The 50582-nt window shown below is 44.2% G+C and overlaps 1 protein-coding gene and 1 pseudogene across 1 annotated transcript in view; both read left to right on the top strand.

The window, feature by feature from the left end:
* Nucleotides 1–25414: 25414 nt before the first annotated feature.
* On the top strand, nucleotides 25415–40641 carry LOC144232658 (mRNA turnover protein 4 homolog pseudogene; annotated as a pseudogene).
* Nucleotides 40642–49800: 9159 nt separating this feature from the next.
* The window catches only part of IFNAR1 (interferon alpha and beta receptor subunit 1), an 11977-nt gene continuing 11195 nt past the window's right edge, over nucleotides 49801–50582 (top strand). The window contains exon 1 of the mRNA XM_077765504.1: nucleotides 49801–49974. The gene's annotated coding sequence lies outside the window, so the exon portion shown is untranslated. The remainder of the gene's footprint in view (nucleotides 49975–50582) is intronic.

The raw sequence follows: 50582 nt of genomic DNA, 5'->3' as shown, positions 1-50582 counted from the left end.
TCTTGAATGCTGAGAACAAACTGAGGGCTGATGGGTGGGGGAGGGGGAGGGGGGTGATGGGCATGGAGATGGGCACTTGTGGGGAATGAGCACTGGTTATATGGAAACCTACTTGACAAACTATTTTAAAAAATAAAATAAATAAGTGCACCCAAAAAAGTGTGTGTGTATGTGTGTGTGTGTGTGTGTGTAGAGAGACAGAGAGGAAGTAAATGTGACAAAGTGTTAATAGAATGCAGGGTATCTAGACATTCAACTTTCCTATCGGTTTAAAAGTTTTCGCAATAAGTAGTTGGGGAAAATTGTAATAAATATACAAATACTTACAAACAGCCATCCTTCCAACAAGTATTCGATTTCCACATATGTTCAAAGTACACAGAATTTTCTCAAAATGAGCTGGTGATGGGTCTTTGTCTCAGAAAAAATAATAATAAATCAGTGGAGGCATTTTCACGTTTGTTTTGCTGCTTTAATCTTATTGATGGCTCTGTCCCAGTACTTTCCCGTCTGATAGGTAACATTTCCACCGCAGCTTAATAGGGAGGATGTTGCCGGGGGCCTTCCTGGAGGGGCTGCTGCCTGCCTGTAGGGAGAGGTGGCCCCCAAACCTGGGAGAAACAGGGAGCACCACACCCTGCAATTTGAGGGGTTCACACTGGGGGTCAGTGGGACGGGCTGAGCCAGGGTCCCTGAAGAGCCTTCTGGGCTTTCTTGTGGAGCCCCAGGAAAGCAAGCAGGGCTAATGGGCATTCACGCCACGTCTACACCACATCTGCGCCGCATCCACACCACACCCTGCGGACACAGGCATCGACCTTGGGCAACCAAGCCCAGTCCTAGCTAACTGTCCAGTTGACTCCCTTCTTTTTTTTCTATGTTTTATTTCTTTATTTTGAGAGAGAGAGAGATAGAGAGTGAGTAGGGGAGGGGCAGGGAGCGAGGGAGAGAGAGAGTCCCAAGAAGACTCCTTGCTGTCAGCACAAAGCCCAAGGTGGGGCTCGAACTCACAAACCATGAGATCATGACCTGAGCCAAAATCAGCAGTCGGGCACCGAACCAAATGAGCCACCCAGGCGCCCCCTGGTTGATTACTTTTTATTGGCATTCTTGCTTTTTGTCGGCTCAGGCTCCTAGAGGTTTTTCTCCCCAGAAGTTCAAATCTCTTTTTCTCCACGATGGAACCATTTGAGGCATCTTCCTTTCAAATGTACTTAAAACTCCTTTTCTTTTTTCTTTTCTTTTAAAATAAGAAATAATATTGACAAAGTTGTCGTGTATGAAGTGCTTACTGCAGGCCAGGCTTTGTGATTTATTTTCTCAACTATTCTTTGCGGGTGAGCCTTCAGCAGGACCCTCTGAAACTCTGTGACCCAAAGAGTTCCTCCCAGATGTGCAGAAAACGTTGTGGCCTGAGCCCTGCGGGTCGTCAGGGTGTGGTCTGCTGCCTGGGGGAGGCTCTGGAGCCCAGCTGTCCTGAGGCAAATGTGGCCAACAGGCTGCAGGAGGCTGCAAAGTTTGCAGCCAGGAAGGAAGGAAGAACCCCAGGACTTATGAGGAAAATGTCCAAAAATTCCGAGACCAGAGGGGACTTAGCAGATCATCTTGTGGGCCCCCACTAAGACATTGTGGCAGGAATATGTGTCCTGTTTTTGTTTGAAAGGCCCCCTGAGGGAAGCTGGCCCAGCCCACTTCCCATCCCTCCCCTTGCCATCTCTTTCTGGGAGCCCAGCCTTGTGGGAAAGGAACTCACTAGACTTCCTCATGGGGTGGCTACCCTGCTGCCCTTAGCCTCAAGGCATCACTTCCCCTCTCTCTGGCTCCCCATCCCGGCCCCCTGGGGATCGAAAACTCCCTCAGTGAGGAAAGCAAGGGTTCTTATCAAGCAAATGACCTCATCTTCCTTCAGGGGATGGAGAGGGTCAGGTGGCAGACTCCTTGGCACCTGATGGGAGAATTCCTGACTAACCAATTAAGACTACATTTCTAAAGAAATGTCAATACCCAGGCCTTGCCCTGACCAATTAATTCCTGCTCTCTGGAGCGGGAGTGGGAATCACTATTTTATAAAGCTCCCCTCTGGGTTATTCCACTGTGCAACCAAGATGGAGAAGCGTTGCTCCCTTAGAGCATTTATGCTACTGTTCAGAAGAAAAACCATAGACCCAAAATGGCGCCCCTTAGGCCAAGTCCCCAAGCTGGGGCTTGATACGTAATCTAATTGTAGTTTCAACCTCCCCCAGAAATGTAGTCTTAACTGGTCAGTCAGGAATTCCTCCATCAAGTGCCAAGTTGTTTGCCACCGGCCCTCTCCATCCCCCGAAGGACGATGAGGTCATCTGCTTGATAAGAACCCTTGCTTTCCCTTGTAAGAGAAAGTCTTGCCCAGAAGAGTCCTTGGCTTCTGCTAATTTTCTTCCCCCACCCTCCTTCTATAACATCCTCAGAGTGACCCTCTTGCTTGCTAGATGGGATGGTGCAACGTTCATGAATCACTTAATGAAACCGGTTAGATCTTCAAATTTACTTGGTGTTTTGGTTATTTCACTGTAGGTCGTGAGTACCTGCTGACCTGCACTCCCTTTGCCTTCCTGGTCTCTAGCCTTCGAAGGGGTTACTCTTGCTTTTTAACACCCAGCTTCTGTAGGTAGGTCCGGAGTCATCGGAGGTCGTGAGCATCTCTGGGAAATACTTTCACGGCCGACACCTTAGCCCCACCCCCAGCCCCCGCCCCTCGCCAGCACCACTTCCGGTTTCTGATCTGCTCGCCACAGGTCATGTGGGAAGCGTTTCTGGCGCTGTTGCCGCTGTCTCTGGGCCAGCGCCCATCACAGAGCCTAGTACTAATCAATATTTATGGAATTAATGGCGAATCAAAACTCGTAAACGGAAGCCTTCTTGAATATGTTTCAATGACACATGCAGATGATATAGTCCTAGACACGGGCAGGTTAAACAGAGCTGACTCCGCTCACCTTAAAGACAAAACCGTAGAACACATGAAAGAGCGCAACAAAAGCAGTGAGAATTTTCCAGGTGAAAGAAAAGGGTTATATTCTGTAAGGTGACCCTGCCCACTTTTAAACCGAGTTGTTTTTCACATCCAGCTGCACATCTGAAGTCACTCAGAATTTTGCCGCATCTCAGTTCCATTACCCATTTTTTTCCCGATCCCCATTTTTAATCTGTTTGTTTCTCGTTGCTAAAATGTAGCCTGTATTTTAGTCAAAAGCAGTAGAGTTGTTAGGAATCACACCGTCAAAAGCAAACTCTGTTTGTTTGCTTTTTTTCAGTGTTTATTTATTTTTGACAGAGACAGAGCATGAGTAGGGTCGGGGCATAGAGAGAGGGATACACAGAATCAGAAGCAGGCTCCAGGCTCCAAGTCGTCAGCACAGAGGCCGATGCAGGGCTCGAACCCATGAACTGGGAGCTCATGACCTGAGACAAAGTACAATGCTTAACCGACTGAACCACCCAGGCCCCCCATGGCAAATTCTGTTTTAATATTAAAAGCCATCCTTAAGCATAAGGACCAATAATAGAGTATTTTTCAGAATGAGCTTTTAAAATTTAGCTCTTTGGCCATTTAGATAAGCCCAGTGTCAAGGACTATTCTAGAATCAGTGTTCAGTCAACTGTTCTCAGCCCACGTTTAATGAGCTGATCGTTCTTAGAGGCAGATGTGAGAATTAGGGTGTTGCTGTGGCCCCAAGTTTGTTTTCTCCTCAAAGATTGGCTCCAAGAGTTTCTCCCAAGATGGAATCCTCAGACTACCATCATCACTAGGCGTTTGCTCGAGACTCAAACATCGGAAACGCCATTTAATCTATCAAATCTTCACTGTCACCAAAAACAGAGCTATAATTAGGGTGGATCAAATACTGTGGAAGAAAAGATAAACAAAAATCACTGCTCTTTGACATCTAAAAAAAAAAAAAAATCACTGCTATTTCCCTTTCTTGTTCTAGCCTTCCAGAAATTCTATGTAGAACCCATGGCTAAAACATGCAGTCTTAAAAAAATGACAACGTTTTGCACTTGCCAAGTAAAACTGGGGAATGCTCATATTCAGATGGTTCCTACTGGAAAATGGAGTAAGTGTTTGTGGCCGATCACAATCTGGAAGGGCCTCCAGAAAGCCACACAGACACCCAATACTAATATCAATGCTAAGAACACAGGAAGTTCTCCGTAAACCCTCAAGGGAGTCGGCTCCCCCCTGGTCCTGCCTCAACATCCTGTGTGTACTGCAAATTCAGCACTTTAAAAAATAACAATAATAACAGCTTTCCTGAGATGTGATTCAGTACTATACAATGCACCCATTAAGTGTACAGTGCAAATGTTTCAAGCGTATTTGCAAAGTTGGGCAGCCAACACCACCACCCACTGCAGAACATTTTCACCTCCCCAAAAAGAGGTCCCCTACCCATTAGCAGCCCCTCCCCTCTGGGCCCTTGGCAACCTCTAATCTACTTTACATGTCAATGGATTTGCTTATTCTGGACATTTCATATAAGTAGAATCATACAGTATGGGATCCTTTGTAACTGGCTTCTTTTCACTTAGCATAATGTTTCCAAGAGTCATCCAAGCTCTAAAGTGTGTCGTCACACTTCATTTGTTTTTATTGCTATTTCCTGCTTGGTTGTCATTCCACTGTATGGACAGACCCCATTTTGTTTATCCATTCACCAGTCGATGAGCATTTAGGCCACTTCCATTTTTTTGATCCCCATGAATAAAGCTTCTATGAGCATTTGCATACAGGTGTTTGCATGGACGCGTGTTTTCAGTTCAGTTTCGGTAGATGCCTGGGAGCGGAATTGCTGGGTCATATGAACATTTTATGTTTAGCTGGTTGATGAACTGGCAGACTGTTTTCCAAAGCAGCTTTGTATTTTGTAACAGCCTTTTTGAAGCCATGCCGCATGGGGTTAATGAGGTTAAACCTGTCACCAGCAAGACCCCTGCCGACCCCTCTTCTTCTTCATACGTATGTTAACCCCATCTTTTAGGGGAGGAAAAGAAGAGCTCTTTTTTGAGCCTAGACCTAGACTATTTTGAACTCGACCACTGGCTCACACCTGCACCAGGGGACCATGGAGTGTCTCAGTTACCATTACCTCATTATAATGTTAAAATCTCCACCCAAAGGGCACCTGGGTGGCTCAGTCAGTTAAGCGTCCAACTCTTGATTTCAGTTCAGGTAACGATCCCAGGGTTATCAGACCAAGCCCCATGTCAGGCTCCACACTGAGCATAGAACCTGCTTGGGATTCTCTCTCTCCCTCCCTCTGCCCCTCTCCCTCTCTCATGTGTGCTCTCTCTAGGATAGGATAGGATAGGATAGGATAGGATAGAATAGAATAGAATAGAATAGAATAGAATAGAATAGAATAGAATAGAATAGAATAGGAAAAAAAGTCTCCACCCAAAAGGAGCACAAGTTTCTTTAACATAACATAGGATGCAAGTGCAGACATGTTTTCTAAGCCTGTGCAACCTTGTATCTGCTTTTACCTATGATGACAAAACCCCACTTTCTGAAGATTTGTCCTAACCCTAAATAAAAGAAACCCACTCACCTTTTCTCAGGGAATCACTGCTTTGTAAGTGATCCCCCACGATATCCTTATGTGCTGCAGATAAAATGCCCTTTGCATGACAACTTCACCTGGTGAGTCTCTACCTGGAACTCACCCAAGGAGCGAACTCCCATTAGTTGGGCCACATTTCCACAGCGTCTGTCCCCACTGTTCATTATTAGAGCGGCAGGACCATATTCTGACCTCATCTTTGTCTCCCCGACACTTGGAGCTACAAAGCTGTGTCAAATAACAGAAATTCAACTGAGTAGATTTTAAAGATCAAATAGGCTTTATTACATGATTCATGGGGGGTGGGGAGCTGGGGAGCTCAGTCGTTTAAGTGTCCTACCCTTGATCTCAGCTCGGGTCCTGGTCTCAGGCTCTACATTGGGCTCCACCCTGAGCGTGAAGCCTCCATAAACAAACAAATAAACGATTCATGAATCAGGCAGCATCCCATCCGGCAAGTAGAGGAAGTGCAAGGAGGTGTACAAAATGGAAGGCTTTTTGGAGGAGGGGCAAGAAAGATATTAGCAGAAGAACAGGATTTTTCCAGGCAAGGATCTCCCTTCTGGGAAGAAGCAAGAGGTCTTATCATGCAGATCACCTCATCTTCCTTTGGTGGACAGAGCGTGTCGGTGCGGCAGACTCCTTGGCACGGATGGAAATATTCCTGACCAGTTAAGACTACATTTCTGGGGGAGGCTGAAACTGCAGTTAAATTAGGCATGAAGACCCAGCTTGGGAACTTGGCCTAAGTGACACAATCTGGAGCCTGTGGTTTTCTTTCTAACAGGTGCTAACAGATGTCTGATGAGACTTCTGCTGATGTAAAGTTCTCTGTTCTTTGAGGCCTATCTTCCTCCGGATACTAATGACCTTGACATCACTGTGAGATGGAGAAACATTTCTTGGTAAGGATTTACCTGCATCTGCTCCAGGTGGAACAAGCTAACACCTTGTTACCGCTTCCTTAATTTTTCCTTACTTATTCTCTTCCCTTGTGTACGTTCCGCTGCCCACCCTTTGGCTGGTCCAGGGATGCCAGGGTTTCCTTTCACGGGCTCCGTGTCTTCATTGCCCTCATTTGCATCAAAGGGGAAAAGTGATGGGTGGAGGGGCATAAAAGAGGATCCAGTCTGGCTTCCAGAAACATGGGAGGGGGGAAGAGTAGGAGGGAGTTCCCCAAAATTGAATTCCGTGGGTTCAAGAGATACACACTCTTGATTCTCCTTGAAAAGGACAGAGGATAAACCCTGAGAGACAAGACTGGCTGGCTGGTGAGTCTCGGCCCAATATACCAGTATTTCATAAATTTCATGGGTGCTTTTCCAACTTAAAGTCTCCACCCTCGGCAGGTCTCCCTCAACTCAGAATTATTCCCTGGCCTATGGTAAGTGGGTGCTTGGCCTTATGCCTCACACCAGAGGATTTAATGGTGTGAAGACCCTGATCTACAGTTTCCTGGGTTTCCTGTGGCCCTTTTCCAGCACCCCTCCCCCACCAGCCTTGCCATTTCTCAGCTACCACAGGGGCTGGCTCTGCAGACTATTCTAGCCTTGTAGCAGGGGCTCATTCCAACAGCCCCTCTACTATACCCACACATCTCTGGCTTTGATTTGCCTTCCGGCACGTAGTCCCATCTGCCCTGATAGTTTCTCTGATGACAAGCCAGAAGCAAAAATAGCAGGTGAATAGTTTTGCTTCCTCCTGGGTCTCCACTTAAAAAACACCTTCTACCCAGAGGAAAGGGCTTGCCCCTCTTTGTTCTTCCTGCCTCTCAAGAGCTCACAGAACACTCTTGGCTCATTCTGCCCACTGCAGTCTAGTAACATTCTTGTTAGAAGGTTCTGGGCACTTGGAAACAATTGCCTTTGGCTGGGTGTCCACTTAGAATCTTTAGAGATTTGAGTCACAGTTCAAAAAAACTTACTGGGTAAGTATTTATTTACAACACCTCTCTTTCATCTGCACATATTACTGTAGAGTTAGAATTTCCATTTGTAGGGTCTCTCCCTCTCCACTGTGCCTTGGTGGCAGCCTTAATTTCATTTAAAACATTTCCAACTGACCTTCCTATGGTCTATGATTTCTGTACTGCTTGGCTTTTCCATGACTGGGCCATGATGGAGGCTGTTTCTCCCCTTGGCCCACAAGAGCATCATGCATTAATTCCATTGAATTAATTAAGCAGTAGGATGGGAATGATACTGTGGTAGGCTAAAAAATCCCGCCCCCCCCCCCCCCCCCCAAAGATATCCAGGTCCTAATCCCTGAAACCTGAGAACTGGGACTTTTTTTTTGGAAAAAGAGTCTTTGCAGATGGGATTAAGTTCAGGATCTTGAGATAAAGACTTTATCCTGGATTATTATAGATGGCCCTAAATGCCCTTAGAGGTGTCCTTGTAAGAGATGCAGAGAGAGATTGCATAGACAGAAAAGGAGGAGGCCATGTGACCACAGAGGCAGAGATTGACTTGATTGATGTGGCCACAAGTCAAGGAATCTCTGGCACCACCAGACACTGAAAGGAACACTCTCCCAGAGCCTCTGGAGGGAGTGCAGCCTTGCTAACATCTTGATTTTGGCTCAGTGGTACTGATTTTACTTTTGGCCTCTGAAGCTGTGATGGAAGAACATTCTATCATTTTAAGCAACACAGTTTGCAGTACTTTGTGTTAACCTTAAAAATAAAACTGCCAGATGAAGGGCGCCTGGGTGGCTCAGTAAGTTGAGAGTCCAAATTCGACTCAGGTCATTATCTCATAGTTCGTGGGTTCAAGCCCCCTGTTGGGCTCTGTGCTGACAGCTCAGAGCCTGGAGCCTGCTTTGGATTCTGTGTCTCTCTCTCCCTCTGCTCTTCCCCCAGTCACACTCTGTCTCTCTCTCTCAAAAATAAATAAACATTTAAAAATTTTAAAATACATACATAAATAAAACTGCCATATAGCATTATACTCAATGTAGAAAACTTTAAAGACTCCACCAAAAAATTGCTAGAATATGCAAATTCAGCAAAGTCACAGGATATAAAACCAATGTGCAGAAATCTATTGCATTTCTATACACCAATAATCAAGCAGCAGAAAAAGAAATCAAGGGGCATCTGGGTGGCTCAGTTGGTTAAGCATCGGCTCTTGGTTTCAGTTCAGGGCATGATCTCACACTTTGTGGGTTTAAGAACCCACGTCTGGTTCTGCTGTCAATGCCTGGGATTCTCTCTATCTCCCTCTCTCTGCCCTTCCCCTGTGTGCTCTCTCCCTCTCTTCTTTCTTGAGAGCAAGAAAGCAAGAAAGAAGGAAGGAAGGAAGGAAGGAAGGAAGGAAGGAAGGAAGGAAGGAAGGAAGGAAGGAAGGAAGGAAGGGAGGGTCATCAAGACATTGATCCCATTTGCAACTGTACCAAAAACAATTAGATACCTAGGAATAAACCTAACGAAAGAGGTAAAAGATCTGTACTCTGAAAACTATAGAACACTGATGAAAGAACTTGAAGAGGACACAAAGACATGGAGAAGCATTCCATGCTCATGGATTAGAAGAACAAACATTATTAAAATGTCTACACTACTCAAAGCAATCAACCACCCGGGCGCCTGGGTGGCTCAGTCAGTTAAGCGTCCAACTTCAGCTCAGGTCATGATCTCACGGTTCGTGAATTTGAGCCCCAGATTGGGCTCCGTGCTGATAATCAAGAGCCTGGAGCCTGTTTTGGATTCTATGTCTCCTCTCTCTCTCTACTCCTCCCCTGCTCATGCTCTATCTCTCTCTCTTTCTCAAAAATAAACATTAGAAATTTAAAAAAAATCAATCCCTATCAAAATGCCATCAGCATTTTTTGCAGAGTTAAGAGCAAACAATCCTGAAATTAGTATGGAGTCACAAAAGACCCCAAACAGCCAAAGCAATCCTGAAAAAGAAAATAAAACTGGAGGCATCACAATTCTGGATTTCAAGTTATATTATAAAGCTGTATCATCAAGACAGTATGGTGCTTGCACAAAAACAGACACATAGGTCAAGGAACAGAGTAGAAAACCCAGAAAGAGACCCGCAAGTATATGGTCAACTAGTCTCCAACATGGCAGGAAAGAATATCCAATGGAAAAAAGTCTCTTCAACAAATGGTTCTGGGAAAACTGGACAATAACATGAAAGAATGAAACTGGACCACTTTCTTACACCATCCACAAAAATGAATTCAAAATGGATTAAAGACCTAATTGTGAGATAGGAAACCATCAAAATGCTAGAGGAGAACACACGCAGCAACCTCTCTGACCTTGGCCAGAGCAACTTCTTACCTGACACATCACCAGAGGCAAGGGAAACAAAAACCACAGTGAACTACTGGGACCTCATCAAGATAAAAAGCAAAGGAAATAATCAACAAAACTAAGAGGCAGTGTACGGAATGGGAGAAGATACTTGCAAATGACATATCTCATAAAGGGTTAGTATCCAAAATCCATAAAGAATTTATCAAACTCAACACCCAAAAAACAAATAATCCAGTGAAGAAATGGGCAGAAGACATGAATAGACACTTCTCCAAAGAAGACATCCATTGGCGGTACTGTTGCTGGTGGGAGGAGAAAAATCTCCCCCCTCCTGTCCGGGTAGTAAGTAATACCAACTTGCAAGGTACTGCTCGTCCTGCTGTGTCTGCAATGGAAGATTAGGGCTGGGCGTGAGCGCTCCCCCTGCCTGCCGCCTGACTCCATTCTAAGTGAGGTTTCCTTGTATGGAGTTTCACATGGGTTACCACAATCATGGGAAACTCATACCCACAGGGAAATTACCTTGACTGTGGAAGCAGCCTGGCTCGTGTTCCAATTCTGACTTTGTTGTGACTAGTGGAGCGACCTTGGCAAGACACTTAACATCGAGCCACTCCAGCTGTCTACTCTGTAACATGGAAGGTGACAAAAAGGATGTCCATGTTGGCGATCATTACGGATTAAATGTGGGAAGTGCAGCAAATAACATCTACTCTGTATCATTCTTTTAAGGGCTTTTCTTACTGAAATAAAAACGAACGACTGAATTGATCAGTTAAGTGGTGAGAACCTATATTCACAAGATAATTGGAAAACATTCTTTTTGGTCAGATTTTATGTCTCATGGTACGTTTCAGGGCCTGAGCTTTTAGTAGAACGTGACAATGACCATGCCTGTTAATGATAATAATACAGATGAACAGAAGGGAAAGGAAGCAAAAAATAAGATAAAAACAGGGAGGGGGACAAACCATAAGAGACTCTTACATACAGAGAACCGACAGAGGGCTGCTGGTGGGGTGTTGGGTGGGGGGATGGGCTAAATGGGTGTGGGGCATTAAGGACGACACTTGTTGGGATGAGCACTGGGTGTTATACGTAGGGGATGAATCACTGAATTCTACTCCCAAAATCACTATTGCACTATATGTTAACTAACTTGGATGTAAATTTTTTTAAAAAATTAATAAACTTTAAATAATAATAATAAAATAATTGCTATTGTATGTTAAGAGCTCCCTTTGACGTGTGGCATTGCTCTAAGTCCTCTCAAGCCCTCACCCCCGTGTGCTATGGCACCGTTTTACTCCCCCTATATTCAGATGAGGCGGCTGAGACACAGGGTACTCCAGGACTCGCCCCACATCACATGTTATGTTGGATTTACCATCAGGGAAGGATGGGACACAGAGCAATTGGGCATGCACTCACGGCTTTAGGAAAGCAGACAGCTGTTTAGAGAGAAAGACAGATGAGTTCAAGATCCGGGATTCTACTGACTTAAGCAGGATGGGTACAGAAATCTGATTCAAGCACAAATGATTCAAGAAAGGAATAAAACGAGAAAGAAAGAAGGAAAGAAAAAAGAAAACAACCATAGTGTTACAAGCTGGATTGTGTCCACCCAGAAGTTCCTATGTTGAAGCTCTAAACCCCAATATCTCAGAATATGACTGTATTTGGAGATGGGCCCTTTAAAGAGGTGACTGAGTTAAAATGAGATCATTAGGGTGGAGTCCCCATGCAATGTGCCTGGTGTCCTTATGAGATTAGGAGAGGAGATTAGGACACAGAGAGACACGCCATGATGTGCCCATAGAAAGAAAGGGCCACGTGACGACACAGCGAGAAGACGGTCATCTGCTAGCCTAGGAGAGAAGCCTCAGGAGCGACCAACTCTGTCAACTCCTTTATCCCAGACTTCCAGCCTCCAGAACTGTGAGAAATAAACGTCTGCTGTTGGAGCCACCCAGTCTGGGACTCAGCTGTAGTAGCTAAGGTGAACTAAGGCTGAAACTAAGCCACACAACTTCTTATTGTTTAATGCTCAGCAAGCTCAGATTCCTGAAGGTCTTGCACAAGCGTAGAAGGAAGATCATGTGAAGAGCCTACTGTATACACAGCGAGAAATGTGAGACCAAGAAGAGTTCCTCAGAGAGCCCTTCAGGGCAAAGACGGCGTGTCTGGACTTGGACGCTGCCTCACAGGCTAACAGAACTTGCAACGTGACCCATCTTTTGGTCAACAAGATTGGGGAGATTATAGTGCATGAGAAGATACCAACACAGGTGATACAGACAACGAGTTACCACATTTTCAGAAAGAGGGGGGGAAAATAAAGGTTCAGGAAACTATAAACCATTAAGATTAAGTCTGATTCACTAGGAAAAAAAATTAATATCTAGGACGAATTATTGAATGGATGGTTTTGAACACAATCAATGTAGCCTCATTTCTCTCCACGGATGGGGTGACTTGTACAGTGAATTAGTGAAGTCTTACAGCTTCTCCTTCACAAGGTCTCTCAGAACACTAGTGTTCCTTAAAATGGTAATAAACAAAGGGATTGATTATTGAGGAATTGGGGAACCACCGGGTTAAACAAAATGAGTTTGAAAACATATTATTATTGCAGGATTCTTCAGAGCATACAGTATGCTTATACGTGCAGGGCGTTTTCCCAGAGGGGGAATAAGGCACAGATCATTTTTAAACATTTCATGATAAGATCCTTGTTTGGAAGAAGATTCATAAATACAGGTGCCCATCAAGGATCATAGACTGGAACATAGATTGACTGCAATTGATACTATATATCTGGATTTCAGCAGGTCATGTAACGACGCGTTAGTGAGAACCATGTGGAAAATGAGAGGAAAGATAGCCGAGACGGTAATATAATTAGAAGGAATTGTGGTCAACAAAGCAAATAGCTGTTGACTTCACACGGCATGAAGCATCAACAAACGTCCTGGAAGCCATTCCTTTCAAATGTGCAGATAAGACAAAGCTGAGGTGAGCAATGGGCATGTCAAATGAGATATTCAACAAGACATTGACAATCAGTGGTAGACTGAAACCAACAAGGTATCCTTACCAGGGGTTATTCATTGAATTGAGGTTTCTTTTTCTTTTTTAATGTTTATTTATTTTTGAGAGAGACAGAGACAAGGGTGAGCAGGGAAAGGGCAGAGAGAGAGGAAGACACAGAATCCAAAGCAGGCTCTAGGCTCTGAGCTGTCAGCACAAAGCCCGGTGCGGGGCTCGAACTCACAAACTGCAAGATCATGCCCTGAGCGAAAATCAAGAGCAAGATACTTAACCAACTGAGCCACAAGGTGCCCCTGAATTAAAGTTTCTCATGGCTGCGTGCCACAAAGAAAGCAAGAATTGAAAATGAGCTGGGGAATGTATTTGACGTCAAACTCATCCTGTGGTAACTGTGTATGATGTGTCTCCTAGAAAGCTTAGGGAACCTGTTCTCACATTGTCTGAATCCCGTGTGCAGGTGACATGACCACCTGCTGAGCCCTCCAGAGCATTGACATTGACCCATCCTCTTTTCTAGAGAAACATTAACCAGTGCACCTGGGTTAAAGATGTAAAGGAGTTCTTTTTCTCTCTATCAGTTTCAAATTGTTTCAAAATAAAAATTTGAACAAAAAAAGAAAGAGAGAGAGAGACACCAGGTGAACAGGGCTTTTGTCAGGTTGTAGATGGAAAGTTATATTTTGGTCCTGGTACCACCGTGAAACCCTGCCACACACTGTGGGAAGGGTAGCAGTTGGGGCACCTGGGTGGCTCAGTTGGTTAAGTGTCTGACTTCGGCTCAGGTCATGATCTCGCAGTTCGTGGGTTCGAGCCCCATGTCCGGCTCTCTGCTGACAGCTCAGAGCCTAGAACCTGCTTCGGATTCTGTGTCTCCCTCTCTCTTTGCTCCTCCCCTGCTCATGCTCTGTCTCTCTCTGTCCCTCAAAAATGAATAAGTGTTAAAAAAAAAAAAAGGAAAGGGTCGCAGAATAGGGATTTTTTAAAGGAAGCAGAGGTATGACAGGGGCTGACCTTTCTTCGGCTGTCTTGTGAAGGATTAATGAGAAGGCAGAACAGTGCAGCTGGGCTTGAGGAGGCAGACATCAGCTTCTGGAAGGAAGACCATCAGTCCATCCCTTTGGTCTTAGAGGTAACAAGCCACCTCAGCAGGTGATGGTCTCCTTCCAGCATGAAGGTGATCAGTCAGAGATGAACTGGATTGCAGTTTGAGCTGGATGCTATGATGTCTCAGGAGCCTTAGGTATGACACTGTCACTCGGTCCGTGTCTATAAAGCTATTTTAAATGCTCAGAGGAGGCAGAGTTGCAGATGGCCCATCTCAAGATTCACAGTCACTGGTTATTTGCTCATAGACAGGCTCACTTTATCCCATAGTTTTGTCTTAATCAAGAATTAATCCTAGAGGGCTAATATCCAAAATATATAAATGATTTCTACAACTCAACACCAATAAAATAAATAACTGATTAAAAATGGGCAGAGGAGGGGCGCCTGGATGGCTTAGTCGGTTAAGCATCCGACTTTCGCTTAGGTCATGATCTCGCGGTTCGTGGGTTCGAGCCCCGCGTCAGGCTCTGTGCTGACTGCCAGCTTAGAGCCTGGAGCCTGTTTCAGTCTGTGACTCCCTCTCTCTCTGACCCTCCCCTGTTCACGCTGTCTCTCTCTCTCTCTCCTAGAAATAAATAAAACATTAAAAAAAATTTTGTTAAAAAAAATGGGCAGAGAACCTGAATAAGCATTTTTCCAAAGAAGAAAAACAAATGGCCAACAAACACATGAGAAGATGCTCAACATCACTAATCAGGAGAGAAATGCAAATCAAAACCACAATGAGATACCACCTCACAACCTGTCAGAATGGCTAGTATCAAAAAGACGAGAAGTAACAAGTGTTGGTGAAGATGTGGAGAAAGAGGAACCCTCGTGCATTGTTGGTAGAAATGCAAACTGGTGCAGCCACTGTGGAAACAGGATGGAGGTTCCTCAAAATATTAAAAATAAAATTACCATACGATCTGGTAATTCCAGAAATTCCACTACTGGGTATTTACCCAAAGAAAATGAAAACACTGGGCCTAAATGGTTCAATCTGTTGAGCATCCAACTCTTGGTTTTGGCTCAGTTTGTGATCTCGGGGTTGTGGAATCGAGCCCCGAGCCTGGATCCACATGGAGCCTGCTTGAGATCTCTCTCTCCCTCAGCCCGTCACTTCAGCTCATGTGCTCTCTCTCTCAGAATTTTTTAAAAACATAAAAATACTAATTTGAAAAGATATGTGTATGTCTATGTTTATTGTAGTATTATTTATAATAACCAAGTTATGGAAGCAACCTAAGTGTCCATCAATAGATGAATGGATAAAGAAAATGAGGTACATATCTATGCAATGGAATATTACTAAGCTATAAAAAAGAATGAGATCTTGCCATTTGGGAAAGCATGGATGGACCTAGAGGGTATGCTGTTAAGTGAAGTAATTCAGATAGAGAAAGACAAATAAAATATGATTCCATTTATATGTAGAATCCAAAAGCAAAACAAATGAACAAATAAAAAACAGAAACAAAATCATAAATACAGAGAACAAATTGATGATTGCCAGAGGGGAGGGGATTGGGTGAATGGCTGAAACAGGTGAAGGAGATTAAGAGATACAGTCTTCCAGTTATAAAATATGTAAGTCATGGGGACGAAAAGTACAGCACTGAGAATATAGTCAATAACATTGTTATAACATTGTATGTTGACAGATGGTAACTACACTTATCATGATGAGCATAATGCATAGAATTGCAGAACACTTGAAACTGATACAATAACTGTAGGTCAACTACACATCAATTAAAAAATAATAATGGACAGGAGAGAGAATGAATCTTAGAATTAGAATACAATAAACTGTCCATGGCTCTAGATTCCAGAGGACCTCAGAGCCATAATGAGAAATGATCAGTAGCTAGTGAAGATGAATATATTAAAATGATGGGCAATTGTGCTGGGGGTTGAATAAAGCCCCTTCAAAATTCATGTCCACCCAAAACCTCAGAACGTGGCCTTATTTGAAAATAGTGTCTGGCTGATATGATCAATTAATTTAAGACGAGGTCATAGTAGATTGGGGTAGACTCTACTACATTGCCTGATATCCTTCTCTTTTTAAATTTTTTTTTAACTTTTATTTATTATTGAGAGATTGAGAAAGACAGAGCATGAATGAGGGAAGGGGCAGAGAGAGAGGGAGACACAGAATCCAAAGCAGGCTCCAGGATCTGAGCTGTCAGCACAAAGCCAGACACAGGGCTCGAACCCACGAACCGTGAGATCATGACCTGAGCCGAAGTCTGACGCTTAACTGACTGAGCCACCCAGGTGCCCCATTTTTTTTTTAATTCTTTTTTTATTTGGCCTGATGTCCTTCTAAGAAGGGACACACATGGGAAGAAGCTCATGTGACCATGGAAGCAGAGACTGGAGCAATATTCTACAAGCCAAGAAATGCCAATGATTGTGGGCGATCATCAGAAACTAAGAAGAGGCAAGGAATGATCCTGCCCAGAACATTTAGAAGGAGCACAGCCCTGCCACATCTTGATTTCAGACTTCTACACTCCAGAACCATGAGAAAATAAGTTTCTGTCTTTTTAAACCACCTGATTTGCTGTAATTTCTTTTTTTTTTTTTACTGTTTTTTAATTATTTTGAGAAAGAGGGAAAGAATGACAGAGAGAATTCCACGGAGACTCCATGCTATAAGTACATGGAGCTTGATCCGACAAACCGTGAGATTGTGACCTGAGCTGAGATTAAGAGTGGGACACTGAACTGACTGAGCCACCCCGGCACCCCAGTTTGCTGTGATTTCTTTAGGCAGCCACAGGAAACTAACCTCATAACGAAAGGCTGACCAGGTATAACCCCTTCTTAGTGGTTAAAATGGGAAGGAGTGAGAATAGAAGGTGTCAGTTCCTTGTATGGGAACTTGATACCACCCTTTCCTAAGCCACAGACTTCCTCAAGCTGTCTCAAATCCTGAGCTCTCTAATTCAAGCCAAGCCACTTCCTTGAAAACCAAAAGGAAAAAAAAAAGTCTGTCTCAACCGATGGAGACTTCATGTGATTTTCTTCCTGAGTCAAGTTCACATCTGTCTTCTGGCTGCTTCACTGCCCCTGCCTGGACCATGCAGCCCCGTAGCAGTGCCTCTGTCTCCCCACCCATCAGAACACCTACTAGTGGGCTAGCATTTTATGAGCCCTTGGTTTGTGACCAAAAATACACCCAGAAGGCTAAACAATGAGAGTAAAGTCTCTGAGCCGGAGAAATCATGATAAGGACAGATTCTAGATTGGATCCAACAGTTCTACACAAACAGGAAATGCAGGGTAGCTATGACACCCTCCTTCTTTGGGGACCTGCATTGCACCCATGCCCAGATGAAGTGGGATAACAGCCAAGCCCTATTCAGCAATCTCTAGGTGCAGGCCCAGTTCTAAGCATTTTCACATGTTTATTTAATTCCCACAACAATCCTATGAAGCGGTTACTATTATTTGCCTTCATTGTTCAAAGGTTGAAAGTGAAACATAGAGAGAGAGAGAGAGAGAGAGACTGAGTAACTTACCTAAGATCACACGGGGAAGAAGTGACAGAGTCGGGATCTGAACCTAGGTGGTCTGGCTCCAGCGTCTGCGCTCATACTCACCCGTGAGAGGCAGGCTAAGAGGCCACCGTGATCCCCATCTCCCGATATTCCCACCTCTGAGTAACCCCTTCCTCTTGAGTATGGATGGTACCTATCACGCAATAGCATGTGACAAGGTTAAAGGGACACCGCTTCTGTATTTAAGTTACAGATGATGGTAACTTCCATTTTGCTAGGAGACTCTTTCTGTTGCCTTCTTGGCTTACACACATTGAAGAAGGAAGCAGCCAGGCCAAAAGGCCTACGGGGCAAGGAACTGTAGGTGCCTCCAGTCACCAAAGACTTGAGGTCCTCAGTCCAACATCCCTAAAGGAATGAGTTTGGGGTGCCTGGGTGGCTCAACTTGTTGAACATCCGCCTTCAGCTCAGGTCATGATCTCACAGTTTGTGGGTTTGAGCCTCACACTGGGCTCTGTGCTGAGAGCTCGGTGTCTAGAGCCTCCTTCTGATTCTGCGTCTCCCTCTCTCTTTCCCCCTCCCCCGTTTGTGTTTTTTTTCCCCTCTCCTTCTGTAAATAAATAAATAAAAATCTTTAAAAATAATTTTTTTTAGAGAAACTGAGTTCTTCCAACAACCATGTGAGCTTAAAAATGGGCTCTTCCCCAGTGGACTGTAGCCCTGACTGACACCTTGGAAGACCTTGAACAGAGAAGCCAGCTAAGCTGTGCCTGAATTCTGATCCACAGAAACTATGAGATAATAAATGTTATTTTGAGCTAGTAAGTGTGGGGTTATTTGTTATGCAGCAATAGATAACTGATACAGCCTTCTGAGATGGAGTCCCAACTTAGCCATGAACCCACTGGCCATGCACCATCCTAGGCCTCAAGTTTCTCATCAATTCAGTGACAGATGGGCTAGTTTCATTCACTCACTCAACAACTATTTGGTGCCAGGTGAGGTTCTAAATGCCAGGAATACAACAGAGGATGAATATGGCAGAGTTCCTGCTTCATGGGACTTATATTTCAGTAAAGGGAAAAAGATGTGATGGTTAATTTTGTGTGTCAACATGACTGGCACAGGGTGTGCTCAGATATTTGGTTAAACATCATTCTGGGTGTGTCTGTGAGGGTGTTTTTCGAAGAGATTAACATTTTCTTCTGTAGGCTGAGGATGGCAGATTCCGCCGCTCCCCCCCACCCCCCCGTGGAGAGGGGGGCCACTCATCTAATCTGCTGGAGACCTGAATAAAACAAAATTTTTGAGAGAATTTACTGTGAGCTACAGCATCGGTCTTCCTCTGCACTTGAACGGAAACTTACACCATCAGCTCTCCAGGGGCTCCAGTTTGCAGAGAGATTTGTCAGCCTCCATAATTACGTGAGATAATTCCTACCATAAACCTGCTTGGTGCTGCTTTTCTAGAGAACTCTGACTAATATAGTGGACAATGAGCATATGTGAATATATCACGTGACAGATTGCAATAAGTGCCATGGGGAAAATAAAAAACAATTATAAAATGTCCTTTATGTTGGTTGTATCTCAAACACTCATGTAATTAGACATAGTCTCCTATCAGGCTCTCTTTTGAAGATGAGACATCCGAACAGCATTATTTTTCAAAGAATTATAAGACTAAGGACACACACACACACACAAATCAAAGCAAAACTGGTTAGAGCCAAATCACTTGGGCAGGTCCTCACGTCATGGACAAAACCTATCTAAAAAAAAGATGAAGAGCCTATTCTACTTGAACAGGATCCTCTGGACGGCAGATTCAAGTCTTCTGTTCCTGGTTCTGAGCCTTCGACTCTTAATCTGTATTGGTCACCCTACCTGGTCAGCAAAGGTCACTCTGACGCTCCAAGTCAAGCAAATAAAACTAATCCAGTCCGTGAGTCCAGGACCTAACAGAAAAGAGATGACACACGACAGTGGAGTAATTGAGGAGGGTGGAATAAAGGAATTATTTATACAGAGGTGCGCAGGGTTAAGGGAAACCAACAAGGAAGAAAACAATAGCAAGAAGCCAGTGTGGGGAGCTTATTAGGTCCAGGCCTGGAGGAGAAAGGGAAGAATCATCACCCCACAGAGACTTGGGATCAGTGACTGGGTATTTCCTGTTGAGAGACACAGCCAACTCATGGAGACTCCTTCAGGCAAGGAACGCACCCCACTGTGCCCCCACCCCCAGATCTCGAGCTGATACCTCTCACTGACAAAACCCAAGCAAAGACGGGGGTGAAGGACTCTGTTGATGTATTTTATACAAGTCTCCCAGAGCACAGAGCAGAGCAGATGAGGCGAGAGTGGATCTGGGGAGGCGATGGAAGGCCTCCAGAACCCCAGGGAAGCAGTATGAATAAGAGAGAATAAGAGCAAAGGTAATGAAGAAGCAAATTTAGACCCATGACATTGGCATTCTTTTTTTGCAAAAAGGTTTTTTTAGGGTTTATACTTAATATTTTGTAATCATTGTATTCATGTGTGTCAGATTAATAAGATGTTTAAAACATTTTAAATAATAAATAATTAATGTATTGGCTTATAATAATTTGGCTTATAATTTTCACCAAGTTTTCATTTGGAAGAGTTTAATTCATTAAATTTTCATCTCCATTAAGATGTTTAGGGAACTCTAATCTGTAAATCCCACTTTTCGATATAATAGTTACCTAAGCAGAATGTGAATATGTAGATAACCATTAACTGTTTAAAAACAAATAACAGGGGCGCCTGGGTGCCTCAGTTGGTTAAGTGTCCAATTCTTGGTTTCGGCTCAGGTCATGATCTCCCGGTTCGTGGGTTTCAGCCACGCATCAGGCTCCGCGCTGACAGCATGGAGCCTTCTTGGAATTCTCTCTCTCATTCAGTCCCTTCTCTGCTCGTGCTCTCTTTCTCTCTCTCTCTTTCTTTCTCTCTCTCCCCCCAAATAAATAAACTTAAAAAAAATGGTTTTAAATTTAAGAACAAATAGCAATTTAGTGTAGGTTCCTTGAAGTGCACAAAAGCCCTTTGGACCTTAAAGCTAATTATTAAAATGAGGCAAATCCAATGTCACTGTGAGCCAGGAGGGAAATAAGCACCGGGTGAGATTGCACCTCTTCTTCCCCAAGGTCATCTGTTAGTTCTGTCCTGGGTTGGCCCCAGAGTCTAGTTCTAGAGTCCAGAATTTCTGAACTTGAGGGATTTGTGTGTGTGTTGTATTGAGTAGAAAAATGGGAGCTTTCAAGAGCCTCAAAGGTAATGAAAAGACAAATAACACAATTTAAAAATGGGCAAAGGATCCATATAGACATCCCTCCAAAGAAGATGTATGAATGGCCAAGATGCTCATGAAAAGCTGCTCAGTAGACATCAGGGAAAGGAAATTCACACCACAATGAGATTCCACTCTACACCCACTAGGATGCTATAATGAAAGAGACACCTAATAAGTGTTCAAAAAGATGTGGAGAAATCAGAACCTTCATTTTTTTGCTGGTGGGATTGTGAAATGGGGTGGCCACCTCACAAAACAGTCTGGCAGGTCTTTTAAAGATTAAACAGAATTACTACATGATCAGGTGATTTCACTCTAAGGTGTTTGGCCAAAGAGAAAGCAAAACCTATGTCCATACAAAAGCTTGAATTTGCTGTAACCGGAACGTAGAGAAAACCCAAATATTCAACAGAGGAATGGATGAGTAAAATGTGGTATGTGTGTACAATGGAATATTGTTGGGCAATACAGTGAGTGAAGGATATACATACTATGACACAGATGGTCCTTGAAAATACACACCTTTCTCGTTGCCTGCAGGGGCCCTACACACTGCGGCCCTGGCCTTCCTGCCTCTCCATTTGGCTGCTCCTTCCTCCTGGCCGTGCCTGGAACGGGTATGTCCCAGGGCCTCTGTCCCCCTTCTTCTCTGTGCCCAGAACACCTGCTTACACAGCCTACTCATTGCATTGTCTTTGTGCTGCAATGTTTCCTCTCACTGGAGATCTTCCTTCTCACTGTCTCTCACCCCGCTTTACTATTTTTTTTTCATAGCACATCATCACTACTTGACACTATATTCTGTCATTATATTCTATATTCACTATATTCTGACTATATTATGTCATTTGGGTTCAACAAATACTTCTTTGCACATTTGCCTGTGTCCATACTAGACTGCTAGGCTCCATGAAAGCAGACACTTTGTGTGTCTTGTTCACTGCTAGACCCCTAGCACTTAGAAGAGTCCTTATTAGCACTTAATAGGTGTTCAAGGTCTCCTTGTTGAATGCATGAATGAATGAATGCCGAGGTCATCCAGTAAATCAGTGGCAAATTCAGATCCAGAGATAAAGTCTTCGGCGGCCCTTTTCCTGGTGGGTGTATCTAGGATTTCCCATCTGCAGAGTCTTAGGCACTACATGTACCTGATTTGGAATCAGCACACATATAACCCCTCTTAAATTGTTCGGTTTGTGACTAAATTAAATCTGTGCCCGTAACTAGGACTCTTACAGAGCCTGTTTCTTCCCGGTGTGGAAATGTAAGCACTTTTCCATTGATTCTCTTTCATTGATTCTAAAATGCAGAATTTGTGGCCGAGATTCTTTGCGCTTCTTTTCTTTCTCTCTCCTGCTCATGTGCCTCAGCTTCTGCCTTCATCACAGGAGTCTAGCTTGTATGAGGGTTCTTTTTTTTTTTTTTTTTTTTAAGATTGAGATACAAGGCATCTGAGAGTCAGGAAAGGAAAGTGTCAGGAAAGGGTCCCAACGGAGCCTGGAATGTGTGCAGATTCTCCAGGGTAGAGTCACCACTGCCTGCACCCTCCCACCCCCCACCTGTAGAATGGACCTTGGGGGCTAGAATGAGAAAGCAGAACAAAGGGATCCTTCACCCACACAGGGGTGGACAGTCCGACTTATTTGTTCTCAGACCTTCAGACCACACCAGGGAGCTGCCCTGGCCAGAGATCTTCAGTTGTCTGTGAAGCACTAGGGTTAGTCTGCCAAAGAGCTCAAAAAGAGAAAGGGGGACGCCTGGGTGGCTTAGTTGGTTGAGCAGCCAACTTCATCTCAGGTCATGATCTCGTGGTTTGTGAGTTCAAGCACCAGGTCAGACTCTGCTGACATGACGGCTCAGATCCTGGAGCCTGCTTTGGATTCTGTCTCCTCTGTCTCTCTGCCCCTCCCATGCTCACATTCTGTCTCTCTCTCTCTCTCTCAAAAATAAATAATGATTAAATTAAAAAGAGAGAAAGGAGAGGAAGGGAAGGATTCCTCCCAAGAGAAAAGGTGAAATCCTTCATCCATTCGGGCAAGTGCAGTCCCTCTGGATCCTCCTGGCGCTTGAGATCCTCACTGAGGAGTCACCTCCATGGGAGGTCATCAGTTCGCCAAGAATTACCAGAGTTGGTCCACGAGAGAAAGTCCTGAGAAATTCCCGGAGAATCCAGTGAGAGCTCCGGCTGGCAAAGGCTCGCCATGCATGGTCCACCAAACGTTGGCGGGGGGCGGTGGCACTGATGTGGGGTCTCCCAATAGGATGGGAACCACCAAATGTGGGGTGACCCAATCAGGTGGAAGCCAGCGGGGCAGGCGGTGCAAGAATTCACCCTACAGAGAAAGAAAAGGAGACGGAAGTTTATTGAATACACTGCAAGCAGGTGGCGGGCGGACAGCAATGCAGAGACCACCGCAGGAGTTGCTCTCTGACAAGAGTCCAGCTTCCCTCCTCTGCTGTGAGGTTAGAGCCGCTGGAAGAAGCATCTGATCAACTCATCCCCACGTGCTCTGGGAGAGGGGAGCTGAGTGCAAAACTGCACAATATATTTGAACCTGATGTGCCACAGGCAAAAGGCTCTCTCTTTTTCATGCGGGGTGAAATTCACATAAATTAAAATTGACCATTTAGGTGGACAATTTCAGTGGCATCAGTACCTTCATGATGTCTGCAGCCACCACCCATTTCAAGTACCACCATTTTCATCACCCCAAAAGGAAGCCCCCCACACACATTAAGTAATCACTCCCATACCCACCCCCACCCCATCCCTGAAGACCACCTATCTCCTTTCTGTCTCTATGGATTTACTTATTCTAGGTGGTTCATATGAATGGAATCATATAATATGTAACGTTGTATGTCTGGCTTCTTTGACTTAGTGTGAAGTTTTAGATGTCCATTTACATTGTAGCATATTTCAGTTCTCTCTCTCTCTCTCCTCTCTTGCATTTTGTTCATCCACTCATCCAGCAATGGACACTTGGGTAGTTACAGGTAATGTTCTTTTGAACAGGCTTGTAAGATAAATCTAAGACTAGAATCTACAGGACGCCTGGGTGACTCAGTCGGTTAAGTGTCCTACTTCGGCTCAGGTCATGATCTCACAGGTCATGGGTTCGAGCCCCGTGTCAGGCTCTGTGCTGAATGCTTGCTCAGAGCCTGGAGCCTGCTTCAGATTCTGTGTCTCCTTCTTTCTCTGCCCCTCCCCCTCTCATGCTCTGTCTCTCACTCTGTCTCTCAAAAATACATAAATGTAAAAAAAAAAAAAAAAAAAAGACTAGAATCTAGTGCTTTCCAACTAGCAAAAGAACCCTAAGGTAATAGTGAATTGAAAGACACGCTGTGCGGTGGGAGCATGGGCTGCCTAAATTGAAAAAGCAGGAATATCACAAGTGTGTTCATTTTGCAATGTATTGAGCAAATTCAGTTTCCAAGAGCAAGCATATCGTATCATGTATTTGTCATTAGATAAATTACATTTCTTCACCAAGTCTTATTTTTCTCCTCCTCTCCCCCCTCCCTTCGCTCTCTCTCCTCCTCCCTCTCTCCCTCTTCCTTCTCCTCCTCTTCTTCCTCGTCTGCTCCTTCTTCTCTTCCCCTCCCCCTCCCCCTTCTTCTTCTCTTTCCCCTCCCCTCCCCCTTCTCCTTCTCTGAGTGACTAAGGACTTCCCCTTTGTAACAAAGGCCACATGGAAAATGACCCATGTGACGTAAGCTATAATGAACTTGCCCCACCCACCTAACAATGTCTCATGTAAAATAGGCTCTAAACTTCTTTTGCTCTCAGCAACTGAATGCCACAATGTGTCTTATTACATAAAACCTCAGCATATTTCATGATTAAGGTTTACCCGAGGCGACTCGTGCTTTGTCTTTTCCAACTCGGGCTGTGCTTTTTGCTTCGCCCCCCCACCCCCGACTTTTTTCCTCCGGCCCCTCCCCTCCAAGCTGCCTTTGCTCCTGCTTTCCTTCTCTCTGACCTGCCCCGAGCCTCAACCCTCCTGGTCTCCACCGTGTGATTAGGCTTTGCTGGTGACCCTCCTGACTATCGACTGCTGGCCACTCAGCTGACTTCATTCCCTTTTGCTCTCTCCGTCCTTACCTGGCATCCGTATCCACTGAACTTCCCAGAAACTCCTCAGGGGACCCCCTTCTTTATTCTAGAAATACAGCGCAAATACACCAGAATTAAGGAAGAGATCAGAGCTTTTACTTCAAAGTCTGTCACTTTACGTGTGTAAAAAGAATCCTGAAAAGACTGGAAATGAATCTCCACTGTATTTGCAATATATTTGCATATGCTAATTAAGTGTTACATCTGAAAAGAATGAGATTGCTCGTTGGTGTTTAAATTCAATTAAACAAAAATTAAATTATTAAGTTAAATTAAATGAGGAAGCACCTTCTTGGGTTAGTAGGTAGAGCACACAGCTCTTGACCTTGGGGGTTGCAAGTGTGAGCCCCACGCTGGCTGTAGAGATTACTTAAAAACAACATCTTGTTAATGTTTTTAAAAATCAAGTTAAATTAAATTAAATGAGATAGACCCCCTTCCACTGCTTCTACCTGCAGCGAGATGCCCAAATCCAAGCACAACAAGAAAGTTTACTAAACCGAAACTGCTGAGAAAGGCCTAGAACTGAAACAGAGCCTGACAGAGGAGCTGTGGAGGTGCCTGGACATATACAAGTACCATTTCGCCTTCTCCGTGGCTTGTCTCCAGGGATCAGCACGCGGAAGGACAGCCAGACGTTCTCTGGCCAAAACAAAGCGATGCTGGTGGCCTTGGTTTGAAGCCCATCTGACGAGTACAAGGACACCCTGCATCAGGTCAGCAAGGGGTTCAAGGGTGAAGTCTGTCTCCTTCTCATCCACCACAGGAGGAGGTGAAAGTGGTTCAGGAGACACAGGGACACGGACTTTGCCAGAGCTGGAAACAAAGCAACTTTCACCGTGACCCTGGACCCTGGGGCCACAGAGAAGGCAGCTGGCCCTGTCCACCATCTTCAAAAGAGAGGGTGGTGACCTTGCTGTCCCACCACACGGTGTGCAAGGAGGGCGCTGTGCTGGCCCCAGAGCAGGCCCATGTGCTGAAGCTTTTTGAGTGTGCAATGGCTGAATTCAAGGTAACCATCAAATACATGCAGGGTGTCCAGTCCAGAAGTTTCTGGCCGATGGGAGAGGACTTGCCTGAGGGCGTGCCCGTGCTGGCAGAAGAATCAGAAGAACCAGAGGGGGAAGGCTATGGCTGCCAGGTGCTTGGGGCCAGGAGGCGTGGGACCACTGCTCGTTGGGGAGCGGCTGTCTGTTTATTTTGCTGTGAATGCAGACAAAGGAGGGCGAGAGGGACAGATTGTTTTTCTACAAGAAATAAAACTGCAGGGTGGCTCCCTTTGGACAGCAAAGGGGACTTTTCTTAGAATAAAGGCCTTCGCTTTGGGCTTTTGTTTGGATTCCCAAGATTCCCTTTGTTCACTCGGAGCCAGCTTCCAGCACTGGCTCCTGCGTGGTGGCCTGGGACGTGAGAGTCATTGCTTCTCTTCTCCCGGGGCCCTCGATGCCACCCTACTAGAAATGAGGGTTTGCATCTGCCCAGGAATACCCCTCAGGCTGCCCTCTCTACCCCTTTCCTTCTCTCCTTCCTTCCCACGCTCCTTACCACCCCCTCCTTCTTCCCTCCCAAACCAGGGCCAGGCCAAACATTTTTTTTTTAATATTTATTTATTTATTTATTTATTTTTGAGAGAGAGAGAAAACGTGAGCAGAGGAGGGTCAAAGGGAGAGAGACACAGGATCCCAAGCAGACTCCCCACTCGGTGCAGAGCCCGACACAGGGCTGTGACTCCCACCCACGAGCTCATGACCTGAGCCGAAATCACGAGTTGGATACATAACCAACCAAACCATTCAGGCACCCCCGGGGCTAAGAGGCTGACAGAAGACAGGAAGCTTTCACAAAGACACGAGTCAAGCCACTGCTGCAACCCTGAGTGGATATAAAAACTGTTCCACAACAAAAATGAAAATGAAAATTCAAAATTAAATGAGTCAGGTTCATAGTTTACAAGGTTTAAAGAGCAGCTAGTGTAGAATGTGCTAGCCCAAAGAGAACTACATAGAAAACTCTAAATATCCTACCATCACTAATAAGTGACCTTGACAATCTACTGGCTTCAGTGCAATGATATGGAAAACTACAGAGATCGTTTTAGAAGAGTCCATGAAAGGAACAGACTGTAAAATATAAGCATCTAAGCTAGGGGACGAAGGACAATTGCCTAAAGAACTGTTCTCAAAGTGTGTTCCCTGGACAAGACCAATTGTCTGGAAACTTACTAGAAACGCAGACCCTCTGGTCCCACCCAGACCTACTGGATCAGAGACCTTTGGGGGAAGGCTGTCATTTAATCTGTGTTTTAATAAGCCCTCAGGTGATCTTGATGCACACCAAACTTTGAGAACCACTGCCTGGAAAAATACCTGCTTTGTTAATTGCGTATAATAGTTGCAGATTTTTGTGTTACTGCAGCTTTCTATTTTTGCAGGAGGAGAAAAGCACCTTATGGTTGGTAGTAGAGATAAACAGATATGAAACCCCAGCAGCAACAGAAGAGACTCTTTGTGACAGCTGGTGCCTATGTTTCAACCAGTCTTGAAGATTTGTGTTTGTTGTGGTTTAACAGTCCCAGTAAGAGGCCACTCTGCCACATTCTGGGTGGCATCCTTCCCGCGGTGAGCAGGATAGAGCACATTATAAGAAGCACAAGAATGAGGACTTATTCCCCTTTATCAATCTCTCCCAATGAACTTTTAGAGAGAGAAGAGTAGGGCTCTTGGTGTAAAGAGGTGTGGACAGGGTGTCAACCTTGGCCCATTGACCTTAATCGGATAACCGCCCCACCCCCCTCACAACCAAGAAGATCCTGAGATGATGACTGAGATCAGGTAGTTTTCCTGGGGGGTGCAGGACAGCCCCCGAATGAATGGGAAGTGACACAGGGAAGGGAAAACTTCCAATAAGCCAGCCATCAAGGTGGGTGAGTACATCTTAATCCTGTGGTGAAGCTTAAGGAAATGGTGTAGAACACATTCCTCAGAAATATACTGGCCAAGGGGTGAGGGGACTGGGGTATTTATACCCCCACATGTCATTCCTTCCCAGAACTTCTGGCCCACATCCAACAAGGGTACAGGTGCTTGCCTCTAGAAAAGGCTGCCTGATGTACAAAGACAAGTAAAGGGGATCCCAAGCATCATGCATTGATCCCCCAAAAACATTAGTATATGCAAGGTTGAACAATAAAGTCTGGTCCAGGTCCAAAATTGGGAAATGAGGACTCAATCGCTGCTTAGGATGGAGTTTTATTTTGGTTCATTCCTGAAGCAGCAAGTAAGCTTTTCAAATTATCGAAATCACATAAGAAACAGATGGGTATGCATGTCTCACCACTGCTTCCTTTGTGCCTCCAGCTCACAATTCTGTGGTCTCAGCAGATGTACTGAAAAGAATCTCCTATTAGGGTTCATAAGCTTTTATTGCCTCTAATACACAAACAACTTATCCTACTAAATAAGACATCAGTTACGGTGCCCAAGATCATTTTTGTGTGTCTTTTGAAAGGAAAATGATAGGCTTTGGCCTTTAAAAAAAATTTTTTTTTAACTTTTATTTTTGAGAGAGACAGAGCAGGAACTAGACAGGGGCAGGGAGAGAGGGAGACACAGAACTCAAAGCAGGCTCCAGGCTCAGAGACTCCAGGCTCTGAGCTGTCAGCACAGAGCCTGGTACAGGGCTCGAACTCATGAGCAGTGAGATCATGACCTAAGCTGAAGTCAGATGCTTAACCGACTGAACGACCCAGGCACCACAGGCCTTGGCCTTTTTAATATAAATAGACACCTAAAGATTACCAGACAATGAGAAAAACTAGCAGCATAAGGGAGAAAGACAAAAAACAAGCAAACAGAACAAATTGACTTTTGAAGAAATAGAATTTGGAAAGAAGAGAAGGTCACAAAAATCCAAATTCTAAAAGACTTGACATGTCAGAGCAACCGTGAAACAAACACAGGATGCTGTTTTTTTTTTTTTAAAAAGAACACTAAGAATTAGAAACTACTTTTGAAAATTAAACACTTAATTGCAGAAATAAAATTTTCATTAGAGGTTGAGTAAACCCTTCAGAACCAAGAGGAAAAATACAAAGAGATAAAAACTAGAGAGAACAGATTAAGAGACATCAAGGGTGAATCAAGGAAGTACAACTTCCTACTATGGAAAAAGCAGGAAAAATGGAGAAGAGAAAGTATCTAAAAAATAGTACCATCTGGGGTGACTGGGGGGCCAAGAGGGTTAAGTGTCTGGCTCAGACCATGATCTCATAGTTCCAGGATTCAAGCCCCACTCAGGCTCTGTGCTGACAGTTTGAAGCCTGCTTGGGACTCTCGCTCTCTGCCCCTCCCCTGCTCCCATGCTCTGTCTCTCTCTCAAAATAAATAAATAGGGGCGCCTGGGTGGCTTAGTCGGTTAAGCGTCCGACTTTCGCTTAGGTCATGATCTCGCTGTTCGTGGGTTCGAGCCCCGCGTCGGGCTCTGTGCTGACTGCCAGCTCAGAGTCTGGAGCCTGCTTCAGTCTGTGACTCCCTCTCTCTCTTACCCTCCCCTGCTCATGCTGTCTCTCTCTCTCTCTCTCTCTCCTAGAAATAAATTTAAAAAACATTACAAAATAATAATAAATAAATAAATAAATAAACTTAAAAAAAAAAGTGCAACAATGGGACTTCTATTTCTGGCTCTCATGGAATAATGTAGGCCAGATTTACTCCCCTGACTTAAATTATTAATATGCAAAAAGACAAAAATACATTTTCGATAGATAGTTATTAGACAATAATAGGCAGCTCAAGACAACACTGCCGAGAGAAGAAAAACAAACAAGATAAGCTCTGTTGTTGCCCAATCTGCGTTCCTGAGATAATTTCCAGCCCTCAGCACTGCACCGAAAGGAGGAACCCAGAACCCTGTGCATCGAGAATTTGGAGCCCAAACAAGCAGAGACAGTAGGATCTGAGAGGGCAGAGTGCCAAAGAAGACGCAGAGAAAGCTCTGGAGGTCTCCAAAGGGTCTCCCTGAAGTATCTGGCTACATGCTGATCAGAGCACGTGTTGGGAGGAAACTTGAAACAGGGAAAGAACCACTCCCCCAAAACACAAAAGGACCACCCCCTCAGGCCCCTACAGGCTGGGAAGAGTCAGCCAGCCAGAGTGGCAAGTCTCATAACTCATGCGGCTTTGGGCAGAATACTCAGGAGAATACAAGCGAGACAAATTTAGCCCCACATTAAACACTTCTTTGGAGGTGCCTGGGTGGCTCAGTTGGTTAAGCCTCTGACTTTGGCTCCCATCATGATCTTGCAGTCCGTGAGTTCAAGCCCCATGTTGGGCTCTGTGCCGACAGCTCAGAGCCTGGAGCTTGCCTGCTTCGGATTCTATGTCTCCCTCTCTCTTTGCCTCTCCCCTGTTCATGCATGAGCACGCACGCACACTCTCTCGCTCTCTCTCAAAAATAAACATTTAAAATAATTTTTTAAATAAATGCTTCTCTGGTACCACCTAGCCAGACTCAAAAGGACAAAACTATTTCCAAGTACTTAACTGAATCCCAGAATGAAATGGAAGCATATTTATAGGAATACAGAAATTTCCAATACCCAATAATATAAAATTTACAGTGTCTGTCATCCAATCAAAAATTACCAGGCATGCAAAGAGGCAGGAAAATACAACATGTAATGAGAAGGAAAATAAGTCAACACAAACAGTAAATAGAATTAGCAACTCAGAATATGAAAACAGTTACTAACATCATATTTCCTATGTTCAAGAAGGTAGAGGAAAGCATTAGCATGTTAAAGACAGACACGAAAGTTATATTTATTTTTAAAAGCCCAAATCAAACTTCCAGAGATGAAAAACACAGCATCAGAGATGGAAAATGTACTGAATTAGGGTTAACAGAGATTAGCCCTGTAGAAGAAAAGATCAGTGCATTTGATCCCATAGTAACAGAAACTACTCAAAATGAAAGCCAGAGAGAAGAGGGGAAAAAAAAGACTGAAAAGAAATGAAAAGGATACCAGCGAGGTATACCAGAATTTCAAGCAACCTAATATACGTGTATTTGGAAAGAGAAGAAAGAGAAGGTGGGAAAGAAAAAAATATTTGAAGAAATAATGCAAATAATTTTCTTTTTTTAAAAATATTTTTATTTACTTCTAGGAGAGAGAGACAGCGTGAGCAGGGGAGGGTCAGAGAGAGAGGGAGACACAGACTCTGAAATAGGCTCCAGGCTCTGAGCTGGCAGTCAGCACAGAGCCGGACGCGGGGCTCGAACCCACGAACCGCGAGATCATGACCTAAGCGAAAGTCGGACGCTCAACCGACTAAGCCACCCAGGCGCCCCGCAAATAATTTTCTAAACTTGACAAAAACTATAAACCCACGGATCCAAAAAGCTCACCAACTCTGTTTCCTTCAGCTGAAGAGACACTCCGGGTTTCCAAACGGGAAGGCTCGCTGAATGATGTCAAGTAATCAAGCGTCCAGAGAGGCAGCTGGGATAAGAGTCCAAGTGCAAATAAAAAGCAAGCCTGTATTCATGGACTGCCCCACGCCAACCACGAGAGGCGCACCAGTTTGCGGGTGTTCCCTGTACCCCCAGAAGTGCTCAGGGAAACAGAGTAGATGAAGCACCTATTGGTGGGGAGAGCTCTCTCATTGACAACCCTCCCCCTCCCCCCGAGCAAAAGGGACTGGGGGGAGTGGAAAGGTAGGGAATCCACCTGCAGCTACCTGAGCCTGGCTGTACTGCTGTACTGGGGTGGCCTGAGGTTTTTGTCTACAACTCCCTCTATCAAACTTCAGTGCCCTGCGGTCATCGGGGAATGCCACCGAAAAGGCATGACCACCCACTGACCTGTGAGCTGGCCCTGGCCTCTCTGAGGCTCCTCACCCCCTCCCCTGTCCTCAGAATGTGACTTTGGCTTGCCCTTCCCACACTGCTCCAAGGACACAGCCTTGAGATCACCATACACTCTTGAGAACCCCTGCATGGTGGTCGCATGTATGCGACTGAACCCAGTTAGGGCCTCTTTATCAACTTTTGAGATAAAGTTGATGTCATAGTGGGGGTGTAGAGATCCATTCATCTTGCTGGCATGCAAGACAAGCCTCCTTTATAAAGTCCCCTTGCTAACTAAAACTGCCACCTACCAGTCTGGAGTGGTCTGCCTTTTTCTTCAGTCTCCCCTTGCCCTCCATGTAATGGGGGTCAGTTTCAGATTGTACCCGGGAAGCTCTGGGTAGGGTTGTGAGCCAACAGCTGTGCACCAAGTCTGGCATGGCGAGGGCAGTTTCCCCCGTGACACCCACCAGGCAAAGCTTTGTAATTGCTCGTGGCTGGGACTAAAAGATCACACATAGGAGTTTGGCCTAGAACTGGACTCCTTATATGGGGAGCAAAATAATTGGGAATGAAGTGGGAAACAAAGGCAACCTGATGGCAAAGCACAGACTAACAACCCCCCTCCCCCCGCCCCCCCCCCNCCTCGCTCTCCCCCAGTCTCCCACCTGCATCTGTGTGATATTCCTCAGGCACTCCCGGCTGCCCAAGAACAAAGGGAAGGCAAAAACAAAACTCATAGTGAGCACAGTCATGCGGGACAGGAGTCTATCAGTTTATATGCATCTTAATGGTACAGGAGGGAAAAAAGCAATTTTATCAATAGCCAGATTTCCAGAAATCTACAGACACAATTTCCTGAAGCCCTAACATCCCCTTCCCCCTCCATAGGATAGAAAATCTTATATAATCAGTCACTCCTCACAACCCAAGTGCAGCTCTTTCTGCCCACGGGTCCTGTCCCTGTGCTTTAGTAAGATCACCTTTTTTGCATTGAAGACAGCTCAAGAATTTTTTCTTAGCCATCAGCTCCAAACTGTGCCAACACTTCAAACTGCATCAGGGAATACTTTCAATATGTTGGCAAGAAGGGCTAGAGAGAAGGAAGGAGAGGCAAATGACTGTGAAATCATGAGATTCCAAGAGAAAGAAAACAGGAAATGAAATATACTAAATGCTATCGAGAAGTCAAGTGTGACAAAAGCCATAGACTCTAATGGATTTTCACACTAGAAATTAGCTGGTGATCTTGGTGAGAACAGGCTAAGCATAACGGTGGGGACAGAAACATGGGTAAGTGAGAAAATACAGGTAGGTATGGATTAATGTAGCTATGAATGGTAGACAGCTTCTGGAGGAAGTAAAGTCTATGCCATTTTGACTTGAGAAGGTTTCGTTGTTGATGAGAAGGAACCAAAGAGAAGATAGAGTCATGCGGGAAGTGAAAGATAATCGATGGAAAGCCATACGGAATAAGGAGCTGCTTACAGAACCAGATGGATAGATTATTGTTTGATTGAAGGAAGAATGTGTTCCCAACCACAGAAGGAAAGAAAGGAGGGTCTGCGGCTCCAAGTGAGTTTGAGATTTCGGTGGTGGGAAGCTGCAGTTTTGATCACTGGGGCCATGTGATCCTTCTAGTTTTCTCTGACCAAACTAGAGTTTTCCCCTGAGCTTTTCTGAAGTAGAAAAAAACAATAATCACAATGGTCGGTGCCGGAGGCCGGCTCCGGCAGGTCCAGGGGTCCCTGAATGATGGACAGTGTCTGCGAGAGAGAGAGAGAGAGAGAGAGAGAGAGAGAGAGAGAGAGAGTGAGAGAGCCCTGAGATTCTTTTTGATCACCAGGCAGGCATCTCTGTCCTGTCGGTTTTTGTATCTTTATTTAAAGGTTCAGCAACAAGATGAAGTCATAGGAAGGAATTTCTTACAATGGGAGGCCTTTTGTGATATCAATTACAAAATTATTTCGACCAAGGAAATAACAGAATGCCCTTAGTGAAAAACAGCATAACATACAAGTTAAATTGTATACAGATAAGCTAGGAGTTATTCTGTCTGGCTCTCAAGAGGATAAATGTTTCTGAATTGGTTTATTTGTGGAAACTAACATGGGGGCCCTAAATGCGTCAGTCTTTGCACCTGGGTTTATGTTTTAGCTACTCTTACCGATCCTCATCCCAGCTGCCACTGTAAGGGAGGGTGTCTGTGGAAAGCAGGCCTTGAGGAAGGGACTGCCATGCTTCACCAATTAGCAAAGATATATGTAGTAACTATGTTCTGCTCTTAACCCCAAAATAGGCTCTTTGTCTCGGGGCCAGGCTCAATTGTAACTCTTGTGTTCTTAACCCCCTCTATTGTCTAGGCCTTGGGTCTGCAAGGCCCATAGGAAGAGCCTTTTGACAATCGCCCATAGAGCTTTCATCTAAAGTCTCTTTTGTAAAGGCAGGAATATGCTTTTCCTTATGAGGTATCTGTATTCAGAATATGGGTCTGATATGGAATATTGGGAGGCCTGGTCAATACCAGCAGGCTCATTTCCAACATGAGCCAGTAGTAGCAGAAGGAGATACCAGTTTTCGTTTCTCATGGGAGGAGCTGCAAACATTGTCACTTCCTTGCCGTGATTGCCATCCAGAGAGGCCGGTTCCACTCCCGGCAGGTCGGGGGGTGGGGGAAATAGTAATATTTATTGAACACCATGTGCCAGATACTGGACAAAACTCTACATGCATTAATTAACCGAATCCTCATGGACCACTAGGAAGTACAAACTCTTGAGGTCCCCATCAGAAAACAAGAGGAAATAACTTGCACAAGATTCCAGAGTGTTAGAGTGGGGATACCAGCCCAGGTCAGGTGGGCTTCAGAACTCACACTCTTTTTTTTTTTAATGTTTTATTTATTTCTAGGAGAGAGAGAGAGAGAGAGACAGCGTGAGCAGGGGAGGGTCAGAGATAGAGGGAGTCACAGACTGAAACAGGCTCCAGGCTCTGAGCTGGCAGTCAGCACAGAGCCCCACGCGGGGCTCGAACCCACAAACCGCGAGATCATGACCTAAGCGAAAGTCGGACACTTAACCGACTAAGCCACCCAGGCGCCCCCAGAACTCATACTCTTAACCAATAGTTCCAGTATTCTTTTTTTCTCTTTAAAATTTTTTTCTTTTATTATTTATGTTTTGAGAGACAGAGCATGAGAGGGGGTGGGGCAGAGAGAGAGGGAGACACAGAACTAGAAGCAGTCTCCAGGCTCTGAGCTGTCAGCACAGAGTCCGAGGGAGGGCTCAAACCCACCAACCACGAGATCGTGACCTGAGCCGAAGTCAGATGCTCAATCAACTGAGCCACACAGGTGCCCCAGTTCTAATATTCTGTTTCAGGGATACTTAGTCACCAGCTGGGAAGGGCAGGGCTGTCCTCCATGGCATCACATACAAATAGGTATCTTTTTCTCCATGTGGGCAGTGAGTATGCAGGTAGTACTCTTACCTCAAGCTACACTGAACACAAGCCTTCAAATATGGCGTTCCCTTTGCTTAAAACACTTCCTCTTTTCTTCCTCACTGTCTCCTACTTATACTCTCAGTCTCCGCTTAAACACCTCTTACCCCAGGTCGCCTGCTGAAATCCATACCCCTCACCGCCAAACCAGTTGAGTGTCCCTACTGTTTTGTTTTATTGTTATTTTTTTTTTTAATGTAATTGTCTGCCTGCTGGGATAGGATCATAAAGCATTCAAGAGAAAGGCAATTCTGAAGATTCCAGAACAGGGCTGCTGATTCCTCCCTGCCCATCCTGGAGCCAGTATTTGGACGCTCTGGAAGTTTGCTCTGCTGTTGCTCAGCTCGTCACTGCTCAGCTAGGTTCCTGTATCAACCTCTCTGCCGAAAGTAAACTCATTCTTCTGGAAGGTTCTAGAGTGGCAGTTTCTAAACTGGGATACACTCACTCTGGGGTTTGTGTTGGAATAAAGGGTCTAGCGGGGTCCGATGGAATTCTATTTGCCATGTTAAATAAGAAATAAATTAAGCTTTACTACTATTTGATATGTGGTCCAGCACTCGTACCATCACCTAGACCAAATGTCAGAAGATCATATATCACCTTCAGTGATGTGTGACACACCTGAAAGCAGACTGGGAGTATCACACAGTGGAAACGTGCAGTGATGCTTTCCCCCCGTCCACTTTTTTTTTTTTTTTTTTTTGAGAGAGAGAGAGCAAGCGGGGAAGGGGCAGACAGAGGGAGAGACAGTATCCCAAGCAGGCTCTGTGCTGTCAGCGCAGAGGCTTGGGCTCATGCACCATGAAATCATGACCTGAGCTGAAATCAAGAGTCAGAGGCTTGATTAACGGCTAAGCCACCCAGGTGCCCTGACCCTGTTCACTTTTGAAGTTTGTGACAATGTCTAGCTGTTTACTTGACCTGATTAAATGTGGGTACAGATTACATTTGCTAGCTTTAACTAACTAACTAATGCTCAGGAATGGATTCCCAAAAATAAACTGGGAATTAAAGACAACACTATCAGAATTTCCTGTTCCTTTCCTGGTATGAACTTTTTTCTTTTTTGGCACCACATTATGTTGTAAAAACAATGACACCCTGATCAGGAGTTAGTTAAAAAAAAAAATCATCACAAAGACTGTTTGAAAAATGTTTTTATGTTATTTGTTATTAACCTTGCATCTTGCCCTAAATCGTATTACCTAATTGACAGTGTGAAACCATCACTTTAGGAAGGCCATAAAAGCAAACCTCTGCAAGTGTTTCAAGAGAGTGTTTAAGTCATCTGCTACTTAGTCACTCCAGGTCTTTGCGAAATTTCATAACTGATGACAAAGTTTGACGCTGCCTTCAATGTTCTCATGTAACAGACAAAAAGCAAACGGCTCCATTTTGGAAACATTTACTCCGCTTGCCACTTTGATGCCTAGTCATTTGTCACAAATGCTATCAGAAGGTGTCTAGAAAATGTGGCTGAAGATTTGAAGAAACAAAAGTTAAGCGTCAGGGGTGCCTGGGTGGCTCAGTCTGCTGAGCGTCTGACTTCTGTTCAATCTAGTTGTAAATGTAAAACTGCTCTAGAAAATAAAATCTATTCACTTAAAAAATTTGCAATAAGTAGTCATGAACTATAACCAATTGAATACAACAAGAATCTAGGAGTCATATCAATAATAAATGGAAAGAAGAGAAAGCCCTTTCCTACAATATGTCAACCAGTACTTGTATTTAGAGAAGAAAGAGTGGGAAATTATCATTTCACAACCACCAGATTAGCCTGGTGCAGGCAGACTGATGATTAACAGATGCTAATTCTAGATGTAAAAGTTTGATAAAGAGCCGGGTATTTGCAAGATTTCAGGGTGTCTCTCCACAGATTAGCTGCAAGGGGAAAAATAGTAACTATACAGTAGAGAAATTGGGTAACACCTACACCATCTAATCAAAATTAGCATTATCAATGAGAGGCTAACGAATAGAGCGTGCCTACAGAGGGGACAGATATCTGAGAACACCACACAATTTATGCAGTATTCCAGCCAGGGATGTGTAACCTAAACCTAATCATTACAAGCATCGGACAAGCCCAAATTGAGTAGCATTCTATAAAATAATTGGCTTGTATTAAAAAGCGGGGACAGTGTTGTGAAGGACCAAGGGTGAGCAAGCTTAACGAAGTTCAGGAAAATAATCCATTTGAATTGGAGAGAGAGAGTACAAACGTGGCAGAATATGAACAATTTGGTGAACCTGAGCAAAGGGTAGGGAGCAATTCTCTTATTACTTTTGCGACTATTTTTGTAAAGTTGAAATTATTTCAAAATAAAAAGTTAAAAAAAACACATTTTATGGAAAAACTCCCAGTGTAACCTGTGACGAATCATTTGGACTTGAATAAAGCAGGTGGGGGGCAAGGTCTGGGTTAAGGTTACAGAACTAGCATCATGGGGGGAAATTAATTCATGTTTTATCCATAGACAAATTGTTACAGCAAGTAAGTTGAAAGGAATACTTGGAATAATACAATATATCGTATTAAGATGGAGAAAGACGTTGAAAATCTTCTGTGCCATACAAATGCTGTCAACTTAAAAGATGAATTAATGTTTTCTTTTTTTTACAAGATATTGACTGACTGGGGCGCCTGGGTGGCTTAGTCGGTTAAGCGCCCGACTTTCGCTTGGGTCATGATCTCACGGTTCGTGGGTTCGAGCCCCGCGTCGGGCTCTGTGCTGACTGCCAGCTCAGAGCCTGGAGCCTGTTTCAGTCTGTGACTCCCTCTCTCTCTGACCCTCCCCTGCTCACGCTGTCTCTCTCTCTCTCTCTCTCCTAAAAATAAATAAAAAAACATTAAAAAAAAAAGATATTGACTATCTCTCTGGCAACTGGATTACACTAATATGTTCTGTACCAACATGAAAAAATAAACCATTAAATCCTTTAAAACTGCTTTTATTATGAGCAAATGAAAATCAAAATAACTTATATAGTTATACACACACACTATATATATATAACTCTTACAGTAATTTTTTTATGTGTATTTATTTTGAAAAACAGTGTGAGGGAGGGAGGGGCAGAGAGAGAGGGCGACTGAGAATCCCAAACCAGGCGAGCCTGACAGGGGGCTCGAAACTTGAGTAACTGTCACATTCTAAACTACATTTGGAGTATTTCTTTATGGATGTGATTTTTGTTGCCGAACATGCTGTGTGCATCTGTAAAAAAAACTCTAGCTTCCCATTTTTAAAGTGGGGGAGGGGCATCTGGATGGTTTATCCTGTTGAGCCTCTGACTCTTGATTTCTGCTCAGGTCTTGGTCCCAGGGTCATGGGAGCCTGCTTAAGACTCTCCTCTCTCGGCAAACCATGAGAGACTCTTGAATGCTGAGAACAAACTGAGGACTGATGGGTGTCGGGGGGAGGGAGGGTGATGGGCATGGAGGAGGGCACTTGTGGGGATGAGCACTGGGTGTTATATGGAAATCAGCTTGACAATAAACTATTTATTTTAAAAAAGAGAGAAAAAAAAAGACTCTCCTCTCTCCCTCTGCCCTACACTCCCCCCGACCCCCCTCCCCCGCTTAAAAAATAAAGTGGGGTGGTGGGAAACTGTCAACGTATTTTAAAATATTTCAGATGGACTGTTTCAGTTCATGAAATGTTTTGTGCCCATTGTTTTAAACATAATAGTGCAACCTATTCCAACTAGTTTGCAAGAACAACTTTTGGACAACAGGAAACGGAAATTTTAATTAAAAACCTTAAGTTGAAAAGTCATTGGAAAGTCTTTTAAAGTAGCTATGATTTTGTAAGTGCAACTAGGAATTTCCTTTTTCCATTTGGCCTCACATATTCTCGTGGGGTATTTTTCCATCCACGACATCCTTAAAACAAAGAACTGCCTGGGGCACCTGGTGGCTCAGTCAGTCAAGCGTAGTGATCTCAGCCTGTGAGTCTGAGCTCTGTTGGGCCCTGTGCTGACAGCTCAGAGCCTGGAGCCTGCTTCAGATTCTGTGTCTTCCTCCCCTCTCAAAAATAATAAATAAACATCTAAAACAAAACAAACAAAAAACAACTGACAAACTCAGAATCAAACCTAAAACTTTCCTGAATCACAAAGTAGTAAGTTTTTGGTTTAAAACCAAAAATGAGGCTTAACAACTGGTTAGATTTACTAAAAATCATTTTTCACTTAAAACTGCTGAATTTCATGGTATGTAAATTATACTGCAAAGTTGTTTCTGGGGCAAAATCCAAGTACATCGTTCTCTACAAATATTCATTTTATCACATAATTGATCATGCTTAGTTATAATTAACAGCTATCTCTGCTTATTTCGTCTCTCATCCTTTTTATTTTCGTTTTGCATATCTCAGTAACGTACAGAATCTATTATTAAAGCGTTTAAATAACCATTTGAATGGTGGATCCATAGTGTGTTTACAGCTAAGGGAAAGCGATCGAAAATGCTTCGAGACCCTGTCCTGGAGCCCACCCCAAGCCCGGTGGCCGTCAGGACTCTCTCCAAGGGTCTCGGGCGCCTCTCGGCCAGGTCGCGCCCGAAACGACTGCTCGAGACATCTTTGTTTAACTATGGACACTCTTGCCTTCGTTCACGGCGCTCCGCACAGAAGCGGCCTGGCCTGCTCAGCAGCTTCCTCATTCCTGCCTCCCTTAACCCCCTAGCGGCCCCGACACCACGTTTCCAAGCCCCCCCGGCAATTAGAGGACAGAGGTTGGGTAACTCCTGGGCCCCAAGGCCAGTGCAAGCTCGCCGCATTCTTGTTAGGGTCAAGGCCTCCAGTGGGCGTGGTCTTTCCGGAAGGAGAGGGCGGACCGCCTTGGGCGGTCACTGGCGGNGAGGGTTGCCTAGCATTGTGGGGTTTTGCCGGAGGTGATCGAGGATGTGAGTGGCCCGGCCGGCGGCGGCCAGCGGAGAATGTTCTCCCTCCTGGGCGCAACGACCCTGGTGCTGGTTGCTGGAGCGCCGTGGGCTTTGCCCGCAGCCCTAGGTGAGAAAAGGGTCCCGGGCCGGGGCAGGAGGCTGGGCGGTGGGGGCGCTGGAAGCCTCGGCCCTGGGAGGCCGGTGGAAAGGGCTGACGTCTGGGAGACCTCTGCTCGTCCGCGGTCACAGCGCTCAGATCGAAGATCAAGAGAAAAGCAGTGTTCGAGGATCCTTCCACGCCGCTTGCTTGGGGGCCAGCGTACCCTTCCCCCCGCAGGGGACGCCCTCCGCGCCGTCCCTCCCCAGGCTTCCAGCCGCTAAGTGGTGGGTGTGCGAGAGCCTTCCTGTCGCCTTCGTGCCTCTTCGAAAAATCCGGCAGCTCAGCTAGACCCTTAAACAATAACCACGGCTTTAGCCGCGAGCTATGCTGCTGTTCCTGAAACAGTGTCTCAGTTCAATAAACAAGTTATCCAGTCCCACGTAGGACGGGGATTAATGATTGCAAGAATTTCTCTGCCCTCAGGATTCGTACCATCTAATAAAAAGTAATAATAAAAGAAAAATACGCAGCCAAAATACAGAGGCTGGGACCACCAAGCTAGTTTGCTGCCTTTATTAATACTTAGATGCATCAGGGGAATGGCAGCTATGATAACGATTGACTTGGTGTCGTGAGGAGAGGAACCCAAAGAGAAAGAGGGCGTAGCATCATAGGGCAGGAATCCAAGGGGTCTGTGAGCCGCCTGATAGGTTCAGAATACCTGTTTGCTTAGAAAACCGTACCCCGATGTGATAGAATGGTACCCTATTTCTCAAGCTCTTACACAAATATAGTATATATAGTGTATGGGTACTATGATCCTGGTATAACCCATGGTGATTTTTGGAATCCTTTTGTTGTTAAAATTTTTGTATTCAGCTCGTTGTGCTTTGATATAAAAAGAATTTCCCCCAGAATTTTCAAGTAAAACTGATATTCCAAGAAGCCGTACATTAGGATTCTTATTTTAATCGAGATTAGGGGAGAGCTGCTAAAATAAACGTTATATACAGCTGGCATTTATTGTAATCTTAACCATGTGCCGGCCACTGCTCTGGGCCTTTTAAAGGTATAAACTCACTTAGTGTTCAGTACAAAGCTACGCACTCATTTTACAGAAGAGCAGACTGAGACATTGAATAGCTTGCCTAAGGCCATACAGCTAGCGAGTGGCTGAAGGTGAAATTAAACTCTGGGAATCTGCCTCAGAGCCAGATTAAGACCAGTTTGTTTTCCTAAAGGTTAAACAATTTAAATTCTTGATTATCCACCATTATTGTTAAGGGCCCAGTTATCTTTCAATTAACTAATGTACTTGTGTTTCTCAAAGGGATAGCAAAATGTTTGAAATGAAGTGAAATATTGACTCTAACTTGAGATCCTAATGTTGCTCTCTTTCAAACTCATAAAAATATTCATACTTTTTAAACCTATTAAATGCAATTCTGGACCCCAGCCTAAGAAAATTATCCAAAATATCAGAGGAAATTTATATTTGGGAGGATGTACGTGTTTGGATTTATGTCAGACTTAAAAAGGTAGTAAATCATTTCTGATCATCGGTAGACATGTGAAAAGTTGGAAGCAACCAATTGTGTAAGTAGACGTTTTGGATTAAGTACCCGCTTATAGATCTTACATAGTACAAAGGTGAAATAGACTTATCCAAAGGGTATTGCTGACAGTCATAGGACAAAATCTGTGAAATCAAAAATGGTATTTAATAATTGTTTCCAAGTCTCTTTCCATTTATCAGTCAGTTATTTTGGTGGTCTCCCAAATGCCGAGATGCCCCTAAGTGTACGGTTTTCTTCCTTTAGCTGTAGAAAGACTATGTTCCAGAGGAAATCCATGACTCTACCCCATTAACGCCGTAAGGCCCAGAATTTCTGGAATTAGACTGGTTTAGAATGGAGACTACAAATACCTTTAGATCTTTTCTTGATTCCTATAAACCCAGTCACCGCCCTTTGGCTGCATAGAATCTGTAAATTACAACCAACGGGATGGGAATTCAGTTTAGAGGAGTGCAATAAGGAAGAGTATTCTCCGAGATAAAAATCGCAGAGAAAATGAATGTAGAAAAGAAAATTGAGGGAGGGGAAGCCTCAATGAGGAGCTCCTCAAATTAAAAAAAGATTTTTCAGAAAATGTTTTCTCAGTTGCCTTCCCTTTTGACCGCATCCCATAATATCTCTAGCTGGAAAATAGAGGAAGCAGTCCCAGTAAAGAAAGTTCTACATATGGACTCCTATGGTAGAAAGTCTGCAAGGACATAAATGCTTGCCCTGTGGCAGAAGTAAAAGCTAGAAATACTGTAGAAATAAATGTAAAAGCCAGTCTTTAAAAAACTGTAGCTTGTCTTAATGAAAGATCAGTCCTTTGTGATGTTGAAGAAATTCCTGTGAACCCAGCATTAGGCTGAGTAGTCTGAGAAATGCAGATTAAGTATGAAGCTATATAGACCCTGCCCTAAGGAATTTGGAATCTGATGGCAGATATGTGTTTAACACAAAGAAGCAATTGAGCTTTGTTTTTTTGGTTTGTTTGTTTTTTTGAAACATCTTCATTCAGTGAGGTTTGAGGTCATGCTAGAAGTCAGGTACTGTGTGGAGTATCCAGTGTGAACTTGAGCAGATGGATTCCTGCTACAGGATGTACAGAAAGCAAGATTAGCATGGGCTGCAGTATTTGAGCTTCCGTGAGCTGGGTCTTGGAGTAGTTGGGTAGTCAGAGAGGAAGAAAAATTCAGGTTGGAGGGGCCAAAAGAGAAAAATAAGAAGACAGGATATTCAACGGAGGGAAGATTTGTCTTCGAACTATAAGAAATAAAGTGGATCTCTAGATGGAAGTCCTTAAAAATAAACAGAAGGGTTCAGGCTTGTTATGAACGCCTTTGCAAGTTCCTATAGGGCTTGGCTGACATGGTAAACATTGATACCTCTGTCTCTCAATTTTGTTATGTGAATATTTGGTTTCTGGTCGGACGCTTAACCGACTAAGCCACCCAGGCGCCCCTGAATCACACCTGTCTTATTCTGTATCAGAATATATGAAGCATGAACATAGAATGTGAAACCAAGCGGAGGCTGTATACTGTGGAACCCCGTATCCTTTCATCACTTCTAAGATCAAAGAAAATTTTTATACAGACTATTTTTTCCTTTTTTTTTTTAACCTTAATTAAAGAATACTTTTAGTGCTAAAAATTGCCAACCATCATCTGAGATTTCAGCAAGTTGTAATCTTTTTGCTGGTGGAAGGCTTTTTTTTTTTTTTTTTAATGTTTTATTTATTTCTGAGAGAGCACAAGTAGGGGCGGGGCAGAGACAGAGAGACAGAGGGATCTGAAGCAGGCTCTGCGCTGACAGCAGCAAGCCCAGTGCATGCCTTGAACTCACAAACCTCAGACCATGAGATAGATCCTGACCTGAGCCAAAGTCGGACGCTCAACTGACTGAGCCCCCTAGGCACCGCATGGTCTTTTATTTTTTAATTTTCATTTATTTATTTTTGTCATCATGATGGGGGCACTCTTTAATCTCCATCACCTAGTTCACCCATCCTCTCCCTCCCTCCCTGCTGGCAACCATTCTTTCCTTCATTCTCCTCCCCGCAGTTAAGAGTCTGTTTTGTGGTTTGTCTCTTTCCCTTTGCTCCTTGTGTTTCTTAAATGGCACATATTAGTGAGATCATATGTGTTTGTCTTTTCTCTGAGTGACTGACTTTGCTTAACATTGTATTCCCTGGCTCTCTCCATGTTGTTGCAAATGGCAAGATTTCATTCTCCTTTAAAACTGAATAGCCTTCTTTTTCTATTCATCTACTGACGGACACTTGGGCTGTGCCCATAACTTGGCTATTATAGATAAATCTGCAGTAAACATAGGGATGCGTGTATCCCTTTGAATTAGCATTTCATATTTTGGGGGTAAAGAGACTTTTTTTTTCAATTAAAAGACAGTGCTGATTTTTCTTTATTTTCTCCAGGTTTACTGAGCTATATTTGACATACAGGGCTTACTTTTGTAGATTAAAAAAAATCTCAGCCTTCTCCCAGCTGTCTNCCCAAGCGAAAGTCGGACGCTCAACCGACTAAGCCACCCAGGCGCCCCTGAATGCATTCATTCTTTAATCAGTGTTATGAAAGGAAGACTCACGTTTTAAAGAATATCCACAGTGTATATGTAACCGTCTTCTTTCTTGTTGCCTGTATTTATAGGGGGAACAGATCTAAAATCTCCTCAAAATGTAGAGGTCCACATCATTGATGATACCTTCACCCTGACGTGGGACGAGAGCAATCCAGCTGTCGAGAACGTGACTTTTTCAGCAGATTATCAAGTGTACGTGACTCTACTGATTGGTTTCGGAGAACCATCTGAATGATCTTAAACGATTGTAACACTCATTTACTTCTCAGAGCTGGGGAACCGTTGGCTTTTCCATCTTTTACAGAAATTTTACGTCTGCGTAATATTTCCACCTTCGCTTCTACAGATTCTTCTTAGGGTGTTGCAGCAAAAAAGGTTTGGAGGATTAGGATGGCAGACAGCTCCTGTAGACCACACTTCTCTCTTCTAGACGCTCCACCTTCTTTGAGTATAAGTTAGGGTCGGGACTAGAACATGTCTTGAGGATATGGGAGAGCGCCCCAGAAGGTCTCTCCACGGCCTTGGGATAGGCCACCGGCACCCCGATCAGGCACCACGGTCAGGCCTTAGCATCTCCATCATACACACCGTTTTTGTTTTACATACAGGACCTCGCGTTCCCACCAGACTCTGTTTCCAGAGTTTCTGCCTCCTCCCTGGTGCTAACTTTCTACTTAATAGCTGCCAAGATGATTGGGCAGGTGGGGAGTTGCAGAAGGAAGGGTTATAGAAGGAACACAGCTCAGGAAGCGCAGAACTTTGCTTTGGCGGGGGTGGGGGGTCCTGGGTGCTAACTGCCCACGGCGCTCCCCGTCCGAGAAAGAGCGGCCGGTGATCAGGCAGCGAAGAAACAGGGTGCAGGACCCCCAGAGCCAGGATGGCTGCACGTCAGCTGCAGCCCCTGCACTCTCGTTCCCCTGTCGCTTGCTCTTTGGAGTTTTGTTTGTTTAAGTTTATTTATTTATTTTGAGAGAGAGAGAGAGAAGGAGCAGGGGAGCGGCAGAGAGAGGGGAAGAGGGTCCGAAGTGCTCTGTCTCTCTCTCTCAAACTAAATAAACATTGAAAAAAAACAAAAAAAGAAGGTTGTTAGAAGTATATAGAGCAGTTGTATGGAAGGTGCTCAGAAGCCATATATTGGGGCGCCTGGGTGGCTCAGTGGGTTGAGCATCTGACTTTGGCTCAGGGCATGATCTCACGGTTTGTGAGTTCGAGCCCCGTGTCGGGCTCTGTGCTGACAGCTCAGAGCCTGGAGCCTGCTTCGGATTCTGTGTCTCCCTCTGTCTCTGCCCCTCCCCTGCTCACACTTTGTCTCTGTCTCTGTCTCTCTCAAATATTAAAAAAAAACAAAACATAAAAATTGTATAAGGTTTTCTGTTTATATTAAGAGTTTCTGGATTTTAAAAAATAGAATCTGGGGCCATTTGGCTGCATCACTCAGTTGAGCACCCAACTTGATTTCAGCTTGGGTCATGATCCCAGGGTTGTGGGATCTGGCCCTGTGTCGGTCTCCATTCTGAGTGTGGAGAATCCTGATTAGGATTCTCTCTCTCTCTCTCTCTCTCTCTCTCTCTGTGCCCCACCCCTACTCTTTCTCTCTAAAAATAAAAAAATAGATCCTGATGTGGAGAAGTTTCTCAGGAATGGTATCATTAAATGCCACCTCGAACCTCACAGCTCAGATAAGTAAAAAGGGAAAATGGTTGGGAATGAAGCTTCCCATATGCCAGTGTATATTTTTGGCAAATTTTTAAAATGTTTCTTTTTTGAAAAATGAGATAGACTTGTATTGGGGTCCTCACAGAACTTAGGTGGATAGATCACCCCTGGAGTCTGTTGTCTTAAAGCATTTTAATTTTTATTTATTTATTTGAGAGAGAGAGAGAGAGGGCACCAAGTGAACTGAGTGTGGAACCTGACAGGGCTCGATCCCACGACCCTGGGATCATGACCTGAGCTGAAATCAAGAGTCGACTGCTCAACCACCTGAGCCACCCAGGTGCCCCTTGAAGGGTTTTATTTTTTGTTTTTAAATGTTTTAGTTATTTCTGAGAGAGAGAGCGTGAGCAGGGGAGGGTCAGAGAGAGAGAGGGAGACACCGAATCTGAAACAGGCTCCAGGCTCTGAGCTGTCAGCACAGAGCCCAACGCGGGGCTCAAACCCACGAACCACGAGATCATGACCTGAGCCGAAGTTGGACCCTTAACCAACTGAGCCACCCAGGTGCCCCCCTTAAAGCGTTTTTAAAATGAGGTCTACAGTATTCTCCCTCCCTCCTCGTGCCCCCTCTCCTCCAAAGAGCACCTTATGCTGGAACCATGAATCAGTCTTAACAAAAATGCCTTCTTACTGGATAGTTCCTCTGCCTGTAAGGTAGATAGGGCTTCACGTAGGCAAAAATTTCGAAACCTGATGACTTGTCTCTCACCTTCCCATCATCCTCCTCGGTAGGTCAAACAAAGTGACATGTGGCAACATGTCCTTTCTCTATTAGGAACTCCTTGCCAACTTGATTTCTTCATGTTTTTTGAAGAATCTAATATTGATCAGTTCTACTTTTTTTTAATGTTTTATTTATTTTTGGGAGACAGAGAGAAACAGAGCACAAGCAAGGGAGAGGCAGAGAGAGGGACACAGAACCCAAAACGCGCTGCAGGCTCCAAGCTGTCAGCACAGAGCCCGATGTGGGACTCGAACTCACAAACCGTCAGATCATGACCTGAGCTGAAGTCAGACACTTAACCGACTGAGCCACCCTGGTGCCCCTCAGTTCTCCTTTATAATGGACTAAATCCACTTCAAAGAATTGGTTAATTTATGTTAACATTTTAAGTTCTTTTTTTTCTAGTGGTATATTAGAATTACTGCAATCAGCGAGCCAAAAGGGTGATTTGGTTTTGATGAAGGCTAAGGAAGTTACCAAATAATGCTGATTCTGACTGAGCTCTTTGGTCTGGTAAATCTATTCGTAGGAGAAGTTTAGAAGGGAATCATCAAACCAAATTTTCAATAAGGAGAAGATCCAGAAACAAAGTAGTTGACCAGAAGTCACACAACTATTCTTAACAAAGCCGACACTAACCACTTTTACATGTTATTTCTCTGCTTTTTTGAAATCCTAATGCAAACCATCGCAAAATTACACAACTGTAGTAAAAAATTGACTATGTCACCGGGCGCCTGTGTGGCTCAGTCAGTTAAGCATCCAGCTCTTGATTTCGGGTCATGATCCCACGGTGGTGGGATTGAGCTCCACACTGCGCTCCCTGCTGAGCATGGAGCCTGCTTGGGATTCTCTGTTGTACTTGTGCTCACTCTCTCTCTGTCTCACAAAACTTAACTGTCAGAATTATTCCACTTTATAAATAATAACTTGGATATTTGTACTGAAAAAGAGTGCAGCGTTGTGAGTAAAATGTTAATAAGACGTCAAATAGAAGAAATAACTACTTAGACTGGCTTTATAATGTCAGTAAACAGAAACTCTGTTTGACACTCTTGTGTTTCCACATTTGCTTATTCATTTATTTGCTTTTTTATTTTGAAGGCCCAGAAACGATACTTGGTTAAAATTGCCTGGGTGTCAGTCTATTATTAGTACCAAATGCGACTTTTCTTCACTCAAGGTAAATATTTATGAAAAAGTTAAATTGCGTATAAGAGCAGAAAAAGGAAATGAGACTTCTCCATGGCATAATGTTGATGCCTTCACCCCATTTGGAAAAGGTAAGAAGCTGCCAGCTGAATTATGGTATATTCTTCATTAAATATCACTGCAACAGCTCACTTCCTAAGCCTGTTCATTTGCACAATGTGAAGTCTCCCATTTAAAAAAAAAAAAAAAGTGGGGTGCCTGGGTGGCTCAGTCGGTTAAGCATCTGACTTCAGCTCAGGTCATGATCTCACGGTTTGTGGGTTCGAGCCCCGCGTCAAGTTGCATGCTCTAGGAGCCTGGAGCCTGCTTCAGATCCCTCTGTCTCCCTCTCTCTCTCTGCCCCTCCCCTGCTTGCTCACCTGCACGTGCTCTTTCTTGCAAAACTATTATATTATAAACATTAAAAAAATTTTTTTAAGTCCAACTGTTTTCGTAATAATTCTAAGTCTCATCTGCCCTTTTAATTTTCATTCTATCTTGAAAACGAGTTTTCCAGAGGCTGATGTGTGAGAAAGAGACTGACTGAGTGCAGAAGCGAGTGTGAGATACATCTGTCTTGTCCATGAAGCCAGACATTAGCAAAATTGGGACAAAGTGTGACACGGTCCCACTCTCCTTGCGATGTTTGTTCTGGGAATATAGTGCTTTTTTTTTTTTTTTGGTTTTATAACAACTTTTTTGAGGCACAATTCATGTGTCAAGCAATTCACTCACTTAAAAGTGTACAATGCAATGGCTTTTATATACTCAGAGTTGTGCAACCATAACCCCAATTTTAGAACATTTTCCTCACCCTAAAAAGAAACTCCATACATACCCCTGTAGCTNCCCAGTGCAATGGGCTGATTGATCATTATTATCTTTTAATGAATTCATTTAAAAATTTTATCAGTTTTACTGCTTTAATATACTAAATATTGAAAGACGTAGTCCATATAAACAAAAACTCTTTCAGACCCTCAATTTCTTTGAGTATGAAGGGATCCCAAGACCAAAAGGTTTGTGAGCCATGGCCCTATATCAAAACTCCCAAGGGACACTTGGGTGGCTCAGTTGGTTAAGCGTCTGACTTCAACTCAGGTCATGGTCTCATGGTTCATGGGTTCGAGCCCGGCATCTGGGCTCTGCACTGATGGTGCAGAGCCTGCTTGGGATCCTCTCTTGCCCTGCCCCTCCCCTGCTCGCTTGCTATCTCTCTCTCCAAAATCAATACTAAAAAAGGAAAAAAAAAAAACCCAAGAATGATCTGTATCCCTCTCTGCACGTGTCTGGCTGCCCCTCAGTCGGCAGCCTTTGCGTTCAGTTCCGTCCCTCATCCCCACACAAAACCATTCTCGGCAAGTGCTCTGATGACCTAAATGCCGAGTGAGTCGCCGGCCCTCTTCTGGGTCTCCAGGGCCCTGCGCCCTCCCCCCTCTCCTCCTGCACATTGGGTCCCTCCCTCGCCACTTTCTCCCNGCTCACTCTCTCTCTGTCTCACAAAACTTAACTGTCAGAATTATTCCACTTTATAAATAATAACTTGGATATTTGTACTGAAAAAGAGTGCAGCGTTGTGAGTAAAATGTTAATAAGACGTCAAATAGAAGAAATAACTACTTAGACTGGCTTTATAATGTCAGTAAACAGAAACTCTGTTTGACACTCTTGTGTTTCCACATTTGCTTATTCATTTATTTGCTTTTTTATTTTGAAGGCCCAGAAACGATACTTGGTTAAAATTGCCTGGGTGTCAGTCTATTATTAGTACCAAATGCGACTTTTCTTCACTCAAGGTAAATATTTATGAAAAAGTTAAATTGCGTATAAGAGCAGAAAAAGGAAATGAGACTTCTCCATGGCATAATGTTGATGCCTTCACCCCATTTGGAAAAGGTAAGAAGCTGCCAGCTGAATTATGGTATATTCTTCATTAAATATCACTGCAACAGCTCACTTCCTAAGCCTGTTCATTTGCACAATGTGAAGTCTCCCATTTAAAAAACAAACAAAAGTGNAAAAAAAAAAAAAAAGTGGGGTGCCTGGGTGGCTCAGTCGGTTAAGCATCTGACTTCAGCTCAGGTCATGATCTCACGGTTTGTGGGTTCGAGCCCCGCGTCAAGTTGCATGCTCTAGGAGCCTGGAGCCTGCTTCAGATCCCTCTGTCTCCCTCTCTCTCTCTGCCCCTCCCCTGCTTGCTCACCTGCACGTGCTCTTTCTTGCAAAACTATTATATTATAAACATTAAAAAAATTTTTTTAAGTCCAACTGTTTTCGTAATAATTCTAAGTCTCATCTGCCCTTTTAATTTTCATTCTATCTTGAAAACGAGTTTTCCAGAGGCTGATGTGTGAGAAAGAGACTGACTGAGTGCAGAAGCGAGTGTGAGATACATCTGTCTTGTCCATGAAGCCAGACATTAGCAAAATTGGGACAAAGTGTGACACGGTCCCACTCTCCTTGCGATGTTTGTTCTGGGAATATAGTGCTTTTTTTTTTTTTTT

Source organism: Crocuta crocuta, unplaced genomic scaffold, assembly GCF_008692635.1.
Source record: "Crocuta crocuta isolate KB4526 unplaced genomic scaffold, BGI_CrCroc_1.0 scaffold84, whole genome shotgun sequence".
NCBI lineage: Eukaryota > Metazoa > Chordata > Mammalia > Carnivora > Hyaenidae > Crocuta > Crocuta crocuta.
Note: the sequence above shows the minus strand (reverse complement) of the source record. Positions and strands in the feature narration are given on the sequence as shown.